Below are 54,645 nucleotides of genomic sequence, written 5' to 3' on the forward strand. Positions count from 1 at the left end.
GCTCGCTCTCTCTCATACACGGTGCTGGTTGTTATGCTGTCATCTCAGGGCTGTATTTATCACAGTGCCGGCCTCACCTGGACTGCTACTAAGATATATATCCTGGTGTGTCTAACAGGCGTTGTCGGCTGTACTAGTATAGGCTAACCTATAGCCTTACGACTCTGCTAATGCTCTAAGCAAAGCGTTGCTCCTTATGGGTGATTATGGGTGATCAATAATGTATGGTTGAAGATTAAGGAAAGCGCTTGCTGCCGACCTCGCATTACCTTGTGTAGATGAAATGAAGGATTCACACTGAGGCGTGCGGACGATCTCCCACAGGGGTAGGTACGGTATGCCACTGTTGCCATGTTTGTCTGCTTATTATAAGCGACTTTGGTACTTGTTTTTTTTTTCTTTCTTGTTGCTTGTGAATATTGGTTGTCTTTTGCGGTTTGCGTTTTTTGTGGGGGTTTCTAAGGTTGCTTATTTGAGCTTGTTTCCTGAGTTTAATATTCAAAATGCTTCGCTTTTTTCCCGAGATTTGTTTGAAAATAGCAGATCTACAAGATGACAGCAATGCGTTGTGAGCTGTGCTATTTTCAAATATCCCAAAACATAGAATATTTTGTGGTCGTTGGATACAATTTTCTTCACAATTTCATGCTGTATTGATGTGGTACCAGATGACAGGCAAAACCTTCATCAAAATAACAATTATTCTACATTTTCTAATTGTGTATAGACTTCTTGTAAATTAAGTTAACTGTTGAGAGCATAACGTGAAACCAAATGGACCTGTGAGCCAGGTTTTACACTCTCAGAGGATGGGTCAATTTGGTTACCAACTCTCCATCATTTAGTAGGGGACCACCTGGAACCCCCTGAAGGACCACTGGTTGAGAACCACTGGGCTATACAGTATAGCCTATAGTTGTTTCTTTTGGGCTTGTTTTCATAGACACGGTTGCTTGTCTGTCTCGCAAAACGATGACATGTTGCGATTTGTATTGTTTTGTAACTGAATACTAGTTTCAAAAACGTTTTGTCTTTCTTTTCACTGCTACAGTATACCGGCTTTTTCACAAAGTGGAAGGGAACGTGGTTTTGTCTTATTTGCAAGTCCTGGGAGTGGCTAAATACAGTGTGTGTGTGTGTGTGTGTGTGTGTGTGTGTGTGTGTGTGTGTGTGTGTGTGTGTGTGTGTGTGTGTGTGTGTGTGTGTGTGTGTGTGTGTGTGTGTGTGTGTGTGTGTGTGTGTGTGTGTGTGTGTGTGTGTGTGTGTGTGTGTGTGTGTGCGCAAATACATGCTTTGGACTGAGCACTGAATGATGCACTTTCTGTGTTCGCTTTTTTTGGTCCTATACTCACCGTCAAAGGTCAGTAAATATTACGTATAACTATCAGCCTGCTAGTATTCTTTTATTTATTATGTATATATACTGTAGTTCTTTTTTTCCAGAAGCAGTTTAAGATTGCTGCCATTTTGACGTTTGTATGGCATGCAGAGATGCTGACATGACATGTTATTCTGCTTCTATGTTATCAAGAGATACTGTAGCCATCATTTGTGCTCTTCTGCCCAGACATTTTGTCAATCATTCCATATATGAAGTGGGTTCATGCCAGTATGTACAGTATAGCAAGTGTAATATATTGTTGCTGTCAGGTATTTTAACTTTGTTGTATTTTTTCTTAATTAATGCCCTACTACTTGATCATACTACAGTGTCACACAAAAGCATCAAAGTGTGAATCAAGGGGTTTTGAGATTGCATATCTGCTATTTTTGGACAAGTGAGGTTGCCACCCGAAAGAGACAATATTTGTTTATACAGAAACTACACTCAGAATCAGCTTTAATGTCACGTCACAGATTTACAGAGTAAAGAAGTGGGTGAAGTTTGTTGTTGTGGACTACTTTGGAGTTTGGACTTTGAGATAGATTATCCTAGCATGCATGCATACCTGCAGGATCCTGATGCAAAGGCGTCACGAAACTTTAACCAACCGTTGAGTGTGGAAGTTTAGCCCCAGATCTCTTTACTCGATCTGCAAATGGGTCTCTGATTTCTCTTGAAAAGTTTAAGTGGACATCCCTTTTACTCCTTGAAACACAACCGCATCAATTAGCAAATTGCTCTATCATGTCCTGAAAAAGATCTGCCAGCCAGAAGTGAGGGTAAATACTAGACAAACATTAGCTCTGGTCCATAGCGTTAAAAGGAGTTCTCCTAAACACTATGGCACTTTCGATCCTTTCCCCTCACACCCTCCGCACCCTCCTGTCTTAATACATTTTTCGCTACTCACCAAAACAAAGACGGTCTTCAGACGTTGGACGCCTACTTTCCTTAGTGGGAACACTGGGAGCCCAACACCTCATGTTTAAAATAACATTTTTGACCAAAATGGAAAATTACCGGATCTGTAGAGGGCGCTAGGGAGCAACTAAAACATTTCTTCCATCCGGTGGATTATTTTACATTTTGGCCAAAAAGTGTATTTTAGACATGAGTGTTCCCACCATCTTCCTGTGTACAGTAGGCTGGTAGGCTACATTTTCTAGCCTCACTGAGGAGACAGATACCATGTATAACTGTATGTATTTAAAATAATTTAATAAACACTATGGTTTGGGTGTCAGATGACAAAATAACATAACCTTCAAAAACATTCAATTGTTTTCATTTAAGCAGCTGCAGTAGACTAGACACGTATGATATACAAAATCATATATTCCATTGGCTGTTGTCTTGGTTTTGTCCACTCCTGTCCAAACCAGCACCCCCATTAAAAAAAGGAAAGGTAGTAATGTGTCTGCCCTGTCCGTTGATGGACCCTAACAGGTCCATTTGGTCGGTCTGCCTGAATGAGTCTGACAAGAAAAGTTGACCATAAACGGGACCTCTCTCGTGAGCCAGTTCAAACCACCTCCACCACGACGTTTGGGAATGTTGTTGAAGGCGTTTGTTTAATTATGTAATATCTCCGACCGACGAGGCTAGGTGGCTAACAACACATAGCCTATACAGACAGATCCGTCCGACGTGAGGGGAGGGGAGGCGGAGTTGTGTGCGTGTGCGTGCGTGCGTGCGAGCTGAACCAGTGGCCAACATTTTTCACATCAGCTTGTTATAGTGCCACCAGCAGGCAGATTTTAGTTTAACACATTTTTGGCCATTACTATCTCAAATGGTGTCCAAACATCACGGTACACATTATCTCTGTACTCATGTGATCAAGACGGATCTGTCAGATTCTTCATAATCCATCCTGATTGGCTAAGATTGGCATCTAAAGTTTGCAGGAGTGGTCCGTTTTGAACGAAATGCCTCAAATCATGAACCTAACGGGTCCATTTGGTGCATCAAATCAACGCAGTGTCCGATTCCCGCGAAACTTCACATGGGCCTGTTATAGCGCCACCACAACGGGGATGTCTGCAAAATTAGCCTGGCCCAGCCACCGTGATTTCCGATATAGAGGGGCGCGTGCCACCGGGATCACGGCCTTGGATCAAATATAGACAGTATGCACATGCATGCTTTTCCCATCAGAACACGCCCCCCTCATCTAGACTCAGTGGCAAAACATTGAGCAGCAGAGTGTTGGAGTTTGGAAGCGCTGGGCTATACAGTAGCCTATAGTTGCAGGGCATTTCTTGACAGAAAGTAGTTCATAACGTTTCTATGGTGGATTTTTATGAAACAAAAACTTTGTAGATAGAAAGAGATAATTCAACCTTTTCGTACAGCTGCAATGTTGGTTTTTTAACATGGGGTATTGTCACATTTTAACATGGGGTATTGTCACATTTTAACATGGGGTATTGTCACATTTTAACATGGGGTATTGTCACATTGTAACATGGGGTATTGCCTGTCCCCGCCCCCCTCCACTCCTCCCCTTCCTGGTAAAAAAACGGCAGACAACAATGACGTCAACAAATTTGGAGCGACGCCCCTTCTGCACTGTAGTTCACTCCCACTGTAGTTCACCCCAAATGTGTTTCATTTCCCCAGACTTTTCTTTCTGAGCCGAATGCGAACGAAAATAAAAGCCTTGGTACCGAGGCTACTCCAAAACAGAAGTTTGTCATATTCATAGTCAGGTCATCAAGACGGACCTGTCCGGTTTTGGACATTCCGATGTGTGTTGTGTCTATATTATCCAGCAATGCAGGTCTTGCATATTACAATTCTGCAGTGGAGTTCCAAATACGAGATACGATAAGGCCTTTATTGATCCTGCAGGGGAAATACAGCACAGCACAGAAGTTAATATTTCACTTGTAATACCAATGCAGTCCATTATTTGCAATCCTGTACACAGACTGCCTGGTTCATCCACTCCCCTTGAAATAGCATTTAAGGCAAATCCAGGCGATTTCCAGGAGGGGCTGGTTTACTAGCCTGGAAACCATATAAATCTGTGGTTTACCAGGCTATAGACTGCCCTCGTGGCACAATAAATAACTAACTGCAAGTGACAGCCAGCCACTAGCCTCCAGGGCAGAGGTCACAAGACCTCTCATGCATGCATGGACTCTTCTCTCTCTCTCTCTCTCTCTCTCTCTCTCTCTCTCTCCCCACACACACACACACTGTTCAGGCCCCCCCCCCCACACACACACACACACACACACTGTTCAGGCCCCCACGCACACACACAAAAACATACAGGCAACTTGAGGCAAGCACCAACACACACTGTTCAGGCCTGAATACACAAACACAAAAGCATACAGGCACACACCAACACCTTCACTCAAACACACACACACACACACACACACACACGCACACACGCACACACACACACACACACACACAGACTCCAAAGGTTATTTCCTTGCAGCCAGTGTGTGGGCCAGGGTGAATCCTTAGGTTTCAGCGTCCTGTGTCGTGTGTCACAGCCAGTGTTGTACCCGTACATGATCTATTATTGACAACGTCTGGACACTGAACATTAGACTAACATGAGTGCAACAATTACCTGTGTGTGCCTTTCTATCAGAGACCTAATTACATGGCATACATAGGCAATGACAGATAAAGTCTCTGCTAAAAATAATGTGTGCCATCAGAGTTTAGGCCCGAGTCTTATCTTTGCTGGCGGGGGCTGATTTATTTATGTTCAGTGCAACAGTAAGTCAATGGTGGTGAGATTGGAATAGTGATGACTCACGTGAAGTAATTGCCTCGGCGTGAATAACAAAGTAATGTAGACTAGATAGCTGGCTGGGCGACAATTGTAGCATTGCAAACAGTTTCAGAAATGGCCATTATGTTGGAATGAGCCTCTACTAGTGTTGCCAGGTCTGCTTATTATAAGTGACTTTGGGCTTGTTTTTCTGTGAAATTGCTTGTAAATAACTAGAATTTCGCCCCCCTTCGGGGGGCTCAATCCTAGTGTCGTTGCAGCGCAATATGGGAAGAAGGAAATTGCGTTGACAGAGTTGACAGACTCCACTTCATGTTTCAGCTGTGTTTTTAAACTCAGTAGTGTGCCCTGCACATGTAGTAACGGATGGGTTATAAATTATTATAATAACAGAAAGTGTTTTTTATTTCTCATAAATACGCAAAAATGGTGAAACAACTACAGTCACAGAGAGCAGTGCCAAGGTAGCTGCTGCCTGCTAACGATGCAAACAACAGCCTTGCCTGTCGTGTGTGTGTGTGTGTGGGGGGGGGGGGGGGGATAGCACTATTTTTCGACATTTTACTGTGTCATAAATATTGACATCTGTAGCCTATATTGTGATTACATTTGACCGTACATTTGACTCTTGTGTTCTATTCTTGTGAAATATTCAGTAAAGTATTGTGGTGAAATATTCACCCCAAGTTGATAAGATATGCAGAGAATATAATACCAAGAAGCCCCAGTTTGAAATGCATTAGGCCACAGACCCCCATTTGATACCATTTGCTCTCTGGGAAAATCAGGGTCCATTTGGTTCCATTTGTATGCTCTTGGAGTATGATGACTGTGCTAACAGTATTATCATAAAATATGTCTCAATTTGAAGATTCAAAAAAACATATTTCATATGTGTGAGCTTGTAAAGGAACGTTCAACCTAGAGACAGTGTTGCCAAGTCTGATCATTATAAGCTACTTTGGACTTGTTTATCTATTGGTAGTCCTTGACATGGAAATGTTTGAGTTCCACTGCTCTGAAACAACATTAGACAACAAAGTTTGACAGTCAACACTATAATTGATTATTTTAAGACTAATTTCCGGACCATTTTTGATTTACCTACTTTGAACTGGCCTATTAACATTTTTATAGACCTGGTTGCTTGTTTCACTCTCACATCCACGATATGTGGCAACCCTGGTCCCTGGTTTGTTTTGCGTGTGGATGTTTTTTGTGTTGCTTTAGCATCTTTAGCACAGTAGCTATCAGAGGCTGCAGTCATGTGGAAGCAGGAGGGAAAAAGGAAAAAAGACGAAAACACACAGCATTGCGCGGCCGCAGATCTGCCCTTAAACGGCAGATCTGTCGTTTTATGGATCATAGAACGAACGTATGCTGTTAGCTTGTTGCCCCCCCCCCCTCCCTCTCTCTCTCTCTCTCTCTCTCTGACGTTCTCTCTCTCTCGCTCGCGCGCGTTACTCTAACACGTCTTTCTGTGTTTCTCTCTCTCTCTCTCTCTCTCTCTCTGTCAGAAAGCGTCGTGTATTGGTAGCCTATATGAGCCCAATATTGGCGTTACGCATTTCACTTGAATAATGTTGTGTGCGCACGTGCGCACGCTGAGAAAGACAGTTATTTAATGAAACTGAAAATTATAACGTGCTGCGCTGTCTCGCCGCCGTATAGCCATTCCTGTGTGTGTGTGTGTGTGTGTGTGTGTGTGCAGGCGTGTGTAGTCGGCATTGGCACCCTGGTCCCTGGTTTGTTTTGGTTTGGTTTGCGTGTGGATGTTGTTTTGTGTTGCTTTAGCATCTTTAGCACAGTATCTATCACAGGGTGCAGCAGCTGCTGCTGTCATGAAAACGCAAGTTTCTGTCCCAGAAGCTCACGTTAGGTCTGCGCACACTGTACGTTGCTATGGCAAGCTGTCATCAAATGCTGCTAACGTTGTGGTCAGCACTGTTAGCATGTGTGCTATCAGGCAAAAGCTGAGATAGATATAAAACTACTGGCCAAAATGTCATACAAAACACAACCCCTCAAATCGGAATGTGATTGTGACCTACAGACCATCATGATTTGCTTGCTGGACCTATAAATAATTTATTTGCATTAAATTGCCACTCGCCTTAGCCTGCATGCCTATTCCTGTGTGTCTCTGTGTGTGTGTGTGTGTGTATGTGTGTGTGTGTGCGCGTGTGCGCAAGACAGACGTGCGTGTGTGTGCAGGCTGAGAGCAGCTGACTGTGATTGACGTGTGAGCTGGATAAATCAGTGAGAGTTGGAAAAAGCGCACGCAGAGCCAACTCGCAGGCAGTGCCTCAGGCCAGATGCCTGAGAATCGGCACAGGATTCTCTGGGTCACCAGTGTTGGTGTGACACACACGGCTTCCACATTTAGCTTCATACTGGGTGAAAGTGGCGTTCCAAAAATTATTTTTCCCCTCGGAATTCTTATTCACAATGAGATGGAGTTGAGGTGTTTGTGTTTGCTTGCTGGAGCTATAATTAATGTATTTGCATTAAATGTCCACTCGTGCATCGAAGTAAAAAGCAAGATGGCCGATTGTGAGACTGAAAAGGAGTGTTGGGGGCGGGCCTGGTGGGCCTATGAGAACACAGAGCAGTGTTGCCAGGTTTGCGAATTGTAAGCGAGTTGTAGTGTGTGCAAGTAGCCTGGTTAAAAGGGCTTGTTTCTGCCGCTGTTGGGGCAACAGAACATGTCGACCAGTTTCTGTCAACCGCTTTTGGTCAGGTGACCAACTCCACAAATGTTAAATTAGATGGTATTGGCCTGAAATGTTTGCTTACTTAGTATTTTCTATGGACCACACTTATATTTTGTGACGGGGACAAGATTTGTGTTACTTGAAAAATATTCATTTTCTTTCTCCAAGATTTGTTTGAAAATTGCAGATCTACAAGCTCACAACACATTGTGAACTTATATAGCCTATTTTCAAATAGCCAATGTAGATACTGTATAGGTTTAAAGTGCTTATGTGGCCCATAGTTGCTTCTTTTGGGCTTGTTTCCATAGACCTGGTTTTGCATACTCAACCAGGCCGAAGGCATTAGGGAGAGAGTATGCTTTGCACCCTGTCTGTCTGTCTGTCTGTCCGTCCGTCCTTCTGTCTGCCACCAACTAATCTCCGGCACCTTCAATTGGCCCTGTCGTTGTGCACAGTCCCTGGATGCCAGTTCTGAACCTCTGCCCCAAATTTTCCAGATAGGCCTGTTATAGCACCATCATGAGGCAGATTTTCGGAAAACATATTTAGTCCTACAAATTTTATCCATACATCACGCAAGTATCTCTATAGTCATGTGGATGTGCATTTTACATATTCCATCCTAATTGGCATTGCCTTCCAAAGTTTGCAGGATTCCGTGAAATCTTGCATGCACATTCCCACTAGACCGAGGAAGAAATGCCACTTTAGAATTTTCTAATCAGCCTCATGGAGGCGCCATAACAGGCCAATTTGTGTTTTACTTATAACTGTACTGATCTGTGTAAAACTTTGTATGCGCACTCCCTAGACTAGAGGCCAATGAAAAACCTTAACCCTGCATTTTTCACACCTGCCTTTTCTAGCATGGAGGTTGACTTATGTTAAACATTTTTTTGATATTACTCCATCGAAGCTTTTCTAACAAGCTAAGAAAATGCCTCAAATCATGAACGCAGCATCCAATTGCTGTGAAACTTTGGACGCACATTTCCATTACACTGAGGAGCACATTTTTTGCACAGAAATCACATATTAAATATTACTCCTACACATTTTGTCCAAACATCACAAACCGTTCCTGACCTGGTGGAGACCTGTGCTCCGAGGAGCACTTTTACTAGTTTCTCTCTCTCCACACAGCATCATATTATTCTCAGGGGCTCCTAACCAGCTTTGCTATTGTGTATGAATGGAGGTCTATATGAGGAAAGGCTCACAGTGCAACACTGGCTAATTCCTGTTAATCCTGCCATGTCTCCTACCAATGGCAGCCACGGAGCCGCGGGAGAACGGCTGGTGGGATTAGTTCCAGGTTAGCTCCACCTCTCTAGTCTATACCAGGCTATCTCTCTCTGTCTGCTTCCATGCTAACCATGTACAGTACTATACCGAAATGGATTAAATTTCCTTCCAAAACAAGTCCCACATCATGTTGAGAAAACAATGTAAGTTTGTTTTGTTTTGCCCTTTCTTTTGTGTGTTAGTTTTATGTGGATGTCAGTGGTGGAAGAAGTACTCCCTTTTTCTTACTTAAGCAAAAGTATAAATACTGCAATGTAGAAATACTCTGTTTCAAGTAAAAGACCGGAATCCGGTGCAAGGTATTTTATACACGTGCGTGTGTAGCTACTGTTTTTACGATTCCCTATTAATGGTCCCATTCCTTAACGGTTCCCTTTCACATTTACTATTCTTATATACTGTACACCTCACTGGTACCTGGTCCTCTGGCCCCTCTGGCCTGGGTTCCTTGAGGGGGTTCCAAATGTAACTCTGAGAGTGTATGTAAATGTTACCTGTGAGGGTCCATTTGGTTCTTGGTTTTTGTACACTGAGTTATGGTGGTCCTTGAAATTAAAACGTTTGAGAACAGAACTATTATAGCAGACATGTCTGCATAAGTCTGCATAACCAGCTCTGACAGTGTGATGAAACAGGTTCTGGAAACTGATTTGGAACCGTTCCAGAACCGTTTCCAAATGTTGGATCATTTACAGGCAATTTGTTTTATATTATAAATGTTCATTTTCTCTCAGTTAATTTTTGTTAGGTGTAAAATTAAAATAAGTGACATTACAAGAAAAAAGAAAAAAAAAATACATACAAAAATACATACATAGTAATATTAATATGATTTGCCTTGCGATTGCCTTGGGGGTGAACTTGAACGTGAGGGAGGTTTTAATTTAGGGTCCTACAACTTTTGATTGGATTACTTTTTTGGATTACTTTGGAATACTACACATTTATAGGGACTTTGTCGGCCAGCAACTATAGATCTGACCTGACCTGAGCTGACCTGTTCTGACATAGCTGTTGATCCGACCCCACCCGTCCTTCCTCTTTGATGTCTCCCTTTTGACTGATACATGTCCATTCAAACTCTAGACGGGCCTGGCCCAAAGTTATTTGTGTTTTCCTTTTTGCTCTGCAATACAGTTCGTTTCCAGTATAAAGATTTACTGTCACAGGTACAGGACCGTTATTTATTTACTTCTTTAATATAACTCAGAAATAATTGTATGGTTCTGATGGTTATACCAGGAGTCACAATAAAACGTAGCCTTTGCAGTCAGAACAAGACGCAACATCACAATTATTTAAACATGTTTCAATATCAACCTCCACCGAGTAGGTACAGCATTTACTGCATTGTAATGTCAACAACAGTAAATGCAGTAACACAGGACATCACTGTGTGCACACATCCCCAAATTATATAAATTTCACAGTGGTTCAGTCTAGTTAGATTATTATTATCTTCATCAGTGTAAGCCTAAAACAAAATGTATTTAATCAGTTACTGGTAAATGTCTTACTGCATTTAAGTGCACTGTGCACTGCAGATTCGTAAAAAACAGGAATCAATGCAACAAATATCGCTACTACAGCGTGGTCCCAATTTGTTGAGGTAATGTGAAAGAGTCTCTCTCAAATGAGGGTATATCATTTAGCAGCTCGCTGTCTGTCAGAGCTTTTGTAACATCATTATTATCTGGTCTCTTCCATCAGAGGCTTCTTCCTCTAATAGGCCTTTCCTGTGCTCCACTAATGGGCCTTTCCTGTGCTCAGTAAATGCTGTTGCTAAAGTGAGGGACCCTTATAGTTTTGTGCTAGCCTTTGATCCTGTAATGGGGCCAATAATAATGTTACCCGAGGGATCTTTCCACTAACAGCTAGGGATCAATCCAGAACAACTAGCCTGCTATTATATGTTTTTATACCTAGACCGGTAAGCAAGCACAGCAGCTTCCACTATGTTTTATCTTTACAGCTAAAATAATAAGCCAACATTATTCCCCTTTACCACCCCAGCGTGGGACACTTGTGCACCTCTTGAGCATAAGCCTCTGAGATGGGATCTTAGTTTTGAACTGTTTTTCTTTTGACTTTTTACTCCCTTTTCTCCCCAACTTAGTCATCATTTTGCAAATGATTTCCTCCTCACACACATTTCCGTGTTGTCTGTCGTATGCTATACTGACTCATCTGCCAGTGAGGAGCTCCCACCGGGAGGACGTAGGGCCTTCGCCCTTCTCCTCCTTCGCCTATTCATAGTCTGGATTTTCGGTGGTGAGGTGACCACCGCTCCGGGGGTGAGCTGACCACCGGAGCTGAATTAACGTTGAGCGGTGGTGAGTAAAAACAGAGAGAAGGGCTGGGGCGGCGGCGGTGGTTTGCTCTTCACCGCGGCTCGTGACGTCATGTTGTAGTTCGGTGGTCACCTAACCACCGAAAATCCAGACTTATGTATGAGCCTTAACACTCCCTGCTGACAGGTGCCAGCCTGTAGGAATACGTGCAATGACCAATATCACCCTCGGTGCCCGGCTTTCCTGCCACAAACACAGGCCAATTATGTTCGCATAGATGCCCGTCATAGCCGGATGTACCATGGTGGATTCGAATCCACAACGTCCGTGGTGGTTGGCAATGCGCCAACCATTATGCGTGTCATTATGTTATTTCATTTTGATCTTTGCAGGTAAAATAATAAGTCAACGTGTTCTTGTTATTGAACTGTTAACGCAAGATTATGGAACCCAGTTACCACACAGTAAAATCCTCAATGATGATTTGACCCTGACATTGTAAAATTGGTCCCATGTGTAAAAACAATAACTTTTCACTTTTTTCACATTTTGGTTCTACAAATTGGACATTTGCGTTCACATCAGAAGATCCGGAAACTCATGGTTATTATCTTTGTTAACTAATTCCTGGATAAACATGAGTCCTTCCTGTGCGGTTCTTCTCATGAAACTTATTTTCCCCATATACCAGCTCTGCTAAGCCTGGTGGGAAAAAATAAAAACTGGCACCACATCATGTGAAAATTGGTCAGAGCTCGCAATGTGTTATTAAGAATGCCAAAGTATGCATACTGCAGGCCATAGCCTACTGTACAATGCTAATTCTTAGATTAGTCTGACCAAATGCTCTGTTCACTTTGTCCCTGCATTCATTAATTTTAACTGTGTTTTTCTGCTTCTAACAGGAGATCTCTCCAGAACATGTTTCCGCAGTCAGGGAAATCCCTTGTGTTCGACAGTTTTCCTGATCCCACGGACACATGGGAAATCATCGAGACCATCGGGAAGGGGACCTACGGCAAGGTCTACAAGGTGCTCAACAAGACCGATGGAAGCAAGGCGGCCGTCAAGATACTGGACCCCGTCCATGTGAGTTTAATCAGTTTATGTCCGAAAACTCATGCTGCATGTGTGGCTTAATTTAGTAGAATATTATAGTCAATATTATTACACTGCCTATTATGACTTCTGTAGTCTCTGCATCATCAAAAATGAGGGCTCTGCCCTCAATGTATTTCCAAGAAAATATATAAAGGTTGAATGAATGAATGAGTACTGGGCCAAAAATATAGAATTCACATGGACTAATCAGTTCCGCCCTTGTGGATAATGAGCACAGATCTTATTAATTTAGTATGTTATAATTTCTAATAAAAGGCCATGATTAAAGATGAAACTAGTATTAACTCCTGGTTATAGAAGAGACTAAATGCTGTATTGAATTGTCATGCTCTACCATACAGATTGGACAAAATGAAAATGTATTCACTTAAAAAAAGTTACATAGTGCCACCATAAAGAATGATGAGCCAAGAACAAGAGACAAACAGCAGACACAATCTGAGACTTTGTTTCCTTTACATTCCTTCACCTGAGAATCTTCCAAAACAGATGACAAGTATAGTCATAATTAGTCATGTTGTACTGTACTGTCACAACCTCCTTACAGAGTACTGAAGGGAGATGTCTTGTCTCTCCACGGTACATTGAACTACATGGCTTATTTAACAGCTCTAACGAGGAGCCGCCCATTTTCATCTGCTAAATATCCATTCCGTGTCTGTGATAAAGACATGTTCTCTTGAGCCACACATGCATAATTGTATTTCATTTTCTGTTTATCCAACCCTCATTTCACACTCAATATTCCCACCTGTCAGTCAATGGTCATTATCACACACTGTTTGCTAACTATGCCGGCTAAAGTTAGCAATCAGTTGATCTTGGCTTATTTACAGTTTTATATACACATTTCATTTCATTTCATAATCATTTGGACAGACAATTGGTTGGTCAACATACATTTATTTCTTTCACAGTCAAACAGTTTAAGTTACCATTACTATGTTGTCAAACACCCACTACTCACACCATCCTCATTTCCTGGTCACAAAAGAGGCACTACTGCATCCACTGCTCCTTTTATAGGGGGAGGGTTGAATTGGGTTGTACCATGTTGCAGGGGTGCCGGGTTCTGGCAATACCTATTCTTTAATATGTTTGCAACGGTACGGGTTATTTAAAACCTGGTGTGTTAATCATTTTGGATTGACAATTATACTGTACATGTTTGGAAATGTTTCTGTGTTACATGTTCACTAGTAAATGTAAGTGAATGTTTGGGGAAAGCTGTCTCTAGACAGGTGGTACGGGCCACTAGGGAGAGGCCCGAGTTATACTGCAGGTAGTCAGTTCATGGTGAGAGATGGAGGGAGAGTGGGCCTAATGCAGGAAACTCTGCCCTAAGACAGTGTTAGGACTGTTAACGTCCAGACTGGGTGCTTGACTTTAAGCATAGATCATGTAAGTTTGTTATTTTCATTTTTGGAGTTATATTTTTAATTTTGTATTAAAGTATTTTTTTCTGAGGCATTTTTTTGGAACATTATTTTTGGAATTGATTTACAAAATAAATCTTTGGCAATAATGGAGAATTCTTGGTATGTCATTTTTCTGTGCACCTATGCCCTCATCCAACGGACTTATTTACAGTGTCTTAACCAATTCAATCCGGGAAAGCTTCTGTGTCACAGAAAATTTGTGGGGATTTTTTTAAATTTGATATATATATTAATATTAAATCATATTAATTATTATTATTATTATTATCATTATATGAAGTGGAGTTTCTTATTTGGTGCTTGTTTGCTAATATTTTATGCCCGTACAAGATTTGTGTTGTTAATATGGTTCAAAAATAGGCCTTTTCCAAAATAAAGAAAACTATATTCTTTCCTTTTATTGAAATTGGCAGATCAACAAGCTCTTGTCAAATAGCCGTCGCTTCTTTTGTACTTTGTACTTGTTTTGGTGGTCCTTTCATAGTCCTGGTTACTTATTTCCCTCACAATTTCTGACAATAGTTGCCCACTGGAACCCTCCGGAAATATTGTTGAACACAGTAACCTGTTCTGCATACAAATTGTTTTTTATTTATTTTTTATCTCTGTTACCTTGGTTTCTTGTAATAAAATGTGCCCTTGGAGCACAAATCCTTTCCCTCATTTTAATAAACTATAGCTGTATGCATGACTGCATTAAATGTTGGCGTGAAATCATTTTTAATAGGTCTGACTCAATGCAAGCACATCGATAACAAAATGGTTGTCCTGACAGTGATACTAATGCATATACACATGAAGTGATTTATAATTCATAAATGTGACAAGGTTATTGGTAAAGCTTTGCCTCTCACTATGCCTTACTTCAGTCTATTAACCCTGTATTTACTATTGAGATGACATTTTGTGTTCAATGTTAACTGGCAATTGTCCCTTTTGGCAGGACATTGATGAGGAGATTGAAGCAGAGTACAACATCCTCCAGGCTCTCTCTGACCACGCCAATGTGGTCAAGTTCTATGGAATGTACTACAAGAAGGATGTGAAATGCGGCGACCAGCTGTGGCTCGCTCTGGAGGTAGGAAACCACTGAGCAACCTCTTTACTGTGAGTCTAATAGGTGCATGATGATGATAATAACAACTCCCACATGATGACTGCAAAGTGCGAAGACCATGCTCATTTGTGGTGTGACTTTTATTATTGTTCATTTATTGCAGGCATGTTCTCACATAGACATCAAAGGGGGCTTGAGCCCTGCCCGTTTACCCGTTTGTAGAAAACTGCCCTCTCCAGACCATAAATGCTGCATTTACTAATGGTGAAGAAACGCATGGTTTCCTCCGGCATTGGTGTGTGAATGGGGTGAATGTAATGCACAATCTCTGTAAAGGCGCTATATAAATGCACCATTTACCATTTATCAGGAGAATTACCTTTTTCCGAACTCTCCTGAACTATGTCATGTATAGAAATCCATGTTGTAGGCCTACGCCACATCTTCAGTAGCTAAAGAGTGCGGGGTCGTGCCATGACAATAGCGTATCTACAAGCTCTGACGCGTTAGCTTGTAGATCCGCTATTTTTGCAATGTTGGGGCCAAAAGTGTCCTTTTAGGGAATTTCAGACCCTTCTATAACATTCTCTCCACGTCCAGCTGTGCCATTGCATGTGTGGAAGGTTTTCTATAAAGATTTATATAGGCTACATGTAGATGTAGTGCCCCAGGCAAGACCACAAGGCCACAACAACTCTGCCAATCGGGCTCAGCTCAGGCATGGTAGTTTGTGTGTTGGTTTGCTGAGTGCATGGTTCGATCCCAGCTTGGGTCGAGACCACTACATATGATTTCAATTGTGGCTTGTTTCTTTGATTGATTGAAATATTTATTAACAGTTTGCAGAATTACAGTACATTTCAAGCACAAACTCAATACAAAGAGTGTTAACTGTGAGTGGACGACCCAATTAAGCATTACACTTGTTTACAAGAGGGTCCACCATGTTCAATTCATCAAAAATTCTAGTTAATTGGACATGCCAAAATTCACTTGGAATGATTTGTTTGCACAGTAAACATGTTTTGCTGTGTCATATACACATCCATGTGAGTGACTGCGATCTTGCATTCGTCATGTATAAACGCCTCAGTTTATTTCCCTGCATGCTGGCTGTGACATGCGGCATGTCATGTAGACATTTACAACTGCAGCATGCAGACTAAAGATCCAGTTGCACCTCACACGGCATGCCGTCTAGCCAGGTACAGACGTGATGACCAAATAAGACCCAAGGATTATGTAACCATTTAAGCCACCACAGGCAGTGTTGGGCCTCTTTGAGCTCCAATGCACGTGTGTGTGTGTGCGTGTGCATGTGTGCGCGTGTGTGTGTGCATGTGTGCGTGCCCGTTCGTCCGTCCGTCTGTCCCTCCCTCGGTCCTCCCAGTATACGGACAGCTGCATCACCGCTGGGTGACCATTCGCCGATACTGTTGAGCAGCCTAAAGGGCTACAGTACAGCTGAGCTTCACACTAACCACTATAACAATAGCACAGCACACACTCACACACACACACACACACACACACACACACACCGCTCAGTTCACACGGGTGTGATTTTGACTTCTAGGCCACCTTTGGGGCTTGGTATAGTGAGCCACTTTGTATCACTCTGCGGTTGGTGGGGGTCGGTCGGAGCAGAGGCAGCTCTGGTGTCAGTGTTGGCTTCGCCTGCATCCCGCTGAGAATCACAGCGTGAGGATTTTCAGGTTATCTGGGCCATTCTGTTTGTTTTAGCCATGAACTGCTCTGCAGTGGCGTGCACAGATAGACACTAGGGGGTGCTAGAACACCCCCTGCTCTTTTCCCTCTGGACAAATGTGCCATTTTCTTGTACAGCTTGTGGACCATGGTGACATTGATCAATTATTGATTAAAAAAAGAAACCTTCTAATATATTATTTATGACCCAAAATCTATAAATCTCACACTATTTAGGCAACCGGCCGGTTCCACGCGCTGCACAAGCACCTGCCCCTCTAAATGTCTGACGCCACTGCTGCTCTGGACTGGTAGATTTGGTTGACCCAAGGTTTCTCTCTCTGTTTTGGCCTATAGTGAGACTACAAAAAGATGATTTGGCCGCGCACCAATTTATTTCTGCTAAAGAGAAATGTATTCTGTGGTTAAAATATTGTGATGATACGTCAACATTTAGTGTCTATGTGAAGGACGAATGACTCAGGAAGAATATCACATTCTTGCTTCGAAGTAGCCCCGTTTGGAACCTCACCCTCCGCTATTAGCTCCGAGATGAGGTTCTGGTGTCAGGAGAGTCTGTCCAAGTGCAGTGAAGATCCGAAAAGTAAAGGTAGTCCCAGACACTTGTCCCAGAAACCTACATTTGTTTAAGACGGGGTGAAACAACCGCTTAAATCGCTAAATTTAGTCAGCCTGTGCCATGTTTTCCCATTGTAGCTGAATTGGAAGCAGTACTGGCACGTTTATTCTTTTACCGGTTTGAATGGGTGTGTAGTGTGTACTGTATGTGGTGGCCACCACAAACATGGACCCGCCACCAAATACTTGTAATTCCAGTAGTAAGCATCCATATTCTAGGGGGAACGTTCACCAACAATAGGCGATCTATCTTTGTACATTTTTTCATGAACTGATGTGTGTAGAGTGAAATAAGAACATACCAAAATGCAACTCTTTACAGGTCTATTTTATTTTTAAGTGGTGCTGAATTTGCAGCTCAACAAAAGCTATTTCGTCTTAGTGTATGACGTAGGATAATTTCATGATACATTCAAATCTGTGATATGATACGATTGTTACTCTGATACTAACGAATCGATTATCGTCCCATCCCTAAGTCTGAGGCATACAGTAGGAACAACATAGCACCAGCATTAAAATATCCTGCTTTGAACATTAACATCCTTGAACTCACCGTTGTAAGCAAGCATGACAGGTCAAACTGTGATATTTTATGTAAAAATATCAAAGAGGACTTTGGCACCAGCTGCTTTCCTCAATCATGTCTCAAAAGACCCTGGCTTTCATATTTCATTTCCTGCTATGTAGCCCTTTTCCAAATGTCAAGTGTAAGACAAACGTGTAATGGAGGTCAACGGGGCCAAGAGGAAAGTGTGTGTGAGGTTCTGACGCGGCAACGAGGACAAGGAAATACCACACAATGGCTTGGCTGCTCCACCACATTTACTGTGTGGAGCACAAACTCTGAACATTCAGTGGACTGGATTTCCTAGCTGTGGTCTTGGGTTTTCTGAATAATTAGGCTCAGGAAAGTGCTGTGATTGGCATGTGGACTCTGACATCATAGTTTATTATATAACGTGTCGCGAGATGTGTCTGGTTGGTGTTTTCTGCAGGACTATTTGTTGAAGGGTACATTCCAGTACATTGGTCTGGGTGTGTAGTGTGCACATGTCTTTTTTCTTTTTTAATACATTTTTATTTCATTTTTAGATGAAAGGCACAGGTACAGGCATACAAAAAAATGCACATAAAACATTCATAACTTAAACTTAAAAAAATCTTTGCCAACTACAATCAGTGGCTTTCCCCTTGCCTCATTTTTTTAAATCCTACCCCCAAACCCCAGCACCAACCACCGTTGACAAAAAAAAGAGAAAAATATAGTAATGATTATAACAATTAAATACAACATAAAGCTTGATTTTTTTTAATTAACAACAAATTGTAAATAATAATTAAAAAATAATCCCTCCCAACCCACCCCGTCATAGGCCTGAAAAGAAAAAGAAATGAGCAAAGATTTCAACAAAGACCAAAAATAAATCTGTCTTTGTATTACAGACATGGGAAACACTTAAATGCCTGCCGACATGAAGGTCGAAGTGTATTATGTGTCCGTCGTTATAATGCCTATTATTTTATTTGGGGCATCGGGTTCATTATGCATGTCGGAAACCTGACCCTCTTGTCTCGAGGAAGGATCTATCTGAATGGATTCTTTAACCCATTAAAACCGGGAAAGTATCTGTGTCATTAAATAGTCTGGCTATTTAAAAACGGTGCGTCAATTTATGTCGCGCTAGGAGCTTGTAGATCTGCTATTTCTTTTTTTAATCGTGAACAATTTTGTGCAAATCTAGTACACTTTTGAGGGGCGCTAGCCCTTCCGATACCCAGCTTTGTGTGTCTGTGTGTGTACCCCATAGCGATGATTTGATTGGCTGGAGAAATGTGTGTACCCCATAGCAATGATTTGATTGGCTGAGCAATGCGTGTACCCCATAGCAATGATTTGATTGGCTGAGCACGGAATGTGATGTATGATGATATACAGTATGATGTATGCCCCTCACTTCACACAAATCTTTGCTTCTGGGGGAGGTCCATGGAACAACATATTTTGAGATGGGTGTCCAAGTAAATACAATTTCCTTGATACGTTTGAGGACCACTCGTCACCACTGATATATAGCAACATACGTTTTCTTTCTGAAAACTGCGATTTAGAAGATTTCCAGCCTCAGGTCTTAGTGGATTAAATAGCTATAAGGCTGTGCGTGGCATTGTCCCGTTTCCATTACTAGGCAGTCTACTGTAGCCTACTTGGACACTAGCCTCTATAAGGCACCCATATTTCTGTAATCCAAGCTCAGTGGGCACTGCAGCCACGGCATCAGGTGCTTTTCACCTCCACAGCTTGTGTTTCTGTGCTCTTTCATCACCGTCCACCTCGCTGACCTCTAATAAGGGTCCTATAATCACTTGGCTTACTGGATCTCCACCCCTGCCAATCTAAGACACCAGAATAATCAGACAGTGCTGGAGGAAGAAGTACTCACATTTTCGACTTAAAGTAAAACTACCGATACCGCAACGTAGAAGTGCTCCGTTACCATTACAAGTAAATGCCCGGTGTTCAAAATTCACTTGAGTAAAAGTACAAAAGTATTCGTTTACTGAAAGTAAAAGTACTAATTTAGCAGAATGTCACAAGTTTCCAGATATAAATATGCTTTGTTAAAATAGCAGATCTACAAGCTCACAACGTGTCGCTTTTGCAAAGTATGCATATAGGGCCATGAAGTCGTTGCATGTTTTGTTAAAATCTACAAAGTTTTCACATAATTGTTGTAGTGGAGTTAAAAGTACAATATTTGCCTCTGAGATGTACAGTATATGTAGAGTAGGAGCAAAAGTATTGGAAATTGGAAACACTCCAGTGAAGTAAATTTACTTGAGTGTTGCACTTAAGTATACATTACTTAGTTACTTTACACCACTGTAATCAGACTGCCTGCAGGGGAAGATGAGGCTACCGGTAAATGTTTTTTATAAGCCCTTCCTACTCATGTCCTGGAATCAACCGGCTATCATTTTACATCCTACCTGTTCAGCTTTCATTTATTGTCTTCTCTCGGCCAGACTAGCCTGCCGAAGATTAAAGGCGCAGTGAAACGGAAATGGTGAACAACATGAAAATGGTGTTTCCACATGAAACACCGGTCTGAAGTTTCTGAACCAATCAGAGTGTCGCATCCCTTCAGGCGATGGGACGGTAGCTAGGGACGGTGGCTAATGCTATGCGCAACAGCGTGGTGTTGTTTGTTTATAAATCAGACGGTCGCCCAGCACAACCAGTTTACTGTTATGTGGCTTATTTCTACCCTATAATGTTTTCAGAAACATATTTTAGCGTGATGATTAAGTTGAAACCGAGTAATACACTGTCTGAATGTTATCTTGAATGGAAATAAAAACGGAGAAATCTGTAATCAGAAGCAGCTGTGTTGCATGGATGCGCAGACATGGGGAATTAAACATGTGAGCTTCATTTTTATTGGCTTTTATCGATGTGTACCTCTACACGTCATCACGCAGCACGTTTTCGTTTTAATAAATAAATAATACAATCGTTTTTATGGACCTTTGATATAAAAACACACAGAAATGAGAATTTTCCCATTGTTTTGGCATCCATTGTTAGGTATGCCCATATGATGACCACGGATATGGTCTAAAAGTGTGAAAAACTTATTTTTCATTTCACTGCGCCTTTAACTGTGAATCTCCGGCGACATTGATTGATCGGCATGAAACATTGCACGCACACTCCCTGTCGGCCCAAAGAAGAACCTCTGCCCCACATTTTTCTTTCTCCAATTTGGCATCATGGTGGAGCTACTGCTAGTATAATAGGGCCACTTCACATTTCACATAACTCTTGAACCGTAGGTCGTACGATCGAAAATTATATTCTCCCTGGATTCCTTGGATCAGTGTTGATTTTGACAGCAAATGTTGATGTAGTTTTAGTCATAGTCTTTTGAATCATCTGAAATGCCTCTGTTAGTCTAGTTTAGTCGAATAAATCTTCAGTTGATTTTGCCTTGATGCAATCGTAATGGCAAATTTTACACTTGGTTGCATGCTGAAAATGTGACGCACTGTGAGCTTGTAGATCTGCTATTTTCATCATAGTTTTAGTTGAGCAGCCAGTCTGACTGCTTTGCTTAGTGCTTACTCGCCAATTCATTTCCACACCATTTTGAATGTCCTATTCTGTATGCAAACTTCACCTCCATGCAAACTGAAAGCTCACAGCACAACACACCATCCAATCTGCAGCACTAATCCAGTGGCTGAAATTGCTACTGGCAGTTTAGCTGTGCGTGTGTGCGTGCGTGTGTGTGTGTGCGTGCGTGCGTGCGTGCGTGCATGTGGGTGTGAGTGTCTGTGTGTGCACGCTTGGGTACATGTGTATATGTGTGTGAATATTTGGATCCGAGATGTAGTGCACTAGAAGTAAAACTATTGGAATTTGGAAATATTCCAGTAAAGTAAAAGTATAGCTAAAAATGTTACTTAAAGATGGTGATTTTTGTATTTTTTTCATGTGTTTATGAGGTGACAGTAGGCCTACTTCAATAGACCCATTGGTGTGGTTGTTATGTGCAATGATGTCTTCCCTTTGTATTTAGGGTTTCTTCCTGGAGGCTGAAACATTGACAGTCAAACGTGCCAATGAAAAAAACAGTGATATATTAGTGACATCACCATATCACCCCCTCCCCCTTTATCATACAACAACAGCTGTGGGTGCGGCTTCAGTTCACCACCCATCACCACCCATCACCACCCACCCACCAGGAAAACCAGGCACTTAAAAACATAAAAACAACATTTTAACAAATATACTGTACCCTTTTTAGAAAAGATTATTCCTCATTATATAACAATAATACCTGATGATCATGTTTTAGGGTGGAAAAGAAAAGCACTGTGACAGTAAGCATGAGGAGGTGGGGTGGGGGGGGAATGGGTCACTCACCATGGTTACCGTCCCTACCTCCATCCTCTCAACTGTAATTTTCCACATTTCAGCTGAGAAGAGACCAGAGGGCCATCCGCCCCCCTTTCCTGCAGCCCCTCTCGTCATCACCAACCTTAATTCAGCACAAATTATTCCCCTCCACTTTGATGGGTCCGGTATACGAGTGCTTGTTACCGGTGTGACTATAATAGGCCATGTGAGGGCTTTAAACCTATTATGCATCGGATGGTTGAAAATGGCACATCTACAAGCTCACAGCGTGTCACGATGTGAGCTTGTAGATCTTAAACTAATAATAATTTAAAATATATTTTTAATAATTTAAAATAACAACTTAAATATGCAACTACTTGTATGGGGGATTCCTGGCACAAAGTATTTTCAACTGGGGGTCCTTGACATGAAAATGTTTGGGAACCACTGGTTTAATGTTTTAAGCAACAATTAGGAAGCAAGCCCCAAATAAGCGACTAGCCGACTACACTTTATAACAAGACCCTGCAAAATACAACCCGCAGCTACCAATATTTACAAGCAACTTTACATAACGATCAAGCCCAACGTTGCTTAAAATAAACAGACCTGGCAACACTGTGCACCCCCTTTAGTATAGCAGATGTGGGCAGGAGATGAGTGGAGCACTTATGTGTTATTTTTTCCACCCCCTTTTTAAAAGCATGTTTTAAAGAAACCTGTGCTGCCATTGTGATCCGTTGTGGGGGATTTTTAAAAGCCTAGCTGTGTATTAGTGGTAAATTGAAAAGGCATTAGTCTGTCTGTGTCCACTGACTACCAGTGCCACTATATAGGTTTCTGGGATTCATTTTTGTTCCTGCCGTTTTGCCCTGATATGATCTTCTGTTTGCCAGTGTTTGATGCCATCATCATGCATCTGGAAAAATTAACCCGCTTAAATGTCTGTTACCTGAATTTACCTGCTCTTACAAGTCTCTATAGTCCTGTCCATATTCTCTGGACTCTGCCATCCTGAATTGACGATGAGGTCTAAAATGGTATTGTTTGTTAGGACTTTTCAATAAACCCTGCGTGAAAGCAGACACCTCGGCTGTTGTGGCCGTGTAAACGATAAGGTCACTATAGTGTAACAAAAGGCAGTGCTTTCCCTGGAGAGGATCCAGGGTGCGTACCGACTCAAACCTGCACGCAGAAATGTGCACCTACTGTACCAGTGGTGTAAAGTAACTAAGTACATTTACTCAGGTACTGCACTTAACGTTTTCGCTGCTATCTACGTTTATAAACGTAGCTAGGCTATCGGTACCTGCTGGTGCTAACTATGCGTACGTTCATAGACAACCGTATGCTCCATATATGACAGCAGCGACTGTCAATTTTGAGATATTGTTTTACTTTACTGGGGCACTTCTAATTTGCAATAGGCTACTTTTACTTCTACTCCACATCTCATAGGCAAATATTGTACTTTTACTCAAGTCCACACAATTAGAGGATGTAGAAGAATTGTTACAGTATTTTGATCAACGTTTTCCTGTTATCTCTCCTAATGGTACCACATCAATACAGCATGGAATTGTGAACAAAATATTACACAACGACAAAACATTCTGATGAATGGCTGATTTGCTCACTTTGCTCTGAACTCATGGTTTCTATATTTGATCACTTTGTGTTTTGACATATTGCTCTGCTCACCCACGATTTGCTTGGATAAGAGGTTAAAGAATGATAGATGGGCTGGTGTCGCTGTACGGCATCACGTCTGTCTGGGTCTAAGTCACATCTTTATCTCATTATGCTGACGGTAATAATTTAATGTCAACCGTGGGTATTATCCAGGTAATATGAAGTGCCAAGTACTTGCTTTAAGATAAATATCCGTAAGCCTATAGCCTTTCATCGTCTACTTTTTTCACGGACATAAGCTAAATGAAAACTAAATAAAAACTGTGCTATGACGACTAAAACTGAGATTAAATATATTGACAATTTCATCAACAAATGAAAATTAGAAAAATGTTCGAGAGGGACTAGTGGAGAAGAGATCTAGTAGAACTAAGTCATTTTATGCTTGGTTGCGCTCTGAAAATATCCAATCTACAAGCTCACAACGATTCACTCACAGCACAGTGTGTTGTGAGCTTGTAGATCGGCTATTTCCAGCATGGAATCAAGTGTAAAATCAGACATTACGAGTATGACGCCATCAAGGCCTGCCAAAATAAAAAAATCACTGACTATGATATACAATCAACTGTAGATTTATAGTCTACTAAAATATTATGATTTTCAGTCGACTAAAACTGAGACATTTCAGATTACTAAAATATGACTGAAACTAAATGAAATCGTATTCAAAAGACTCACTAAAACGACATAAAAATGTGCTGTCAAAACACTGTAGCATAAATAATATTTATAATCTTTTTGCAGGGATTAGTTCTTAGTGAACAACACAGTATGAATTTAAACTCAACGGTTGACGGTAGATACATCTAGCTTATCTTCCATTAGTCCTTGTAATAGAATGATTTAAGTATTTTTAGGAGTGCGATGCCATCAAATGTGATGAGTCATCAATAAAGTACTTAAAGGCTTAAAGGCTGCGACAAAATTGGAGCCCTAGGACTAAAACTAAAATCTAAATTTGCTTCCAAAGACTAAATACAATTTGATTCCAAAGACTATGACTAAAACTAAATAAAAATGTGCTGTCGAAAGCAACACTAGGATAACTAACTAGGGCTAACGTTTTGCTCGGCTGTTATGCTATAGGGCAAAAAAAAGCTCTCTCATTATATGGATCTGTGTGTAAGCTAATGATGACGGTGATGTGAGACTGATGTCAGTCTCAGCTCCTGCTCGTTGTCTGTCTGTCTGTCTGTCTGTGAGCTGCTGCTGCTTCGCCACGCTCTGCTGCTCAACCACCATTAAGCTTCCAGTCAAGCTAGGCTACATCCATCCAGCTACGCTGCTGTGGGTTTGTGATGGATGTTGATAGGCAGATGGAAAGATAGATACAGTAGATACAACTGAGAGAACTTTCCTTAATGATTATATCTGGTTTCAGTATTTATTTATGATGTATTTTCTCTATTATTAAGGTTATTTTTGCAGTCAGTTTGTATTAGTGGTGGTGGAGGGGGGCGGGGCGGGGGTCGCAATACATGGCCAAAGCATTTCCGGGGGTCCCCAGCCAAAAACGTTGAGAACCCCTGCACTATGACATCATCAGACACTTACGTAACATGGTCAATTCATTGGGAATTTAATGTTTGTGTAGGACAAAGATTGTGAACATACTAGACATGAGAGGGGATATAGCGCACTAGGTACAGAGAACTGAATGGACCTGGCCGGCTGTTATTTAATTCTGAGTTCCGAACTCGGCACACCCGTTATGCGATGGTCAGCCAATCACAGCGCAGAATGGCACGCCTTCCATATTTTCCATCTTTGCGAGGTGTCTATCTTTGAAGATCTCCACTCTTGCCGAAGTGGTCTAATTAGTTTGAGTACATTGACAAAATGTTTGCCACTAAATCAACACTGATCCACAAGCTCCATGTTTCGGGCTTGTCAATCTGCTACTTATGATGACACTTTTAATTGTGAATCCTGAAAAGTAACAATTTTGGACTTCCACCCGACAGAGACCATTATAGTCCATGAAGGGGAAATGCGTTCAAATGCTGGACCATTCTCTCCTTATTGTGCCGGCAGCACAGTGGTTGACACCAAGCAATTTCTTTCCTAGCGTTACCTCAAACCTAGACAGCTTAAATTACAGGGTATTGTTGTTACCACGACAACGCGCAGGACAATTTGATGTTATTTTCCCAGAGGCCTGCTATTGACTATAGAGCCCAACACTGTACACAACGGTTGTTGTTGTAACTTGTGGTGTGCTCCTAACTGTAATTTGTAATCATCTCTCTTATCATGACATGATGACTCACTGTGTGTGTGTCAAGTTGGGGTCAAGTTCAAGCTATGCCCATGGTGTATGGGATATTACTCACTAAACACGTAGAAAAAAAACAGGGATATGGGCAGGAAAACAAACCTACCTTCTATGACGTCACTGAGCATCATGAAGGTAGTGAAAGACCCACCCACCTCAGAAATCAGCAAATATTATGAAAATGACAAAAATATAGTTGTCCGGGTGAAAATCGCCCGTGTTTAGTGTTCTAGGGTTTAGACAATAAAACATTAGCAAAGAGCATGAATACAGCAGCAAATCAGGCAGAACAGTGAGTACTTTCTCTACAGGCGTGATTTCCCCCTATTATTACTATTACTAATCTGCCCCATGAGAAAGAGAACTGCTCCATCTCTTGCCCACACTGTGAAATCTTGGGATCAGAAAAGATTTCAGCCATTGCCATAATATCTCAGACTGAAAATGATGCATACGGTACCTTTACTGTAGATGCTGCAGATTTAACTTAAGCCCATTGTTAAAAAATGTGCTGACTCATTTTGAGCATGATAAAAAAGCCATTTTCTTTTCCTTTTGTGTGCCACTTCTATCGTAGCTCTGCAACGGTGGCTCCGTGACGGAACTGGCCAAAGGCATGCTGAAGAGAGGGGACCGAATGGAGGAGGCCGTTATCGCCTACATCTTGCACGAGGCACTGATGGTAAGTGCGTGTGGCAGTGTTAAAGATGGAGTGCCGTGATCAACTTATGTAACTTGGATAGTATTTTATGTAGACATAGCATGGTATACGCATAGTTTCATTATACAGATATTCCACTGGGTTCTTTGCTTACGTATGATTCATGATTGATGACGGTTTAACCCATTTTCACCTGCCGTCGAAATTAAAAAAAGGTCTTCTAAATGCTGACAGTTTTTTCTGAAATACCTGTGTTTCTTTATCAGTGGTGCTCAATATTTCATGTCAAGGACTGCTATTTTTCAACAGCTAAAGCATGACATAATGCTTAAAACACCAAACGGGGTTCCCGCCCAAAACGGTTTAAGAGCGTCTTGTAAATGAGTCCGTTGATGAGGGATGCTATGCTTTAAATTCAAGCATCCAGTCTGGACATTCCTAGTCCCAACACTGTCCTATAGGGCAGAGCTTCCAGCATTGTGCCCCTTTCCTCCCATGTCTCACCATGGATCCTGACTACATGAACTCAAACCCAGGCCTCTGACTATTGGCCCATACCATCTGTCTAGAGACAGGTTTCCCCAAAGCATTCACTTATAAATCTAGTGAACAAGCAACACAGAAAACATTTCCCAACATTTACAGTATATTTGTCAATACCAAAGTAATCAACAAACCAGGTCTTAAACAACCCGTCTCATTGCAATCATATTAAATAATATGTATTGCCAGACACATGCACCCCTGCAACATGGTGCAACCCAATTTGAATCCTCCACCTATAAAAGGAGCAGTGGATTCAGTGGTGACTCTTTTGTGTACTTTTGACCAGGAAATGAGGATGGTGTGAGTAGTGGGTGTTTGACAACATAGTAATGGTAACTTAAAACTGTTTGACTTTGAAAGGAATAAAAGTATGTTTGACCAACCAATTGTCTCTGTCCAAATGATGAAATGAAATGAATGAATATAACTGTATATAAAACTGTAGAACAAGCCAAGATCAACTGATTGCTAACTTTAGCCGGCATAGTTAGCAAACAGTGTTTGATAATGACCATTGACTGACATGTGGGAATATTGAGTATGAAATGAGGTTATGATAAACAGAAAATGAAATACAATTACACATGTGTGGCTCAAGAGGAAATGTCTTTATCACACGTCTGCTAAATGCCTAAATTGTAAATTGTTAACCCCTTCCTCGCTTCTCAGGGCCTCAAACACCTGCACATCAACCAGACCATCCACCGTGATGTCAAGGGCAACAACATCCTGCTCACCACGCAAGGAGGCATCAAAATGGTGGACTTTGGTATGTATGTGTGTGTGTGTGTGTGTGTGTGTGTGTGTGTGTGTGTGTGTGTGCGCGCGTGCGCGTGTGCGTGTGTGCGTAGAACCTGACATACAGTATGTAGTACATGCTGACCTCCAGTCTTTGGAGCCAGTATACAGTCCAGACATATCAGTGTTACAGTGAAGCCGAGTCTCCAGACGATAAGGCAGGCAAACCGAGTGATTGGTCAGATTGTGACACACAACAATACAAACCGAGGTGATTGGACAGATTGTGACACTACAACAAGCTATGGAGAATTGCTCATATCGTTGCTGTCGGGCTGAGACCTCTTATGTATCTCCGTGTTTTAAAAGACGACTTCACTCGTTTTCTCCATAGAGTTAGAATTGATAGAGACGGATTCCTCCTCCCATCCACTTGCATGAAGTTGCTCACGCAGCGCATGAGGCGTTTTCACGCGTTCTTCCGGGTTGGAACAGAGTGCATTCTGGGTGCATTCATGTTCATTCCGCTTCAGTGACATTTGTGAGTGCAGTTTCAGTACAGATATCGTGATACAGTATGTCCTTGATGAAATCGCAAAATATTGAATATCGCAATATATCCAATATCATGATATTATCGTTACCGAGGGAATAATATCGCCTCAGATATTGTATCGTGAGGTACCCATATCGTCCCACCCCTAGTTGTTACTATAGCATGCTGCATGCTCTGACTCACAACTGTTTCAGTCCCAGCTAGAGAGCCAGGAGGAGGGCCACATGAAAGAGATCCTCACCGCTTTTGTGACAGTAGACGGATTAGTTATGTGGAGGAGGATGGATCTACTGTAAGCTATACTGACATGCTTGGGCATGATAACACACGCACGCACGCACGCACACAATACACACAGAGTTATATAAACCTGCAGTACAGTAGGCAATTTGTTTTCTCCTAAATAATCCGATCATGCCCACATTCTTACACACTCTGCCATGCAGACACACACACCTACTGTATGTGCTACTGCAGTCGAGTGTCGACGATGTCTTGTTTATTGTTGTGTATTTCTTATAGCTTTAAATGTCTCGATGAATTGAATAAACAGGACCACAATGGAAACATGCCCCTATACAATATAGGGCTAAAGACAAAGGAAGGGTTTCAAAGAAGTACGTACCGGTAATTCCCAAAAAGGTGTAGACTGCAGATTTACAAAAATCCGTCTTTGATGTTATCTTTTTAGCAATCATTGGAAAATCGTACCACACATACTATTTCAAACTGTTAATAAAGTATTCAATCAATCAATATATCAGTCAATCAATCGTTTTAGCTCGAGACCCAAAAGAAAAATGGGCGTTTTACTTTTAAAAATGGGTCTGTGACCCGATTCGGGACCCATGTCTGACTCAGGCAGTGTGCTACTATATTTAACTATCCATAATATCAGAGTGTGAGTGTACAGTATACAGTACAGTACACTCCCCTTTGAAAACCCCTATACCTTTCCACTACATTAGCCAGAAGTGACTCATAAACAGAGATAACACTGTCAATTAGAATATGCATGAAGATAGAGGGCCTCCATCATCCTTCTTAGCATTATGATTCTTTCCCCCCACCTCGTGTCGGATGTGCCTCTTTAGCTTCTCTACTGGTGATGATGATGAGTCATTGCGGGGGTTTCATCTTCCTCAGCTGCTTAGCGGAGCGTGAGAATCCATCGTGACTCCATGCATGTGTGTTCCACTGCACTGAGCACGTACGTGTCCCCTCACTATACCCCCTCCCTTCCTTTTTCCATACTATGCCTGATTTTAAATTTTGCCATCCAAAAAGACTTTAGCCGACTGAATATACAGTTGATTTTGTTGACAGAAAAACGTTTTAGTCATCTAAAAAGATTTGTCGACTAAATTTACAGTTCAGTCAGATAACTCACAAATCAATAATTATTATACAATGAGAATAGTGTTATAATATTGTATCTTGGCGTTCGGCTCTGCTACATTTTTTCTCCCTGCGCGGCACAATTAAACACCATCATTATTAAGAGCAGGGAGATAGATATACAATAACAACCCCCCATGGGGAACAGAAATAACAGAGCCCATCGGTGGTGCTGGGGTGGCGGTGGGAGCAAACATTACATATCAACCAGGAATCATATGCAGAAGGAAGGCAGGAAGAAGCATGCAGTCTAGGTGATCAAACTTGGAACCTTCCGGTTCTCAAGCGGCCACTCTATGGAGGGTATGCGCATGCATAAAGTCAATGGCAGATCGAGTGCAGGCAAAGTGAGTGACAAAGTGAATTTAATGTTGTTTAAATGTTGTTCAAAATGTATTCATTTAAAGACCTTTAAAGCCTGACAATAAGCTTTTTTTTGGGCCGAACTAATAATTAGAAAGAAGAAAAACAATAAAAAAACGTGTTGTACCCTGCCCTTTTGTCTGTTCGGCCCCAAAGAAATGTGTTGTCACCTGCCAAGTTGGCTTTGTCCGAGGTCTTTAAATAAATATGGGGAAAATTAATGTGAGATTATTTCCTGGTGCCCTCGCAGTGCAGGGCAGGACTGCAGCGCTCTATACCTCCTAGCTGAGCCACTGCCACCCCCATTAGTAATTTACAAAACAAAAGAGGTTTCTGCCTGACAGTAACAATACGGTTCTCCCAGCTGTGTAAATAAAAGAGGAAAAAGCTCTGTGCTTTTGTGCTCCTCCGCTAATGTAGGTAGGTAAGAACAAATGCTCTTAAAATATATAAAATAAAAAATAATCCCTGCACTTTAATGGAATAACACAACACAAAATAAATGTTGAGTGGAGATTTGATGTTTTGTAATGAAAAGAGGCAGCAGTCTAATAGTCTTCTAAAGACACATAAATGATCCAATAATGAGTTTTCTCCGGACTGTATGCATAATCTGGGTTTATTGGGGCGTCCATACAGGCAACGGTGGCACAGGCAGCATTGCCATGTCTGCTTATTATAGGCAAGTTCAGTGTTTTTTTTTTAATGAAGTAAAAGTATCAATAGCCAACTGCAATCTAGAGATACTCTGTTAGTAAAAGTCCGGAATTCAAAATGTGCTTGAGTAAAAGTACAAAAGTATTGGCATCAATATGTACCAAAAGTAAAGTACACTGCCAATATGCAAGGTTGTGTATAAGGTCCGCACGTGCGTATCTTTTTTTACGCAAGTGCTCTATTTTTCCACGTGTCCGCGGGGGTTACGCAGCATTTCGCCTCGCCTTCAGAGGAAGAAAACTGTAAATATGGTTGGAAAATGTCGGTGCAGCCACCTAGCTGCTTCCGTTCTGCTCCACATGTGGTACGGTTCCGTTCTGTCCCCAGTGTAGCCCCCACCGTCCACTCCCATTATAAGCGAGCTCTTTAGCTGCATTGTTCTCTGAATTGAGGTTCAGATTGAGTGAGGGACATTTGAATGAATCGCAAGACTGAATCGCCAGATTTGTCTTGATAAAATCTTAAAAAATGTAAGTGAAGTGAGTGGTCCAACTCCGTGTGGGGGTCTCCGTGGGGCGGGGGCGGAAGCGCCAGACCCACAGGAACGCACCCAGGATGCCGGCCCGATTCCGCCGAGCCGCCCCACGTCCAAAACGGTTGAGAAATGACAGTTACCGTGTGGGGGTCCCTCTACTGTACCCTCTACTCTACTATACTGTACTGTACTGTACTGTACTGTACTGTACTGTACTGTACTGTAACTGTACTGTACTGGCACACCCGAAATCACCATATATACAGTTAATATGTGCGTGTGTGTTTGTGTGTGTCGAAAAACAACCATTCTGTTTTCGTGCTCAGACGCACCCACCCACCCAGCCAGCCAGCCAGCCACCCACACACAAACATTGTTGCACCACTCAAAAAAATAACATATTGCAATTTTCACCGCCATGCGTATAGAATAGATCTGCTGTTTTCAAATACCGACAGGTGTGCTTGTGTGGTCGCTTCTTTGTGGGCTTGTTTTTCAATACACCTGGTTGCTCATTTCTGTCGCAGAATCTGGCAACACTGAGAACGGCGGCGCTTGCGTTGAGTGTCTTATTTGCTTAAGAATACCCTGACAACAAATCAGTATGCGGGCCTGAATAGCAACCACCCTCTGCACTCTGTACTGAAAGGAAGCGAGACGTCAGATGCTGTGAGGATGTACAGTAAATGTAAAGTGGTTTACCAACCTGTGCAGGTGATGCAAATAATGCGTTCCCTCCACTCTTAAGAAAAGTGAATAGAAACCAATTTAGCATGTGAGCATTTTAAACGTAATGGATTGTTCATCTGCAGAATGCAGTATATCCAGTATGGTGGAAGCATAACATTATTTCCATAAAGTGGTGCATACGTACAGTATGCATGATGCATAATTGCACATGCATAACTGTAACAATATGCTGTACAGTAGGCTACACAAGATACCGCTGAAGAATTTATTTATTAGTAGTTGTAGACGGTTTTATCAGTAGGGAAGGGCAATAAAAGATTGTTATGGATTCATAGTCCACAAAAATCACACTTGTGTGAAGTGGGTAGAGTGGGTGCTCTTATCGTCATACGGTACAATATCATCATACATCACATTCCATGCTCAGCCAATTAAATCATCTCAAATTTGGTACACACAGATTCAGATTCCCTTTTTTGCCATTGTGTAAAACACACATTACAAATAAAACTAACACAAATACAACACTGTGCAAGAAGTATAAATAAATATAAAGTGCAGAGTTATGGATCACAGACACACAAAGCTGGCGTCCCTCAAAATTATTGTAATTGTACTATATTTAAACGGCGGGCACGGGCAGACCACGGCCACGTCACTCTGACTCAGACATAACCATAAACGAAACCCATACACCTAATTATGTCACTATAACTCAGACATAACCATAAACAAACAAACAAACAAACCCATATATATTTATATAGGCATAATATGGAGATCCAGTGGTCCAAAGCCGCATATTCGACTGCTATGTGCATAGAAGTGTAACCATATTATGGTTATGTCATGTGCATATACTCGTATGGTTATGTCATGTGCATATACTCGTATGAGACCGACCCATTTCAAACTCGGCAAGGACGTGAGGGAGTGCTGTGCCCACCGCAGAGGTGTTTGGTTATGCCTATGTGCTTGTCCAGAAGCGCCGATCCGGTTCTGTACATCTGCAACTTTTGATTAAAATATATATCTTGACAGTTAGAACTACTGATTTAGAAGGCCTGTGTATAATCAGCCTCATGTCTTGGCTAATAAGGGAGTAATATCTTGCAGAAGACTTCTTCTATACCTGTACTTCTCTTGTTTGCCCAGGCGGCTACATCAAGTGAGGGTGGCATTTTTTTTTTTTACGTTAACCTGTTTGTCAAGTATAGCATATCTGTTCCCATGGCAGAGGATGAATGTCGTGCCCCAGTATTGCTCAAAGCTTGCTGACGGGGATTCAATTCAAATGGCACTCGCTTTAACCTGGCCAATCAAATCACCTGAGGATACATAAATATTAGTAATTCAAAGCAATCCATCATCTGCTGTGATGAAGTGGCATGTACATTTGACTACAGTCTGGAAGAGGCATTCCTTAAACCAAGGTGCTTAAGGATGCTATGGTATTATACAGCTTGGGTACAATTGTAAACTTCTTGTATTCATATTTGGAAGCCTCGGTAATGTCCATAAATCAGTTGTGAGGGGCCTGCAGATTGCAGGCATTGGCAAAATTCTGTCTGTGATAATTGTTGGTTGCCACATATGGAGGAGACGATGCTTCCTGTATCCGTGATCTGTATCCTGAAGCACTTGTTTTGAGTGAGTGAGTGAGCGAGTGAGCGATGCAAGTGTGGGTATGTATGGGCGCACACATGCTCGCAAAAAATATTTAATAATTAGGAGCAACGCTCTATTGTCATGATATTTATATATTGACAGATATTTGACAGCTGGTGTCAATTTTGTTGAGACGTCATGAATAGTGTAACAATAATAATGTACCTTTATACGAGCCCTGAAGGCTTTTTATAAATTATGCAAATGAAGCCTGCCGAGCAGCTGGTCCAGGCAGACAAATCAGAGGAGGGCCAATTCCTGATCAGCTGATCAGTCACTAGTGGTGTAAAGTAACTAACTACATTTACTTAAGTACTGTACTGTAAGTACAATTTTGAGGTATTTGTACTTTACTTACTTTAAGTATTTCCAATTTCCAATACTTTTACTTCTACTCCACTACATCTTAGAGGCAAATATTGCACTTTTAATCCACTACATGTATTTGAAAGCTTTAGTTACTTTGTATACTTTGTAGGACATATAATAAACACTTCAGCCCTATATACATTTCGGCCATTTGAAAATAGTTAATCGACAAGATTGTGAGCTTCTAGATCTGCTATTTTCAAAAGATTGTTATACATTTGAAAACTTGTAATGTGACATTCTGCACAATGAGTATACTTTTGGTACTTTAAGTACATTTTGATGCCAATGCTTCAAGTGCAAGTCAAAAGAATGTGAATGTCCATGTCCTCTTAAAAATATATAATGTCATTCTCACAATGACGAAGTGTGTTGTGTTTCTTGCAGGTGTGTCAGCCCAGCTAAGTAACACCCGTTTGAGGAGGAACACGTCTGTAGGGACCCCCTTCTGGATGGCTCCGGAGGTACACACACACACACACACACACACACGTCCGGATGACTGCTGCGGTACTGCAGTCTTTATGAGCACATGCACGCACGGTAACCAAATGAACACATGTCAACTGGCACACATGAATTTCGTGATCAATCCCACATTCTTGCACAAAGACGTATAAATACACCATATGTACTGTACACACTGTACAAACACCCCAATCATATAACACCTCAAGATCAAGACACAACTCATCCCATTCCATGTCCGATCAAATCCACATTCTTACACATGCATGCACACACCCACACTCATCTATATCAACTTCAATACCCCATACAGTACATCAGTGAGCACACACCCACACTCATTTATATCAACTTCAATACCCCATACATCAGAGGCAACATTCCCCGATTGTATAAAAGCTCTCTCCTGTAGCTCCCCTCTCTTTCCACTACATTAGCCAGGGGGCAAAACCCAATGGGGCCACTCTTAATCATCATCACACAGATAACACTGTCATTTCTAATATCCATAATAAGCCTGAATAGATGGCCTTCACTATCCTGCTCCTATAGCTTTCAGTAAAATCATTATTGCTTTAGCACTGCACTGGCATAACGACAAATGAAACACAATATATTATAACGATATTTTGATAGATAGACATTTGATATTTGTTTCCCTTTCCCCCATTCCGAGTATGGTGATATAATGATATAATATGCTATACTATTAATCAACTGTGGATTTTGCTGTGGCTGTGTGTGTATAAGCTAGGTTTGACTCCCACCCAGGCTGAGGATAGAGGTATAGAACAAGCTAGTCAGAATAAGCTCACTATATTGTGACCAGGGAATTACAAGATTTGTGTATTCTTGTTTTTCCCAAAACATTATTTTGCAATGTATATAGGTTGAAAGTGTTCATGTGGTCTATGGTTGCTTGTATTGGGCTTGTTTTCACAAACCTGGTTGCTTATTTCTCTTGCAAAATCTAGCAATACTGAACCTCAACCCATTTCGTGTCCAATCAAATCCACATTATTACACATGCGTGCACCCACAGACATTTATATCAACTTAATTCAATACCCCATACATCGTTTCTGTTATTTCCATAAGATAAAGGGAAGAAGAATAAGAAGGAGGCAAGGGGAAGAGGGGAAGAGAGTTTTTTATAGTATCGCGGTACTGAAAAGCATTTGTAGTTTTGAAATTCACTTTCTCGCAATGAGACTTCTCGTCTCGTCAATGACACATCGTTCAAGTCGAGGATGGCTCATCTTACTTGAAGTTTTGCATGCTGCACAAACATTGGCGCAGCCTATTAGAATACAAGGAACATTACATAATCCTGTGTGCCCTCGCTGATTTTAATCTGATTTGAGTAGCAAACTTCCATTAACGAATAAAGAAAAGCAAAGCAGGTGCAGACTGGGAAGCCATGGGGTGATCTAGGATGTCTTTAAAGTAAAGCATTTGGGAGCAGAACAACTTTTCTTACAATGATTTTTTTTAAAGTTTATGTTTATCAGCTTCTCTCTTATCGTGTTCTATAGTCTCTCCGTGGCGTTTGGAGATGTGTTGATATAATGATTTGTAGAGGAAGAGGGTGAAGGATCTTTCATCTTTTTCTTTTTTACTTGTTGATCGGTGTGGAGTGGCAGACTTATTCTTTTCTTTTCTGAAACAAAATAATTCTCAGCACGTTTTTTCTTGAGGAAACGATGCCGCTTCCTCTTTAGTGATTTCCACCTGGGAGGTATGTTCAGTTTCCATTAACAAAATGTTTTATATTTATTTTTGACAAATTATTTTACTTTGCTGTACAAAGTCATTGTTAGTGCATCGTGTGGTTCGTGTGGTTATTATAGCTTGGTAAAGCTATAGATTGATAATGGAAATAGTATAGTGACACTTTTGGAGAGCACAATACTGATTTTGACAGTGTTTGAATCACATTTTTGTCTTTTGAAGTTCTAACGTGAATTACTCATTAGAGTACACATATACATTGTCTGTTACAGTGTTGGCACACTAATCATGAGGTTACTCATGTTTCAGTTGGAACCGATGAAGAGCCTTGGCTCGAAACGTTCTCATTAAATTACATTGGAGTGGAGCAAGAGAAGGCCCAGGTTGAAGCTAGCAAAATTACAACTGTCTGTCTCTGAAGGAGGGCTGGACCTCCCCAATATAAAATGGTATCAGACAGCTGCACAACTACGATTTGTAGCAGCATGGTTAGAGGAAGATCAACCTTCAATCTGGCTAGATATTGAAACTGCACAGTGTGATTGTCCTCTCCGGAATCTCTTGTTTCTCAGAGATCCTACAACAGCAAAGAAATATTGTAAAAACCCAATTGTTTCCAACACATTAAAGGCATGGAAGGTGGCAAGGCTTTTGGAGGGTCGAGCCAAAGTAACATCACCTCTTACCTCAATTCAGGGGAACCCAGACTTTCCTCCTGGCCTTATTGACCTTGGGTTTAATTATTGGAGAGATAGAGGTATAACAACGTTACAAAATCTTTTTACCGGTCCTATACTCATTTGATCTGATTTGAAAAATATGACCTACATCGCAGACATTTTTTCAGATTTTTACAGGTGAGGGATTTCATTCTCAGACGCACAACACTATCAACTAATTCAACTTCCTCTCCAATTGAGAGAGTGCTGACAATGGGTTTTACAAGAGGGTTTATAAGTATTCTGTATGGCATGTTAAGATCCAAAACAACTGTTGACACACAAGATGCTAAGAGGAAATGGGAAAGTGATCTTGAGGTTGAAATTTCAGACGAGGTTTGGTGGGAAATATTTGAAAATGCCAAAGAACGTTCTGTGTGTAATAGAGCTTGGTCGATTCAGCTAAGAACCATACACCGATTACAGATCTCACCTAGCCTTCTCCATAAAATGAATCCTACTCTATCTCCTCTCTGTCTTAAGTGTAAAACTGAAGAGGGAAATTATATTCACTGTATATGGTCATGTCGTAAGATTAAACGATACTGGTTGGGTATCGTGCAGCAGTTGAATGAGATCTTTAATATGGAGTTTGAACCTGACCCTATGTGTCTGATTCTTGGGCTGCCTGATGACAAGATTGTTGACAAGTTCCATACACGTCTGTTTAATCTCTTAACTTATGCTGCTAGGAAAAATATTCTGTTGTCTTGGATTAATGAGAAACCACCAACAAAAAAAGACTGGCACAAAATAATCATGCAGTGCATGCCGTTGGAATTCCTAACCTGCCTGCTACGCTCCACCACAGATACCTTCTATAAAATATGGGACCCATATTTGAGATTTGTTGGCCCTCAGTTAGCTACCACCTTGACCATAGGGTTCCTGGACAGAAGCGATGCCACTAACCTTGATTGATAAAGTTATGGATATTATTGTTATGTATGTATGTATATGCGTATGTATGTATATGCATAACATTATTTTATTTTATTTTCTCTGGAGTTGTTAACCCATCTAGACTTTCAAGCACCAAACTGCACCAAACTGCAAATGTGTCCATATTTGTATATTAATTTTGTACTTTATTTTTTGGTATAAGTGTATAACTGTGGCCTTTGTTCCACAACGCGCCTGAGCTGAGCTGTCTGTTTTTGTTTGTTTGTTTTGTTTTTCCTGTCTTGTCTTTGTCATTGTCATAAAATTTACATTGGAGTGGGCAGGTCTATTGTTTTACTTCTTGACCTTTTCTATGCAGCACCTCAACCAACGTGTGACGTGTGTATTTTGTCTGTCTGTCTGTCGGTCGGTCGGTCGGAGGTGTACGTGCGTGCGTGATGCATGTGTGTGTATATCCTGTGTGGTTATCTGGTGATGGAAGTGCACGCCACTTGATGCCACACTATGAGCTTGTACATCTGCTATTCTGATATCATGCAGCAGCTAACGTTTAAAATAATGGTTAAAACACCAAAAGGGGTTCCCGTCCTGAATGTGTTAAATGTAGTTTTATGCTTACGTTAATCACTTTGAATTGAAAAAAAAAACTGTGTGTGTGCGTGTGTGCGTGCGTGTGTGTCGGCCCATGTGTGGTTGGGAGTGGTTGTTTGTTTGTATCCATGCGTGTGTGACCATGGGCCTGCTTGGACTTGTGCGTGACTGTGTGTGTGTGTGTGTGTGTGTGTGTGTGTGTGTGTGCGTGCCACAGGTCATAGCGTGTGAACAGCAGCTGGACTCGACCTACGATGCTCGTTGCGACGTGTGGTCGCTGGGCATCACCGCCATCGAGCTGGGAGATGGAGACCCGCCCCTCTCTGAGCTGCACCCAATGAGAGCCCTCTTCAAGATACCCAGGTGAGACCCTGTCCCGCCCCCAACCTATCATTGGTGTATTATTTGGTGTATTATTTAATCGGTATTGTCCAGTGTTGATTTTGACAGCAAACATGCTGAAAATAGCTGAGCTACAAGCTCACATATCATTGTACATAATTATATAACAATAACAATAACAGTTTGCAAAACAGTACAGAGGTATAATTATTATTACAATAATGCTTAAAGACCAAACACCAAAAGTCCTGGGCCTGTTTCCATGTGTTTTGTAATCTTTTGAAAATAGCATCATGACGAGTTGTGAGCTTGTGGTTGAACCGTTTTTTATGCTACTGTAACTGTATATTAACACTATTTTTTAAATATTATTCTTATTATTATTTAGAGGTAACTTGACCACTCAAATATCTTTTCCTTCTTATAATATCTTATATTAGTATTTGTGTGTATTTCCTGAATGTTCCTCGCGGTGTAGAACGGGCAAGATGCGCAAGATGATCTCGAGCACTTGACTTACAATAGTACCAAGTTCATATATTCCCAACACGACTCTGCTCTTATATTGAATGTTTTACCAAAGCTCAAGCCAGACAGATGTGTTCAGACACTCCTGTTATATGTGGATTTGTTGTGGTTGTGAGGAATGAAACTGTGTTTAAAAGCTTATGTGTGTCTGAGTGCTACACAGACAAAGCACTCCATTCCGTTCCAATTGGCTTTTCAGTCCCTTTCTTTTGATTGCTGTAAAGCTCACAACCCCTTTCACTCTTATCACTTTGTCTTGTGTGTGTGTGTGTGTGTGTGTGTGTGTGTGTGTGTGTGTGTGTGTGTGTCTGCTGTACAGGCAGCTATTTTCTCTGCTGCTCTATTGCTCTTTATGTTGTGGGCTGAAGGTTATTTTTTTATTCTCTCCTGATTCTGGGTTTGAGAGACTTATCATCACTGTCAGTTTACTTTGTCTGTCTACTGCTCCTGTGACACCTGTGTTCTGCCGTCACCCACATATAGTAGTCCATCCGTAGTATCGGACTGTGTACCATTTTGCCTGACTTTTGCCTGTACACACACAACTGCAATTAACTCATTGCACACGCAGACAGCATGATCTGTCTCTCTATATAATGTTCCATGTGTGTCTGTGTTCAACAGGAATCCACCCCCTACTCTCCACCAGCCAGAGCTGTGGTCAGACAACTTCAACGACTTTATCAGCAAGTGAGTCGGAGGGATGCTTGTGTGTGTGTGTGTGTGTGTGTGTGTGTGTGTGTGTGTAATTCTTATACATTATCTAATTGACTTCTTGTTAATGAAGTAATGCAGATGTTTAAAAATAAATGAACTATTAAGAGCGTAACATTTAATTTTACACTCAAGAGCAGAGTTGGGGTCCGTTACTCTTAAAAGTAAGGCACTACATATTACATATTACTTTTGAAAAAAGTAATGCCTTACTTTACTTTATTACTCCCTGGAGAAAGTAACTAGTTACACTACTCGTTACATTACTTTTGCGTTACTCCATAACATTGCCTGTCACATTGTCACATAATTTACCACTTAACAAATCTTTATAATCCTAATAAGGAGGACATACACAAGATATGTCTTTATGCTCTTTACCAGGTTGTGGAGGAATAAAACAAAATGGGCCTTTCCAAAAGGTGGTTCTCTTGACCTTGTAAAACTTTTTCTATGCAAACTTCTAATCAATTATTCAATCAATCAATCAAATCAAATATATTCAAATAAAAATAATGAGACTGAGAGAAATCAGTAGCCTATATGTTCACAGTGCTTTAGGATCCCTTTCTTTATGATGTGGAGTTCCCTGCTCCATTGCTCATTAAATGTAGTTTTAACATATTTGGTTTATTCATCTCTGCATTAACTAACTAGTACACATTCTACAAGAAACAAACCGACCCTCCCACTGGCAGTGTTACCAGGTTTTGGAAGAGAAACAAGCAGCCATGTCTATGAAAACAAGCTCAAAATAGGCTATTATAAAACAAGCCCAAAGTCGCTTATAATAAGCGGACATGGCAACACCCCAGCGTCTGCTCTGTCTCTTTGACAGTGGGATACTGGCTCGCTGTGTGGAGCGGAGGAGTGCTGCTGCGGAGATTTTAATACCGAGACGACGTAAATGACAGTTATGAGCTTATGACACAAGCACTGTAGGATATATTACAAAAAAAAAACGGAGGTTGAGGTGGGAGGAGGACAGGTGGGTCTAAAACCGGACGTCTGGCCACCCTACGAGTCCACGACAGTAACGAAAAGTGCTGTGCTGCTGCTGATCTGACACCGGTTTGACATGTTCTAGTCCGCGACTCCGCTAGTGCGTTGCCAGCGCACCATTACTGTTTATGTTCAACTCATCTCCGTTGTGTGCATTATTCTCCAAGTCCAAAGCAACACTGCTGAAAGCAGCCACATGACGCAATTAAGTAACGAGTAACTCAAGCGCTGCAGCGACCAGTAACTGTAGTGTGATTATCAAATTTGGAGGAGTAGTGTCGTTATATTACTCGTTACCGACCAAAGTAGTGTCGTTACAGTAACGAGATTTTCCGTTACTCGTTACACCCAACTCTGCTCAAGAGTTAAAGATCTTTAAGGGTCTATTTGGTTACCAGCTTTCCATCATTTAGCTGATCACCTGGAACCCCCTCAAGGACCACTGGTGGTCCCCGCACCACTGGTTGAAAACCACTGATTTAGACGACTAAAATGTGTATTGGCGGGTCGTGACGGCGTTGAAATCCCCGATTTATACCGAAAATAGCACACAATAGACACCTGCACAAAATCAAAAAAGGAAAAAAAAGACTAGTCTTTTAGTTCTACTGGGTTTCTTCTACACTAGTCTCTCCCTAACATTTTAGTCTAGTTTTAGTTTTAGTTTGTTTTTGTCGGTACTATATTTAGTCATAGTTTCAGTCTTAGTCGGCTTAGTTTTTGTTTAGTTTGGTGGACTAAAGTAGCGGTGCTCTGTCCGTCCGTCCTGCAGGTGCCTGATTAAGGACTTTGAGCTGCGGCCCAGCGTTCCCGAGCTGCTCCAGCATGTCTTCATCACTCAGATCCTCGGCAGGGAGAAGGTTCTGCAGAAGCAGCTGATGGAGCTCATCGATCTCAGCCAGCAAATTGGGAACATTGAGAAGATAAGGTACCGCTGATAGCGCTTGGCCTTGGTACCTTCCAAGTGATTATACCAAATACCAGTGGTGGGGAAAGTACCTATACTGCAGTTTACAGTAGAAACACTATGTTACAAGTAAAAGTCCGGAATTGTATGTGTACAAAAGTATTGGCTCAAAATGTACTTAAAGTACTAAAAGTAAAGGTAGTCATTATGCAGAATGTCCCTTATGTCCCTTAAGTTATCAAATTACTTTTGATAATAGCATTTGGCCATTTGAAAATAGCAAATAGCCGATCTACAAGCTCACGAAAGCATAGCATTTGGCCATATCTACAAGCTCACAATGTTTTGTAATAATACCGGTAATTCAAATCTACAAAGTAATTCATGTTTTCAAATAATTGTGTAAAAGTGCAACATTTGCCTCTGAGATGTAGTGGAGTAGAAGTAAAAGTACTAAAAATTGGAAATACTCCAATAAAGTAAAAGTACCTCAAACTACTTAAGTACAGTACTAAAGTAAATGTACTTAGCTACTTTACACCACTGGATAAGGTACTGATGATAATGCTTGGCCTTGCACATTTCAAGTGATTACACGCCTTGAATAAATAAGGCACTTGAGCAGCTCGGATGGTAGAGAGCCTTGTTCTTCAATAGAACAAGGTGCGAGGCGCGAAGGACAACATTAGGATGTCTATTATACAACAGGTCGTTTCGAGGAAGCAATCTGATTGGTTAAAATAGCCATCTAGCTGTGCTTAAACGAGCATGATGGAACGCCTAATGAAAACATAAAAATCAGCTGTGCTGAGTGCTCTCCCAGAGACGGGCCGTTTGGGTGGCATGCCATTAATGACGGTAAAGCATACCCTCTCGTGTAATATTGCTTAATTACGTCTTTGTCAGGACCTGACGAAGATTGAAACGTTGTCGTCCAAGTTTCTCCAGTGTCTTCTATTTATGATCGAGGACTGAGGTGTATGGCAAATGTGTGAGCTTATAGTTCTGCTAGTTCTGGACGAGAGAGAGAGAGAGGGGGGGGGGGGGGGGGGGTATTTTAAAATGTTGTGAACGAGGGCCTGGGCACAAGGCCATCAGCTGAGAGGAATACATTTTTAAATCTATGAGGGGTTGTATCTAATTTATTTCAGGTGGTGATAGAAATATTGAAAACGCTGCTGGAGCGCAACAGTAGGAAAATCAATCTGCATGTAAACAAAAATGTCAATATAGGAGATTCAATTGAACAGTGAATGACTTCCACCTATTTGGTATGTACTACTCACCCAGAAAGGCAAGCACTATAGAGCAAAATAAATGCTCTAAAGAATGCTAAAGAAAAAAAAGATTTGCATTGAATGCCTAGAATGCCTCTAGCTTCCAGTACAACCCTTTTGGGAGGAGATCTGGAGCTGAAACACTGCCAGCCAGTGTGGTTTTAAATTTTGTAGTCAGCAGCTTAACTTTCAGTGACTGGATTCAGACGGTAATCCAAATATAAGTCTCCCTTTTCTGGGTTTATTATACCAGTAAGACGCCTTGAGGGAAGTGAGGGCGAGGTTGCGTGCATGCATCCGCCTGGGTGACGGCAGACAGCAGACAACTGGTTGAGCACTAGCGCTTTGGCATGGGGGGGTCAGGTCAACATATGGAATGAATTCTGTACTGGCCATTATATGGAGCGTGTCTTGAGTGTACAGGGTTTGATGAGGTCAGATCAACATACAGTATGGAATGTCAGAACAGGAAGGACGGGTGGGGAGGGATCAACATATGGAATGTCAGAACAGGTCAGCTCCATATATGGAGATATAAGGGATTGAGGTTTGAGGTCAGATGTAGAGTTGCTGGCCGGCTCCAAATATGCAGATCTAGGTGATGATCCAGTCTTCTCCATGTATGGTTATCCAGGGTTAGATGAGGTCAGTGTCTTTAACCAAAAAATGCACAAGATCTAAGGGTCTCCATGATGCCACGTGATGTCACGAGGCGTGACCATATGTGTATACCTGTATATACAGGAGGAGGGTGTGTGTAGCAACATACAATGGCTCCTTTTCCACCAAAATAACTTTGGTTTTAGAACTGGTTCAGTTCTAGATTCTTGGAACCATACATGGTGCTTTCACGGAACTAGCGGCCATTTTTGGTTCCTGTTCCGAAACTTTTAGGGTTCTGAATCAATTAATTTTCAGTGGAAACACTCTGGTTCAATATTGGGCGTGAAAAATGAGCCAGACGGGTTCAACCCTGGTAGAAAAGGGGCCAAAGTGTCAAAATGAGATGAAATTATTTCGAACTTTAACTTTAACTGACATGAAAGCAGGTCTGTCATTATAAAATGACAGACCTGCTTTCATGAAATGCTGTCGTTTCTGTTGGGACATTTCCCCAGTCCTCCAAGGTTTTTTTTCAGCTTATTTTTCCATTTTCACATGTGCAATTAGGCAATTAAGTGAATAGCTATACATTTCGCATTGCAAATGAGCCCAGGTGATGACGGCACACGTCAAATATTACCGCAGCTTATCTGTAGATCTCACAAGAATACGCAATTTCTAATTTACTTTCTGTCATTTAAGCCCTCACAGAACCTCAGACCGAGGCACAGACAGTAACAGGTAATCCCCCCCCCCCCTCTCATTTTTGCCACTGTAGCAGTAGTAGTTGACAATCAGCTGGTTCCTCCAGGCAGATTGAACTAGCTCAAAATGCATTGTACTGGCAATCAACCAAATGGACTGAATCTAGTATGTTTCCCTGGTACGTACCCATGTCCTCATTAATCTAGTATGTTTCCCCGGTACGTACTGTACCCATGTCCTCATTAATATTTACCTCACTGTCATTCAGACATCCTTTCTAATCAGTCATTGTTGTTGTCCCTCCCAACATGTTTGGTTCATGACATGGTTCGTTGATCAGTAACTGTTTTGTATACATCATTCAGGGTGGCTGGATGCAATTGACCTGTCTTTTTGATTTTCAATTGATTTTCTTAGAACATCACAGAACTTAAAATAAATAATTGCTACTTATAGTAGATAACTTTAACAAGCATGCAGTCAGTGGTGGAAAGTAACTACGTACATTTACTCTCAAGTACTGTACTTAATATAATTTTGACGTACTTTTACTTTACTGGAGTATTTTCAATACTTTTACTTCTACTCCAAAACATCTCGGATCCAAATATTGTCCACTACATTTATTTGAAAACATTTTGTAGTTACTTTGTAGATATTTATTATTATTACAAAGCATACATTAACCATGTACATATACAACACATTGCCATTTTCAAAAACTTGAAATGGAACATTCTGCACAATGAGTACTATTACTTTTGGTACTTTAATTGGTGCTTTGGTACTTTGCTACATTTTTATACCAATACCTTTGTACTTTTACTCAAGTAAATTTTGAATTGCGGACTTCTACTTGTAACAGAGTATTTCTGTACTGTCGTATTGATACTTTTAAGTAAAAATTATGAGTACTATTTCCACCACTGCATTTAGTGTTAAGCATTAATTAACAAGCCACAGCCAAAGATGTATTAGTATTTAACAGATTTCCTATGACCAAATCATGTGTTAATACAGCACCAAAGTGTGACGTCAATATCGCTAGAGTGTTCACGGGTTTGTATATTTATTTATTTGTATTATAATACAAACATAGGGGGGAGATAAGATAGGGGGACCTTAGAGTTAGATCGCCTCATATAAGAACTGTGCTTGAAAAATAAACAAATCATCCCGGCCGTTTCACTCATATGGAGATGAAGAATCAACTGACTGAGAGAAAGAAAACGCTAATGTTAATGCTGCCGAATTAGTAAACTTTTCACTACAATACAGAGACACCACCCCGACAATATCGCAGAGACAGTTTGTTTATTGTTCTTCTTTCATTCTTATACGAGACGATTTTAAGATGACCTAATGTTATTCTCCATAGAGGAAAACTTCTGCGAACCCCTTGGAACCAGGGGATGAGCGAGTGACGTCAGGACTTTAGCGCTCTATAGCATTCAACAAACTGAAGCTAATCATGTGGAAGTGAACCACCTAACCAATGAAACACACCCAATCACAGAAGTAAATTATAAAAAAGAAAAAACCCAGCTCACAACGCATCCCATCACGTTGTAATGTAGATCAGCTATTTCAGATTTTTCTTTTTCTTTATTGTTTGGTGTAAAGCCTATAGCGTAGAACCTTGTACCTTGCAATATCTAGTCTACTTGCCAGCCCATAGAGCCCCATTGTGAACCCGGACATGTTGAGTACCCTGAAGTAGTGTGTTAGAAAGGTTAAGCATGGGTCCCCAGCATTTAGAAACTTTTACCAAAATTACCCCATTTCCAATTTAAACAGCCATTTAGAAAATTGTAATATATCAGAAATGGACGGAGCATCTCCAATAACCCATAAACCACTCCAATATTGTCCAAATCGGCCAAGCAGTTGCTGAAATATTGTCCATATAGGTGATTATGCTAATTATAGCTATTATGATAATTATGCAAGTCTGCATTTGTGTGTTTCTGAATGCTCGGGGCCCATACACATTCTGGCAAGTGGACTAATACCCCCCACTGTGACAAAAAGCAACATTCTACACTTGCTAGTTTGAAGTTGAACAGATAAATGCATAGACAACTAAATTAGATATGCTCACTGTGCAGTACAGTAATTAGAATGACATCTCTGCTGCCACCTTGAATCAGCCGTTGGAGCAGAATAAATTGTTTTAGAAAACAACGGATCTGTTCCTACAGGGCGTGCTGCCCAGCGAGGCCTCAGTTGAAAGGAATGAGTCATGTAGTTTTACACTCTAGTCAGACTTGACTGTGGTCAGCCATCAGCCTTTGATTCTACCACTTCCTATCCTTCACAGGGCAGAACTGTGTACTGATGGCCAAATACTGTGCACAACAATGTGTTTTAGTGCAGTGGTTCTCATCCAGTGTTTCGGGGGCCAACAGTGGTCCCTGAGGCGGTTCCATGTGGTCCCTAGCTAAATGATGGAGAGTTGGTAACCAAATGGCCCCTTATTGATCTGTAACTCTTGAGAGTGTAAAATTGATTTTCATTTTATGCTCTCAAGAGTTACATTAAACATCAGCATTACTTAATTTACAAGAAGTCTGCGCATTTAGAGAATGTAAGAATTGTTATTTTGATCAACGTGTGCCTGTTATCTCTATATGGTACCACATCAATACAGCATGGAATTGTGGACATGCACAGCTAAATCTTATCCAATGACAACAAAATATTAAAAACCTTGAAGTCTCCAGCTAATAGGCCAGATATTTATTTGGTGAAGAGAGGAGAGTCCGCACACAGGTTTGCTCCAAGGTGTTTGCTTTTTCTTCATCAGGTGAACCTGATCACCTGATGAAGGCCGTTCACGGCCGAAACGTTGTCTTATTTATGGTGTATTGAATAAAAAGCAAACACCTTGGAGCAAACCTGTGTGCGGACTCTCCTCTCTTCACTGTATGTACCTTAGTCCAGCACCAGACAGGAACTGGATGTGCGCTAGCCACCTATCTTTTTATACCAGATATTTATTTGGGTCATATATTGCTGTTACAGTATATAAACATAATTATGGTGATATACTTTACGTGTTGCCAAGGGTACGCACACTGGTCCTTGACCTTGTGAGGTGCTACCCTGGAAACCAGACCAATCTGCCAGCTAGTGAAATAGAAACAAAAAAAATCACACCTGTGTGAAGTGAGGGGTTCTCTTACCATCGTACATCATCATGACATGACGTAACATGTCGATTTGCTCAGACACATATGACGTAAATTCTCCATTCAGTGTCAATGGCATTTATTGTTTGTGTTAGGAAAAAAATCTAAGCCTAGTTTTGTTTACCTCATTACATGCTGTACTGTACATACTGTCCTGTGATTTGCAGGCATGAGCGCATCCACACCAAGAAAGGCAGCTACATGAAGACGGAGACGGCCTTTGATGAGGTGGACGACCTCGCCACCCTGGAGTTTCTAGATGAGGTAAAAAAGATGATGGCTTCATGGCTTCATGACTTACTTTCTGGCCTTGACAGCTCATACATCAAAACAGAAAAATCCTATCTGACTCACCAACATCACAGCTGTATGGAGACCTTGAATTATCCTCATTCTGCAAAGTTTTTGTTTCAGAAAAATCCACCAAAGACATGTAGACATGTACTTTATGTCAAGACATTCTGTGCAGGTGTGAGTGTCAGAGTTTGGGAGTGCTCGTTTTCAGTAACGCAACCTCCTGCTGCCTCCTGCATTATGACGTGCAACAGGTGGTACGCAGGACTCTTGAGTGGGACCGTGTCCCAGTGGATAAGTGACGCATGTGCAATACTCTCTATTATAGAAGTATTGTTTTTGAGGGGCGCTATCCCCTCATATGCCCAGCTTTACGGGTTAAACACAAACATTGAAGATAAAAGTGAGGACAGCCAAAAGTGATTGGCCGGAATTACATTTGTGATGTTTTGATTGGTTGAGCACGTAAGGAATGTGACGTATGATGATGTGTGATGATAAGAGCGCCCTCACTTCACACAGGTGTGATTTTTGAATGGTGCAACCACTCCCTTTACGGAGCTATGTGTGTGGCTGGATGGCTGGCTGGGTGAGTCTGAGCACGAAAACAGCATGGTTGTTTTTCACCACCTGTGCGCAACCTAACACACACACACACACAAACACACATGCACGTATTAACTGTGACAGTACAGTACAGTACAGTACAGTACAGTACAGTACAGTAGAGGGACCCCCACACGGTAACTCTGTCATTTCTCAACCATTTCGGACGCCGGGCGGCACGCCGGAACCGGCCCGGCCCCCTGGCTTCCGCGTTCATGTGGTTCTGGAACTTTCCCTGTAGTTGCTCAGAGGGATATAATGTGTGCTCAGTTAAACTCAGTGCTGTTATTTCAGTCTTAACAACAACACATCACTCCCAGCTGCCTTCTTCCCAAGGCTCTTGGTTCGTTGTTGTTCGTTCGGTCGCGGCCGAACGAATTGAGTGACAAACGCACTGTGTCCGCGGTTTGTCCAAATCTCACGCACTGTAGGGCGATTCATCAAGGCTGAGCGTTTCCAATGACATATTGACTGATACAACCAGTCTCACTTGCCGACGGATATTTCCAGCCATCCTTCAAGATAGGAGGGAGGCAGTACTGTCCTGTTGTTGATGATGTACCTGTCTGTGGACATTAATCACTTAAACCCTGTATACGTTGTTCACCGGGTCCCCTCGGGATATATACTTGACCCCTCCTTTTTCCCTCTTCACCAAATCCCTTTGTTGAAACTTTTCACAGGGATGCTCTCGGATGGCGCAGTGGAAAAGTCCCTGCCCACCACCACGGAGGTTGTGGGTTAGAATCCACCATGGTGCATCCGGCTTTGTTGGCCTGTGTTCGGGGGACGGAAGCTGGGTGGGGAGGGTTAAATGCCCTATGTTCTGCAGGCTGGGGCGGCACCTGTCAGCATGGAGTGTTGGGTGGGAGGAGTAGGACAAAGGCTCTATACGTCCTAATGGGAGGCGATACAAAAGCAGTGACAACACCGAAATGTGTGTGGGGATTAATCAATTGGCACAACCGGATGCTAGGGTTCATGTGGTTAATCACCATTTGACATAATGCATTAGAGTGCCCCACAGTTCATGACCTGTGGCAATATTAAGCAATATGTAATGCTTTTTTAATGCAATAAATACTTTTTTCTAGACCCTTTCTAGAGGCGTTTTAAGTATTTTGACCAATGTGATATCACGGCCTACCCCATGTTTGTTTGCTCATTGAACATACAGTGTTGAATGCCAATATGATGCATGGACTGTTATGTGCTTTTCATGCATTTTCTTTGTCTCAGAATGCAGTCACAGAACAGCTTCAAAGTCGCTACAGAAGGGACCAAGTCTACACCTATGTTGGAGACATCCTCATTGCCGTTAATCCTTTCCATAAGATGGACATATATACGCCTGAGGTCAGTGTATGTTTGTGTGTGCAAAATAAACGTCTAAATTGTATTACAGCAATGAATTGACATTAAAAAGAAAAAAGTATTTTCTAGTACTCCATTACTTTACCTCAATAACTAAGACATTTAGGTACAATATTGTAATATTGCCCTGTAGTGCTAAAGTGCTCCATTTTTTCCAACCATTTATATTGAAAGTACAGTAACTCATCTGTCATTTGTATCTACCTCCCGTTGCAGTACTCCAAGACCTACATAGGAGCCAAACGCACTTCCAATCCACCACACATCTTTGCTATGGCTGATCTGGCCTACCAGTCTATGGTGTCAGACAACGCTGATCAGGTGCATGTTCAGGTTATTTTGATCCATGGTGGATGAGAGCGAAAAATGTATTGTGTGTGTGTGTGTGTGTGTGTGTGTGTGTGTGTGTGTGTGTGTGTGTGTGTGTGTGTGTGTGTGTGTGTGTGTGTGTGTGTGTGTGTGTGTGTGTGTGTGTGTGTGTGTGTGTGTGTGTGTGTGTGTGTGTGTGTGTGTGTGTGTGTGTGTGTGTGTGTGTGTGTGTGTGTGTGTGTGTGTGTGTGTGTGTGTGTGTGTGTGTGTGTGTGTGTGTGTGTGTGTGTGTGTGTGTGTGTGTGTGCGCGCGCATATCGGTTTGCTTTGGACAGAATCATTTAAAAGTGTGGTCTATGGCCTGGCCTAAGTTAATTTCAGGCCTGTGACATGAAGATGTTTTAGACTACTTATTATTTCCGGTGGGCGGTTGGTAACAATGAATCAGAAAGCCGGGCTCAGTCCAGTCTTTGCTTCATTTTGAGGGTGTTTTATATTGAATGCTTGGTTATTGGTGTTTACTTGTTCAATTTCATACTCCCCTTTTGTCATTCCCTCAAAGTATTGTCTGAGAAATGAATGAACACTGGTCATCAGTGACAGTGTGTGTCTATGTACAGTGCATGGTCATCAGTGTGTGTCTATCTATGTACAGTGCATGGTCATCAGTGTGTGTCTATCTATGTACAGTGCATGGTCATCAGTGTGTGTCTACTGTATGTACAGTGCATGGTCATCAGTGTGTGTCTATCTATGTACAGTGCATGGTCATCAGTGTGTGTCTATCTATGTACAGTGCATGGTCATCAGTGGGGAGAGTGGAGCAGGGAAGACAGAGGGTGCTCATCTGTTGGTGCAACAGCTCACAGTGCTCGGAAAGGTCAGTGTTCTATTAGAATCAGAGTGGAATGTGTAGGTATGTTGACAATTGTATGTAGAGGTACAGTAGTCCAACGTGCAGTCAAATAAACTATAATAACAATGCCTGAATGTTCAGAGGGTGCTTCTCTATACAGTAGGTGCGTCCCGACTTACTGCTATTGAATTTGTCAAATAGGTTAACCAAAGCACGATCACTTGAAGTTTAACATTTTGACTAGCCTCGCAGTGGCCAGATGCGAATCTCCGGTGCAAAAAAAGCCTTGCCCTCGGCCAGGTACGGCTAAGCAAGGCTACACTTTTCTCCCGGTGGAGGAAAGCCATATCAAGAGTCCAGTCCAACCCAGCGGTGCCTGGAAAGAGGACTTTAAACGTATTTTCAGCTTTTTCAGCTTTTTCATCCAAAAACCCATTCATCAGGTTCAATTTTAGTGTTCCAGTTTCAATTTAGTCTACTCATTATTTTTTGTTTCATCACATCCAATTTCACTTGTTTATCCTCTCTTCTTGTATGTGTTCTCTCTCCTTGATTGGATAGAATTGGTAAAAAGAAATGGGTCCCGAACTGAAAATATATCTGAAAATATATTTCCTGTAAATGAAAGAGCTGGAGAGAAAGGGAGACCTGTTAGTGACAAGACACTATACCATTAGCAAGTGTATTATTATTGAAATATAGAGCTATTTAAGATTTTTTTTAAAGAAGAAGAAAGCTCAGTTTCCATGATAGGCTACTGTATATGCAGTGGTGGAAAGTAACTAAGTACATTTATTTAGTTACTAGTTACTTTACAGATTTGAATTATCACTACAAAATTACTTTTGGTACATTTTGATACTTTTACTCAAGTACAATAGAATTCTGAACTTGTACTTCTATTTCTTCATAGCAGTATTGATACTTTTACTTTAGTAAAACATCAGAGTACTTCTTCCACCACTGTGTATACATACAGTATAGTGCTCTTTATTTTAAGCAGATAAAAAAAATAGCATTATTGTTTGATCCCTCCCCGTTCTTCTCCCCCAGATTGGCTGATGACATATTGTATTATCCAGTCCATTAATCGATTGGCTGATGGCATATTGTATTATCCAGTCCATTAATCGATTGGCTGATGGCATATTGTATTATCCAGGCCAATAATCGATTGGCTGATGGCATATTGTATTATCCAGGCCAATAATCGATTGGCTGATGGCATATTGTATTATCCAGGCCAATCGATTGGCTGATGGAATATTGTATTATCCAGGCCAATCGATTGGCTGATGGCATATTGTATTATCCAGGCCAATCGATTGGCTGATGGAATATTGTATTATCCAGGCCAATAATCGATTGGCTGATGGAATATTGTATTATCCAGGCCAATAATCGATTGGCTGATGGCATATTGTATTATCCAGGCCAATCGATTGGCTGATGGCATATTGTATTATCCAGGCCAATAATCGATTGGCTGATGGCATATTGTATTATCCAGGCCAATCGATTGGCTGATGGCATATTGTATTATCCAGGCCAATCGATTGGCTGATGGAATATTGTATTATCCAGGCCAATCGATTGGCTGATGGCATATTGTATTATCCAGGCCAATAATCGGACGCTCCAGGAGAAGATCCTGCTGGTGAACGGCTTGGTGGAGGCGTTCGGCAACGCCTGCACGGTGATCAACGACAACTCCAGCCGCTTCGGCAAGTACCTGGAGATGAAGTTCACCAGCGCCGGGACCGTGGTGGGAGCGCAGATATCCGAGTACCTCCTGGAGAAGTCCCGAGTCATCCACCAGGCCGGGTAAGTTAGTTAGTTAGTTTAGTTAGTTTAGTTGCCCTCAGAAGTCCTGAGTCATCCACCAGGCTGGGTAAGTTGGTAGCAGCGGTAGAAGGTTACAGAATTCGGAGGACAGTATATCTTAAGTAGACTGAAAGGAAAGAGAGTTGGGGAGTGACACGCAGAAAAAGGTCATCGGGATCGGGACTCGAACCTGCAACACGCTGTCAGCAGCCTACTGTATAGGTGCCCGGACAGCTGGCGTAGGCGTCCGGGTACCTAGGCCACATTATTTTTGTCTTTTTCTGTTGACCTTATGATTATGTATATGATGATTATATAACTATTACTATGCCGACCTTCAGGTGACATTTACATTTGTAGGAATGTAAATTGTGTCTTTTGCCGAACAGAACAAGGCTTATTTTCTTAGCCTTTTGGCAAGGGATCTGGTCATAATGGACTTTCTCTTTCATTTGCCTTCCTCCTGCAGTTCAGTGAATGTATCTTCTTTTTTTTCACCGTCTCTCTCGGAAGTACAGAGGTTCAAGTGGAAGGGGCACATTTATTTCCTGTTTGATCAAAGATTGCAGTTCTGAAGTGTCTTGCATCTTCAAAGGCAAGGCTTGAGTATTTCATTAGAAGGCAGGCACAATGGACTGAAATGCTTGTATTGACAGAAAAGAACATGCTGTTTATGTTCTTGTTTCTGTAATGAATATCAATTCTGGTCGAATAACAATAACTAACATCTGAGAAGCACTTATTACGAATTGCATGGTGAACAATATTTTATATTTTGTGATTCCTCCTCCTCCAGACAGGAATTTATAATCTTGTGGAGGACTCTGGGTGTTCCTATAATCACATCTTTACAAGAACAATTACTGTATGAACAATCTCGAAGGACAACAAATTATGTTTACAATCTGAACTTTAGTCCTTATCTTTTTTTTCTTTTTTATATTGGCGTAGACCAGACTTGTCGAAGCTGACTGATGGCTGGAAATTGTGGACGTAGACTCAGGGAATATTCTTCACACAATATTGAAGGGAATGCTACTGCTTTTTCCAGGATTTTAGCGAGGAATGGCAGGTTGGAGATGGGACGTAAAACGGAGGTTATTGAAGATGTTGGTTTTTTTTGAGTAATGGTGTAACAGCAGCGGATTTGAGAGATGAAGGGACAGAACCAGAGATGAGGGAGGAGTGAATGATGGCAGTTATCAGGGGCAGCAGAG

General features: G+C 41.5%; 1 protein-coding gene across 1 annotated transcript; it reads left to right on the top strand.

Moving 5' to 3' along the window:
- Positions 1-12,381: 12,381 nt before the first annotated feature.
- On the top strand, positions 12,382-39,263 carry LOC308336342 (myosin-IIIa-like; the record flags this gene model as incomplete). The annotated part of the gene is made up of 6 exons (XM_080793686.1): positions 12,382-12,549; positions 14,965-15,099; positions 26,881-26,985; positions 28,180-28,279; positions 34,872-34,948; positions 39,114-39,263. 6 exons carry the CDS (start codon positions 12,382-12,384, stop codon positions 39,261-39,263), a joined length of 735 nt encoding a protein of 244 aa, XP_080649812.1.
- Between the last annotated feature and the right edge of the window lie 15,382 nt (positions 39,264-54,645).

Source organism: Protomyctophum bolini, assembly GCF_963924005.1.
Source record: "Protomyctophum bolini genome assembly, chromosome: 21".
NCBI classification, from domain to species: domain Eukaryota; kingdom Metazoa; phylum Chordata; class Actinopteri; order Myctophiformes; family Myctophidae; genus Protomyctophum; species Protomyctophum bolini.